Here is a 72,089-nt window from a genome sequence, read left to right as displayed (position 1 = left end):
GGACAAACGTACTTGCTTACTTTTCCCGAGTCAACTTTACTACTACTTTTCCACTGTGAGTTATAGCATCCCTTTTTACTTTAACTATTATGGGAAATGAGAATACATGCGCATTTTACGTTTTACATACTAGTCATGAGTACTTAAACTTTATATATGTGTGGGTTATACAACGGCATAAACTTTCCCCTTAGCTCGGTAACGTTTAGTCATTGGTTTTTGAACCGGTGAACGCGAATCTTAGATATGGATCCATAGGGTTGGACATCCCCACTCGGGCTAGCAGCGCTAGCATTTAATGGGTGTTTAATACTTCGTAAACATACGCACTTGCCAAGTGTACTTTTAGGGGGTGATAAATGTTAAGTTAGTTACCAAGTGCCCACGGTTATACATATACTTTTCGTACTGTTTTGAAATGCTGTTGAAGCACTGAAATCTCGTGGCCTACCTTACATACTATTATACTTAAACTATAGCTCACCAACCTTTGTGTTGACGTTTTTAAGTATGTTTTTCTCAGGTGCTTAAGGTTGCTTGCTTCCGCTGTTGTACTAGTCATGCCTTGTAGACACCCGCTGCGCTTGTTAGAGTTGTCACCGCATGAAATGTTTTATTTGCATTCAAACTATATTACCTTTTGAAACAATGATTTGTAACGACCATTGGGTCACGTACTTTTACTAATTGCTTCTGTTCATTGAAGCATACTTTTGTTGTAAGACATTTGATGTTGGTTAAGACATCACCCTTTTTTTTCATGAATGCAAACTTCTTTTGAAACCGCATATAGTATTTGACCTTGTAATGATCCTGTTATTGATGATTCGTACACGATGGTTTTGTACGGGGCATCATATTTGGTATCAGAGCATTGGTTGTAGGGAATTAGGTTGCATTAGTGAGTTTGGACCAACCCGAGTAGGATTCACTAATAGGACTAATCTACAACTTGGTAGTTTACTTGTTTCTGTGGAATTTGCTACATGCTGCTACTTACTTTTACTGCTATATGCCGTATGCTACTACATGATTTCACTACTGCATGCTATTATCTGCTTTTGATTGCATGATACTTGTGGTCATTGCCATGTTATTTACTGTTATACATGATCTAGACTGTCATAGTTACTTTGCCTAATACGTGCTTGCTTTATGACTTACTGACATGGAAAAAGTTATTTTTCCTTGTTCAGATGTCGGATATTCCACCTGTCATCATTTTGGACAGCGACACAGACTCATCAGCCACCTCACCTGCCATCGTTGCCGATTCTCAGATCCCGTCGTCGAAACCCTCCAGTGACTCAGGCGCTTCGTCCTCCGGAGCTAGTAGCCATACACCTGGCCCAGTGATTACCTCAGGACCTCCGGAGCCACCGGAGATTCCAGCTCCACTTGCCCCAGGACCTCCGGAGCCACAGCACCATCCCGGTGGTGCTGTGATTCCCGCGGAACTTGGGGAAGGTCCAGTCTGTAATGAGCATAACCATTGGTGCCAACGCCTTCCTGATGGATGTCTCGTGTCGATCGGACCCGGCAGATACCGACAGATGATGGCCGCCCGAGGAGAGCCACCCGTGCAGCCACCCCCAGCCAATTTAGACGACCCATCATCCGCCGATTCTTCATCCGACGACTCATCCTCTGACGACTCTAGTGACAAGGATTCCGATGAGGACCCTGATGATGCGCCTGTACAGCCACCCTCCACCCCGCCGAAGAAGCGGTACCGTTTCGATGGTACCGTCATTCCAGGGATTAATGGAGGTCGACCATTCGTTGACGCTCATGGTCGGCGTCGTAGGGTTATCGCCCGAAAGCGGCTTGTGCCGTATCCTGCTGATCCCTTCATCCGTAAGCCTTACCGCTTCGCAGCCTCTACTTCTGGAGTCGGACCGTCTGCACCAGCAGCTCCACCAGCACCACCCGTACCGACTGCACCGCCTGCCCCACCATCTCCCTCTATCGAGGAACTGATGAGGGAGGTGGAGATCCTCCGTGGTCGGGTAACTGAGCTTGAGGACCAGATGTCCCACGTATTGGACATCCTACACCCACCGTCAGCATAGGATATTTGTAGTAGATTTCATTATGTAATCTCATTTGTAGTTTTATGTTTCACTTATGTATTGTACGAACCTATGCAGATGTATGCAACTTATTATTAATGAATGGAACTTTGCGTTATTTAATTCTTGCACGGTGTTCTATTTACGTTACTGTATGATGATTATGTGGTTTTGTACCTAGTTGCATTACTTAATAAACATGTGATGTGTTGATTCCATGTTGGTTACCATATACTGTATTATTACTATTTGAATACCGGATTTTGACTTGAGTCAAAATTTTTGTTTAGAACATCAATGGCCAACGGAAGATCAACACCCACCACAGCCCAAATCAAGGAAATGATCAATGAACGAGTCGCCGCAGCTTTTGCAGAAATGAACCCCCAAGCTCCACCGCCACCGGTTATCCAGCCCATTCGTAATGGATGCACATACAAAGAGTTTCAAAGCTGCAAGCCCCACAACTTTAGTGGAACGGAGGGTCCAGTTGGTCTCACTAGGTGGTTTGAGAAATTAGAATCTGTGTTTCGAGTTAGTAACTGCTCAGAGGCGAACAAAACCAAGTTTGCTTCATGTACGCTGTCTGACGGCGCACTAACTTGGTGGAACACTCTGGCCCAAGCAAAGGGTATTGATGAGGCGTTTGCTACCCCATGGGAGGAATTCAAAGGGGCCCTGATTGAGGAATATTGCCCTAGGACAGAGATCCAGAAAATGGAGATGGAGTTTATGCAGTTGAAGGTTGTGGGAAACGATCTCGATGGTTACAACCGTAGGTATCTAGAATTAGCCCTGATGTGTCCTACCATAGTTACCCCGGAGTTTAAGCGTATGGAAAGGTATTTGTAGGGACTTCCTAAGTCCATTAAGGGAAATGTCACCTCGTCTAAGCCACCCAATGTCCCGGAAGCAATGCGCATGGCGCATACCTTAATGAACCAAATCATCATCGATGAACCGGAAAAGGCAAAATCCGAAGTGGGTAGTAGTGATAAGCGTAAGTGGGATAACAACAAGGGGAGAGCCTATGATCAAACCCCCGCTAAGAGGCACAACAACGGTGGGAATCTCAATCTGAACACCAACTCGAACCCCAACTACAAGGGTACCCTACCGCAATGCAAGAGGTGCTACAAGCACCATACCGGGTACTGTAATGTTGTTTGTGAAAAATGCAAAAAGACCGGGCATATTGGCAGGGACTGCAAGATCACCACCATGACTGGGAAGCTGAACCCCAATGGACCGAGAAAGTGTTATGAATGCGGACAGACAGGCCACTTCAGAAATGAGTGTCCCAACAAGCGAAAGGACGGCGGACCACCGCGTGGATGAGCTTTCAATGTAAATGCAAGGGATGCTCGTGAGAACCCCGACTTGGTGACAGGTATATTCACTATCAACAATCTATTAGCTTCTGTCATATTTGATACTGGTGCCGATAGAAGTTATGTATGTAGACACTTTTGCGATAAGATAAATTGGTCGTTAGTTCCTTTAAAGGAGAGTATGCTTGTAGAGGTAGCCAATGAAAAACTTGAGAAAGTTGACCATATTAGTCGAGGAGCCATTATCAACATAGCTGGTATAGATTTCGAGATTGACTTGATACCCATTAAGTTGGGAAGCTTTGATGTTATTGTCGGTATGGACTGGTTGACCAAGATAAGGGCCAACATTATCTGTAGAGATAAAGCTCTTCGTATACCGCACGGAGACGGTGAGCCACTGGTTATTTACGGAGAGAGATGTAGTTCGAAGCTGAATCTCATTAGTTGCATGAAAGCGCAAAAGATTATGAAGAAAGGGTGTCTTGCTGTTCTAGCACACGTGAAGACATTAGAAACCGAGGTGAAGAGTGTGAACGATGTACGAATTGTGAACGAGTTTTCCGATGTCTTTCCTGAAGAATTGCCTGGATTACCGCCACCGAGAGCAGTAGAGTTTCAGATCGACTTAGTGCCAGGAGCTGCACCTGTAGCTCGCGTACCTTATCGACTCGCACCTTCCAAAATGCAAGAGTTGCAGAGCCAATTACAAGAACTGCTAGACCGTGGATTTATCCAACCAAGTTTCTCGCCTTGGGGCGCACCTGTTTTGTTTGTGAAGAAGATGGACGGATCATTCCGCATGTGTATCGACTACCGTGAACTCAACAAATTGACGATCAAGAATCGGTATCCTCTTCCCCGAATTGACGATCTTTTCGACCAGTTGCAAGGATCAAGCGTTTACTCTAAGATCGATTTGCGATCCGGTTATCACCAGTTGAGGGTGAAAGAGAGCGACGTGATGAAGACTGCATTCAGAACTCGTTATGGTCATTACGAGTTTCTCGTAATGCCATTCGGTTTAACAAACGCACTGCCGTGTTTATGGATCTCATGAATCGTGTCTGCAAGCCATACCTGGATAAGTTCGTTATCATCTTCATAGATGATATCCTCATCTACTCCAAGAGCGAAGAAGAGCATGAGCAACATCTTCGATTAGTGCTTGAACTTTTGAGACAAGAGCAACTTTATGCAAAATTCTCCAAGTGTGAATTTTGGTTGAAGGAAGTCCAATTTCTGGGTCACGTTGTGAGTGATCAAGGTATCAAAGTTGATCCCGCCAAGATTGAAGCTATCAGCAAGTGGGAGACCCCCACTACTCCGATGTACATTCGCCAATTTTTAGGTCTCGCCGGTTACTACCGAAGATTCATTGAAGGTTTCTCTCTAATTGCGCTTCCTTTGACCGCGCAGACTCACAAAGGGAAGAAGTTCATTTGGGAACCCGAACATGAATCTGCATTTCAAACTTTAAAAAAGAAGTTAACCACCGCACCTAACTTATCACTTCCTGAAGGCAGTGGCGATTTCGTCGTTTATTGCGATGCTTCGAAAAGTGATTTTGGTTGTTTACTGATGCAACGCACAAAGGTTATCGCTTACGCCTCTCGTCAACTGAAGATTCACGAGCGAAATTACACAATGCACGATCTCAAGCTTGGAGCCGTTGTCTTTGCATTAAAATTGTGGAGACACTATCTTTATGGAACTAAGAGCACTATCTTCACCGACCACAAAAGCCTCCAACACATTTTCTATCAGAAGCAACTGAACATGAGACAATGTCGATGGATCGAGACGCTAAACGACTATGATTGTGAACTTCGTTATCATCCTGGCAAGGCCAATGTTGTAGCTGAGACTTTGAGCCGAAAGGAGAGGATGTCACCTCTTCGTGTTCGGGCAATGAACATCACCATTCATTCAAATCTCAACAGCCAGATCCGAGTAGCCCAAGATGAGGCTCTCAAGGAGGAAAATATATCTCATGAACACTTGAACATTCTCGTCTCTCGATTCGAGGTTAAGGAGACTGGACTTCGATATTTTGCCGGAAGGATTTGGGTACCTCTTTATGGAGATCTACGGAACCTTATACTAGATGAAGCCCATAAGTCGAGATATTCGATTCATCCCGGAGCGGGCAAAATGTACCATGATCTTAAGGAACAGTACTGGTGGCCGAATCTTAAGAAGGATGTTGAAACTTATGTTGGGAAATGTTTGACTTGCTTGAAAGTAAAGGCCGAGCATCATAAGCCCTCTGGATTACTTCAACAACCAAAAATCCCACAATGGAAGTGGGAAAGGATAACAATGGATTTCATTACTAAGCTACCAAAGACGGTGGGCGGATACGATACCATCTGGATTATTGTTGACCGCCTTACTGTCATACCCCGTCCTAATCCGTCTGGACGAAGTCATCAACATCTGGTTCCATTGAGATGATCGACTCTAAATAATATCTTTACAAAGAGCAAATGCACATCGGAAGATTTCTTTCATACCTGAGAATAAACATGCTTTCAAGTGTCAACCAAAAGGTTGGTGAGTTCATAGGTTTATCATAAAATAATAAAATTCATCATTTTGATAGACCACAAGATTTAAATGCTGCATGGTACAAATGAGCCCGAATCCTATACCCACCTGTAATGTACATGCGATATCTTTGAAATACAGTACACATATCTCGTGTACGAAATCATTTTTCATAAATCTTAGTAACCGTACACATATCTCGTGCACAAAAACTAATACACATAACCTATGTATAAAAATCATTCTCTCGATACATAACATTCACATCAATTGGTGGCAATTATCATGTCCACATAATTCAATGGTGGCAATTATCATATCTACATAATTCAAGGGTGGCAATTATCATGTCCACATAATTCAACGGTGGCAACTATCATGTCCCCATAATTCAATGGTGGCAATTATCATGTCCACATAATTCAATAATAATCCGCAGAACTTCTATCTGCATAATAATTCATTTGAGGAATGTTTTGCTTGTGTCTATCTCGTCAAACATTTATAAAAGCATTTCATGTATTCGCAGTTCAAAATATATTTCAAAAGCATTTAATAAAGCAGTTGTAAAAATAGCGCATGTATTCTCAGTCCCAAAAATGTAAAGAGTAAAAGGGAATCAAATGAACTCACAATACGATATTTTGTAGTAAAAATATTCATACGACGATACTGAACAATGCAGGGTTGGCCTCGGATTCACGAACCTAGATCATTTGTTTATTCATTAATACATAGTTGTAATCGAATAAATATATATATAAATTTATTAGCTATATCATTTTTATATTAATAACCTATGTGTTTCACATATTCATTTTATATATTTAAAATACTAAAAATATAAATTTTGCTATGTTATATGTATCAAATATATTTTTGTATATATATCTATATATATTGTTTGTTTGTTAAAATTATAATAATACTAAAATAATATTAATAATGATAAAAATAATACTAATGATAATAGAGTTAAAAATAATATTTTTAATATAAATGATAAAATAATAAGTTTAATAAAAATGATACTTTTTAATAAAAATGTTAATTCTGATAATAATGAATACTAATAATACTAACTATAATGATTTTACTAATAATAATACTAATACCCATGATATTAATAATAAAAATAATAATGATAAGAATAATAATAATAATAATAATAATAATAATAATAATAATAATAATAATAATAATAATAATAATAATAATAATAATAATAATAATAATAATAATAATAATAATAATAATAATAATAATAATAGAAATAAAAAGAGAATACTACCTCAAGGTAATGGCATAAAAAAATAATGTCTCAGCTCTAGCTCGAACTCGCGACCTCCCGTTTCTCAGCTACACGTCTAAACCACAGCACTATCGGCTGTTTTTCTGACTTATTCTATCCCTATATTTATTTAAACCGTACGACTTATCATTTAATGACTCAGCCCAACTGTAATTTAGTTGGGTATCGGCCCAACTGAAATAAACTCTCGGCCCATTCTTCTAATAGGTTTAATGATCCAGTTATATTTAAGAAACCGCTGAATATAAAAATTAATAGGGTTTTGGTTTCTTTTATTTGCGATCAACAGAATACGTACAGTTTTTTGGTTATGGGTTTCGATCAATCGACAGTAGCAGTTTATTTCGAAAAGGAAATACAGTCGTAGCAGTTTGATGGTTGTAAACAGGTAATGAAAAAGAAGCAGCATAACGGGTGTGTTTGGTTTTTGGCTCGAACAACAATAATTTTAGATGCAGCAGTAGCATCGTTTGAACCGATATTTTTGTGAGCATTGTGGTTTTGTTGGTGGTTCTCAACTGAATGATAATAAAAAAGAAGCAGTCATCATTTAACAATCATCGTCTTTATCATCATTCTCATAATATCATCATCATCATCATCATCATCGTTATTCACCATACCATCATCATCGTCTTTTTAATATCGTTATTACCATAAACTTCATTGTTATCTTAAGTTTCATTCGATCATGGGTTTAACAGAAACAAGTTGTAACACCCAGCTGTATTCGATAGAAATAAAAGGATTTGACTATCTTTACTTGGCTCCACTTTTGGGTATTTCCTTTATGACTTCCATGACAGCAATTAAAAAAAAAAGAGAGAAGACACTAGTTGCAGCTTGATTGCTTCCCACACTTGGGTTGTTTAAAAAAAAATGAAGTGTCAAGCAGGAGGGACCGGTTTTGTTTGATATAGAAAGAAAAGAAAAAAAAATTACTTGAAGTTTATAAGCTTTATACAGACATAGAAGAGTGAGCTGGTAACCGAACTGCAGCCATCCTCTCATCATTATCCACTCACTTTAACATCAATATCAATCCATCATGACCATAAAAATAACACATAATTTACTCATGATCGTGACAATTTATGGGATCGTTTACTTTCCCCTTATGTAACCCACTAGTAAATATAATAGGATGTGGGGTATTGTTTGTTTAGAGGGTATTGATAGTGTGGTTGACGAGTGAAAGTAGATTGTAGGACATCATCATAATCATTTTCATTTTAACAACATCTCCCTTATATACCTCGTGAATACTCATCATCTCTTCATCCATCTCCCTCGTTATATTATTAAGAAAATAGAAATAGAAGAGAGCAGCAGATTGCAGGTTGTTTGGTTTGGATTTGTTCGACAGGAAAAACAGAAATAGTAGAAGTTGTACTAGTTCATGATTTGGTTTAAAAAAAATAATAATACCGGAGTATTAAAGGGTGGTAGCATCAACTTGGAAGAACTCAAAGGAATTAGGAAGCAACAAGGTATTCGATGGTAAGATGAGTTTGATGGTTGGATGGTTCGATCAGGAAGTGAAGCAGAAATGATCGCTAGTAGCAATAGTTGAGGGTGTATATTGATGATGAAGAATATCTAGGGTTTGGTTGATAGTTGAACAGAAAAATAGTGGCAGCAACATTAAGTCGTGTTTCTTAACTGCAAAGTAATATGAACTTGTGGAGGTGATGATTACTATGTTTGGGGCTCGACAAATATGAATGAAACAGGAAAAGGAATTACACACTGTGGTTACTATGGATATGGTGGAGGTAAACCAAAGGTATGTAAATGTATATATATCAAGTATGTATGTGTATGTATTTATATATGTAATAGAAAAAAAAATGATTTCCATGGTGTGAGAGTGGTTGAAGGTTGATCAAGGTTGTTTAGTGTGAAGTGTGGTGATACCCGATGCGGGTTTTTATTTAGGTGTAAGTAATATATGTATGTTTGTCTTGATATCTCTCTTTTTCCATTCTCAATTGCAACATCGTATTTATGTATATAATATGTTAATTAACAATTTCTACAGTATCAAGATTCGATCGTAATTTGTTTGCATTGAGACTAGATTGGGACGTGTAACAATAGCAGACAGGAAGGACGGAAATATCAATCAGAGGAAAAAGAAAATAGAGATGTTCAACGGATTTTGTCTCTATATTGAAAATGGAATCAATCTGTAACAAGAGAAGACATAATTATTTGAGCAGGAAGGAATTGAAAACTAATGAAAGTAGATTGTTATTGTCAACAGCTTGTACGATTTTTGTCTTTGACATCTATCAAATTTTTGTTTGTAATGGCAATGGGAATCTTTCTCAATTTGAGCAGACCATCAGGACAGAAAAATATATAAAAGATCGATTGTGATTTCTAACAGAATGGTACGATTGATTTGGTTGTTTAACTCTTTCAGATTCTTGAAACAAAATTTTGATAAAGATGATAGGAACGTGAAACAGATTTTATTATGTGTTTTGATCCGTATCCAATCTAAATTCAATAATTATAGTATTAATACGAAAATATTGATTTGTATATCGTATCTGTATATATATATCAGTATATATATCTATATGTATATATTTGTATTTACATATTATGATTAATCTTATTAATTAATAAATATAAATATAACTATAATAATAATACACTTAATAATAATAACAATAAAAATTTATATTAATATACTAGTAATCATAATATTATTATTTTTAATGAATATGGTAATAAGAATTATAAAATTTATAACAACAATATTATTAATAATAATACTAATAATATTAATATTATTAATGATAATAATAATATTAGTAATAATACTACTATAACAATTTGTATTTATATTTGTATGTATATACATTTATTTACAATTAATGGTTCGTGAATCGTCGGGAATGGTCGAAGGTCAATGAATACATGAACACAGTTCAAAGTTTTTGAAACTTCAACATTACAGACTTTGCTTATCGTGTCACAAATATTAAATCGTATCGAGAGTTTGGTTTAAAATTAGTCGAAAATTTCCGGGTCACTACAGTACCTACTCGTTAAAGAAATTTCGTCCCGAAATTTGAGTGGTGTCAGTTGGAATTGAAATTGAGAAAGTTTTAGTACCAGATTTGAACTCAGATTCTTAATAGAAAGATTTTCATCATCTAAGAATGTTTCATCGAAGGAAATGTAAAAATTTCTTCGAGATAGATACGTAGATAGCTTTATGAATGCCCTATTCGGGTCGAGTTCGGGTTCATAATGAATTCGAATCAAGTAACATGGTTCATGATGAATACAAGTCAAGTAACACGGTTCGTGGTGACAGTAAGGTTGATCAAGCATTACCATCATCACGTTCCGTTAGAACTTCCACATGACTTACTGTAATATAATAATGTTGATCAAGTGTCAATATATTACATTAATTCATGCTTTCATTCCAATATTACTCAAGAATATTCAAGGATTTAAAACTTCTAGGGTTTCACTAGAATTTAGAAGTCAAAGCAATTTTTGATACGATGTACTAAGGATAGAATGACGGCGAATATAATTACGAACGAAGACGATATAAAGATACCTTCGGAAATATTGAGGTTATTTATGACTAAGGAAGATATAACGATATCATAGAAATATTGAAGTTATTGTAATGTAGAAAGCAGATTTCGATGCTTTTCCGAGCTTTTTCCACGTACCATTCTTTTATTATCAAACTTTCGACTGTTACAGTCATCAATAGTTTTTGCTGCTTTATCAGTTCTTTTAATACTCCGAGAATTGATTTCGTAAATTGGGGTACTTAGTCAGAATTTCAGAATGAAAGATCATAATTCTAAAAGATACATGTTATATGTATGCATATAACTGTTGATGTAGAAACGCTGCGAGATTCAAAATAATGATTGAAACTTTTTGGTATGACAACTATCGTCACAAGATGCAGATTGACACCGGATGAGGTTTCGACAAATATAATGATTTTTCGAAAAGTCAAAGATCAATGAAGTTGCCGGTAAGTTCACTGCTAATGTGATGAGATATAAAGGGTTCTCCGGTAACAATGACGAAAAGCAAACTTATATATCAAAGTTATAATAAGGCTAATCCGAATGAAAGTCGAAGTTGATTTGCTGGAGCTGTGACAAAATTGGCTAATTTTGGAAAGGTATCGTGTAATGACCCGCACTTTTTCGATCAATTTATACTTATAAGATTAATATTTACATAAATTAAACCTTACCAACATGATAAGCAATCCAAATTGTTGAGACTTATGTTTTTGAAATGAGTTTTACACAACGTTTGACCGTCTAGTTTGACCGATGATATCACGAACTATATAACATATGATAATTATACGTGTGTGTATATATATGTATATATACATATTTAACATGATCTAAGGATGTTTTAATATCTCATTTTGTATTAATAACAATAAGTTATAAGTATATTTTGAAACTACTAACTTAAGTTTTCAAAACGATAACCATACGTAACGTTATTTGACATAAATACTTATAACATATAATGTTTATACATATATCGTATATGTAATGTATTTAATCACTTTTAAAGACTTAAATACATAAAACAATATAAGTATATTCACAAAAGATAGCTATATTTGAATTCTCATTCCATTTTTCACAAGATTTTCTATACGTATATCTAGAGTATATGTACTCGTATCATACCTAGCTTCTATACGTATTTACTATTGGTATATACACATCAAATCACCACCAACCAGCCCTTGTTCATGCCTTATGTATAAGGTAACTCTCTTGTTCATGCCTTATGTATAAGGTAACTACTTTTGATGTTTAGTATGACTAATTACATAAAAATACAACATGAAATTTTGTCCATGTTTTTCCATTAATCATGTTTTTATGGCCTTAAATACATCTTCCATTTTCAAATTTTACTACCTCATTTCTTTAACCAAAAACACACTCTTAAGAAACTCCATAACCATTCAGCTAGTATCCATGAAGATCTAGCCATAAAAACATCACTTAAACACCATAAGAAAAACCTTACAAAAACACTTCAAGAATCCTTTCAAGAACACAAGTTTACTTCCAATCTTTCATCCAACTCCATCACTCTTTTGGTTCTAGATTTTTACTTCTCTTTTACAGCAATCTTGTCCAAGTAACTTGAGGTAGTAACTTTGTTCATAACTTTATTCGATTCATATATATATAGCTATCTTATTTTGTGGTATAAAATTTTAACAACAAGAACATAGTTTGAATGTTTTCAAACTTGTTTGCAAACTAAATAGATCCTTCTCACTTAACTTTTAAAATACTTCAAGACCTGTAATATATCATAAATATATGCTAATTTAACAAGGTATAACTTGGTTTTTCAAAGAACACCTTAAAAACTGAATTTACGACGTCGGAGTGCAACCGGGGGCTGTTTTGGGTTGGATAATTAAAAACCATCTTAAACTTTGAATTGGAGGTTTATTTTCTGGAAAAATTATTTTTACTATGAATATGATAACACATAAAAATTTCATGATTTAACTCAAAGTATAAGTATTTTTAGAAAAATAATCATTTAAGGTTGTTTACATGATGGAAAATGATTAACTTCATAAGTTTCACTAAAGTTTGACCTATGACCTGTGATTTCGAATACAAACTAAGGTATTTACAGTTCATAGTCTTAAAGAGGGACTCGATCCAAGGAAGTGGCAAGTTGAATCAATGAAAACGGAGTTGTAACGAAGAAACTATGACCAAAACGAGATCGGATATCTAAGACTAGTTTAGCTACGAAAATAATTGGAGAAAATTAAATAAATCACATCTTTTTAAAATAACATGATATTTTATATATATGTACTCATAATTTAATTTTATATGGTTCAGGATCACCCGTAAACAATACGAGAAGATTAATCATAAGATCCCATGATTGTACGCAACACGTCATTTGACAACACCGGTACTTTATGTACGCAACACGTCATTTGACAACACCGGTACCGTGGGTCAAGATTAATCTCGACCAATACATATACGATGGGGGTTTTTATTTATTTCATTGGGGGTTTATTAAACACCTAAAAATGAACCATTAAAATTGAATTACTAACATCGGACTGCTAACTACGGACTAAGGAATTATTAAAAGTATTAAAAGTATTATAAGTATATATATGTGACGTTTGTTTAAAAAGAAAAGGTATTGATATATTATATATGGATAGGTTCGTGATATCAATCGGAGACCAAGTCAAAATTACATATCTTCAAGACGAAAGTGAGTATATAGTCCCACTTTTAAACTCTAAGTATTTCGGGATGAGAATACATGTATTTTATGTTTTACGTTATGGACACAAGTAACTGAAAAATATATTCTACGTTGAGTTGTACCACTGGCATACTTCCCTGTAGCTTGGTAACTGTTATTTACAGCGGTATTGTAAACGCGAATCCTGTTGATAGATCTATCGGGCCTGACAACCCCAACCGGACTGGACGACCAGTATTCAACGGTTGCACAGTACTTCGTTTTGTGACTACACTTGGTACGGTGTAGTAAGATTTCATAATAAAGGGAATATGCGACGTGATTAAATGTTAAGTATGGTTACCAAGTGCTCAACCACTTAGAATATTTTTATTAAAATGTTTATATATGAAATCTTGTGGTCTATATTTATATCGCTGCCGGCATTAAACCTATATCTCACCAACTTTATGTTGACGTTTTAAACATGTCTATTCTCAGGTGATAACTAAAAGCTTCCGCTGCAACATGTTGAACTTAAGCAAGATCTTGAGTATGCATATTTGTGTCAAAAATAAAACTGCATATCCGAGGAATTGTAATGTAAAATATGCTAGAAATCGTATTATTATCATCACATGTAAAGTTTGTAAGTCTAAGATTATCGCTAAACGATAATCATCTTTATGTTGTCTAAAGCTTGTACTAAAATAAGAATCATGGTTTGTAATGTATAATATATGCAGTTGATCTTTTAAAAATGTCGCATATAGAGGTCAATACCTCGCAATGAAATCATACGTTATCTAACACGTTCTTATGGTTAAGGACGGGTTATGACATGTGGTATCAGAGCGGTGGTCTTAGCGAACCAGGTTTGCATTAGTGTGTCTAACCGAGAAGTCGTTAGGATACATTAGTAAGTCTGGACTTTGACCGGGTCTGATTTTTAAAAACCATTGCTTATCATTGTTGGTTAAAATTTATATGTAAATATTATGTAGTACTAATGGGTTAGTTGTTGTGTGATAGATGTCGGGCTCAAAACTTGCCATCACATTCAGCGACTCCGAACCAGAATCTTCAGATGGTGTTCCAGTCATTAACCTATCCGATGACGAAAATAATATATTTGGGGAAGACTCACAAATTCCGGATGAACCAACTATAGAGAACCCGGAAAGTGAACCCGAGGAGGAAAGTGAACCCGAGGAGGAAAGTGAACCCGAGGAGGAAAGTGAACCCGAGGAAGAAATACAGGAAATTACAAAAGACGAGTTCGAACTAGGAAAGAAACGAAAGGCTAATGAATTAGAAAATGCAAATCCCGAGTTTAGTGAGGATGATGTGGCACCAACTCCACTAGACACTACCACCCCTATTCCCGCTATTCCTATTCGTTCTATCCCGGCATCCAGTTCTTCAGCCCCACAGCCAAAATATAGGCAGACAGCCAGGATAAGCGTTAAGCGATTCTTTGAACCTAAACGTCCTAGAAAATAGACCAAACGATGCGCTGCCATATTAAACCATGGGATCATATAATGTTTTGTATAATATTATTAGTGTGGTTTGCTTAATGTTCGATGTAAGATAAGCATATGTAAAATAGTGAAGTATGAAATGCAATAATTTTCCATGGTTAAGTATTATTTGGGTGGTAGTAATTGATTTTCGTACTAAGCTATTAAGTATGAACTTTAACGGGTAGGTACTACCCTAGATATAATTATAAAATGCTAATAAGAAGAAAAGGCTTTTATAATAATAACTGGTTCATATTATTAATAAGCTACGATGTACTGTAAATACATACTACATCTATAATATTCCATGTGAATAATTATTTTTTTTTCATTCTTATTGAAGATTATGGCGCGATTGAACCGAATGACGGAACAAGAAGTCCAGGAACTCATCAATCAGCGAGTGAACGACAGAATGTTATGGGTCGAGGCTGCAAGAGCTGCTGCAGTTAACCCAAATCCTCGTGTAGGATGCACCTACAAAACTTTTCAAGCTTGCAAGCCCTCATCATTCAGTGGAACGGAAGGACCGATCGGTTTAACCCGGTGGATAGAAAAGATGGACACTGTGTTTAAAATCAGTGGTTGTGTTGAAAAGGACATGACCAAGTATGCATCGTGCACTTTACAAGATAGTGCACTCACGTGGTGGAAAAATTATGTGAAGGCTGTAGGAGGAGATGTAGCTTATGATACTCCATGGGAAGAATTCAAAACAATGTTAATCAACGAATATTGTCCAAGGAACGAGGTTAGGAAGTTGGAAGATGAATTACGAAGTCTGAAGGTTGTTGGTACTGAAATCACCAACTACAATCAGCGATTCATGGAATTAGTTTTGCTATGTCCTGAATTGGTTCCAACCGAAGAACGGAAGATTGAAATGTACAAAGATGGTTTGCCCAAAAAGGTCAAGGCAAATGTTACAGCATCGAAACCTAAGACAATTCATGAAGCTATAACCATGGCAAACGAGCTAATGGATCAGGTCATCATGGATAAGAAATCATCCAATACTGATGTGAAGGTATTGGGTAACAAAAGAAAGTGGAATGGAAATTATGATTGAGGTAACCAACAACAATCTTTTAAGAAACAAGAAACCACGAAAGGTGCGGGTAGTGGTTCAGGTTTTGGTTACAAAGGACAAAGTCCTTTATGCAACCGATGCCACAAACATCATTTTGGTTACTGTAGTGTGGTATGCAACAAGTGTAATCGACAGGGTCATCTTGCTGAAGATTGTAGGGCTCTCGTTACAAATACAAATGGTACCAAGACTCCTGCCACCAATGCAAATAGAACTGCTTTGGCTACCATTACTTGTTATGGGTGTGGAAAACAAGGTCACTATAAGAGCCAGTGTCCGAATCCAGAGAAGAATAATGGATCTGCACGTGGAAGAGCATTTGTTATTAATGCTAGAGAGGCGTGTGAAGACCCGGAGCTTGTTACGGGTACGTTTACCATTAATAACTTATTTGCATCTATTATATTTGATACTGGTGCCGATAGAAGTTACGTGAGTAGAGACTTTTACGTTAAATTAAATTGTTCATCATTACCTCTAGATGCTAAGTACATGACTGAGTTAGCTAATGGTAAACTAATTAAAGCCGATAAAATTTGCCGTGATTGTAAAATAAATTTAGCCGGAGAAACATTTAAGATTGATTTGATACCCATAGAATTAGGAAGTTTTGATGTAATAGTCGGCATGGACTGGATGTCCAAAATAGGAGCTGAAGTTGTGTGCGCCAAGAAGGCAATTCGCATTCCTCGTAAGGATAAAACGCCAGTAATGATTTATGGAGAGAAGGGTAACTCAAAGCTAAAACTCATTAGTTATTTGAAAGCTCAAAAGTGCTTGAAGAAAGGGTGCTATGCTATCTTAGCACACGTTAATAAAGCCGAAACGAAGGAAAAAGTGAAGAGCATCAATGACGTGCCTGTGGCAAGAGATTTTCCTGAAGTCTTTCCGGAAGAGTTGCCGGGATTACCTCCATTTAGATCTGTAGAATTTCAAATAGATTTAGTACCAGGAGCTGCACCAGTTGCCCGTGCTCCATATAGACTTGCACCGTCCGAGTTAAAAGAACTTCAGAGTCAGTTAAAAGAATTACTGGATCGTGGATTCATACGACCAAGTACTTCACCGTGGGGAGCTCCGATTCTATTTGTTAAAAAGAAAGATGGATCTTTTAGGATGTGTATAGATTATCGTGAATTAAATAAGTTAACTATCAAAAATCGGTATCCACTACCGAGAATTGACGACTTATTTGATCAACTCCAAGGATCATGTGTGTACTCGAAAATTGACCTAAGATCGGGCTATCATCAATTACGCGTCAAAGAAGAAGATATACCGAAAACTGCTTTTCGGACACGTTACGGTCATTACGAATTTTTGGTCATGCCGTTTGGATTGACGAATGCGCCAGCTGTATTCATGGACCTCATGAATCGAGTTTGTAGTCCATATTTAGATAAGTTTGTTATTGTTTTCATTGATGACATTCTTATCTATTCCAAGAGTGAGCAAGAGCATGAGCAGCATTTAAGGTTAATATTAGAGTTGTTGAGAAAAGAACAGCTATACGCTAAATTTTCTAAGTGTGCTTTCTGGTTGAAAGAAGTGCAATTTCTTGGTCACGTTGTTAGTAGCAAAGGAATTCAGGTTGATCCAGCTAAAATTGAGGCCATTGAAAAATGGGAGACTCCTAAAACACCAATGCAGATACGCCAATTTTTGGGTTTAGCCGGTTATTATAGAAGGTTTATTCAAGACTTTTCCCGAATAGCTAAGCCGTTGACAGCATTAACGCAAAAAGGGAAGAAATACGAATGGACCTCGGAGCAGGAGAACGCATTTCAATTACTAAAGAAGAAGTTAACTACGGCGCCTATTTTATCGTTACCTGAAGGGAACGATGATTTTGAAATATATTGTGACGCTTCGCGACAAGGTTTTGGTTGTGTTCTTATGCAACGAAAGAAAGTTATTGCATACGCATCCCGACAATTGAAGATTCACGAGCGGAATTATACGACGCATGATCTAGAACTGGGAGCAGTCGTGTTTGCACTGAAGATATGGAGACACTACTTGTATGGGGTTAAATGCACTGTGTTTACTGATCATAAAAGCCTTCAACATATTTTTGATCAGAAACAGTTGAACATGAGGCAACGTAGGTGGGTCGAGTTAATAAATGACTATGATTGTGAAATTCGTTATCATCCCGGGAAAGCGAATGTGGTGGCTGACGCACTAAGCAGAAAGGAACGAGAACCAATTCGAGTACGAGCGATGAACATAAAAATTCGCATGAATCTCAACTCACAAATCAAAGAAGTTCAACGAGAAGCACTTACTAAAGAAAATATAGGAAATGAAATAATGAAGAAGTATGAGAAGCAACTCGTTATACGGGAAGATGGAATTCGATATTTTGCAAATCGTATTTGGGTACCGAAGTTGGGTGGATTAAGGAAGTTGATATTGAACGAGGCACATAAGACAAGATACTCGATACATCCTGGAGTGGGAAAGATGTACCAAGATCTTAAGACACATTATTGGTGGCCTAATTTAAAGACAGACGTTGCAACATATGTTGGGGAGTGTTTAACTTGTTCCAAAGTCAAAGCAGAACACCAAAAGCCATCAGGGTTACTTCAACAACCAGAAATCCCAGAATGGAAATGGGATGGTATTACCATGGATTTCATCACGAAGTTACCAAAGACTGCCTGGGGATACGACACCATTTGGGTAATTGTTGATCGTCTTACCAAGTCTGCACATTTCTTGCCTATAAAGGAAACGGATAGAATGGAGAAACTATTACGATTGTATATAAAGGAAATTGTTTCAAGGCATGGAATACCTATTTCCATTATATCCGATCATGATAGTAGATTTACCTCAAAGTTCTGGCAATCACTACAGGAGGCCCTAGGAACTCGTTTGGATATGAGCACCGCATATCATCCGCAAACTGACGGACAGAGTGAAAGAACAATTCAGACTCTTGAAGACATGCTCAGGGCATGTGTGATCGATTTTGGAAACGGATGGGATAAGTATTTACCGTTAGCAGAATTCTCGTATAATAATAGTTATCATGCGAGCATTAAAGCTGCGCCATTTGAAGCACTGTATGGGAGGAAGTGTAGATCTCCTATCTGTTGGAATGAAGTAGGAGATCGACAATTAACTGGTCCCGAGATCATACACGAAACGACTGAGAAGATAGTACAAATCAAGGAGAGATTGAAAACAGCCCGTAGTCGCCAAAAGAGCTACACCGATGTCCGAAGGAAACCATTAGAGTTTCTGATTGGGGACATGGTTATGTTAAAAGTGTCACCATGGAAAGGTGTAATACGTTTCGGCAAAAGGGGTAAATTGAACCCAAGGTACGTAGGCCCGTTCAAGATCATCGAACGCATTGGACCGGTAGCTTATCGACTCGAGTTACCGCAACAACTCGCCGGAGTACATAATACCTTTCACGTCTCAAACCTTAAGAAGTGTCTTGCAAAGGAAGATCTCACCATTCCTCTTGAAGAAATCCATGTCGACGAGAAACTACAATTCGTCGAAGAACCAATCGAAATCATGGACCGTGAAGTTAAACAGCTCAAGCAGAGCAACATACCGATCGTTAAGGTTCGTTGGAATGCTCGAAGAGGTCAATACCTCGCAATGAAATCATACGTTATCTAACACGTTCTTATGGTTAAGGACGGGTTATGACATATCGTAAAGTTATTTTCGGTAATAACACGCCAATGGATCTGGAACAGTTTTGAATTCAAAGTATGGTTTCGAAAGATGTAAGAATCTAAAAGTGATGTCTTCTGTTAAATCTTGACTTGGATTTTGATCGATCAAAATCCGAATATGAAATTAAATTTGAATGAAAATAGTTATTCTTTGGTGAACGGATACGTATATGTGTGGTTGTATGTAGGATAGTAAGTGACTTGTTGAAACGGATTTGAAGAATGTACAATGTAACTTATTAATGTGAAATCTTAAATATTCCTCGGGTATTACCTACCCGTTAAAATATTTTCATTATTAACAGTTTGTACGAAAGGATTTTTAATCACAATCTTTATGAAAATATATATACATATATATTTTCTTCAGATGTAATCATGGATTTAATGAGTCAATATGATATTAGACTTATTTGATTTTCGATTTGAGCTAGAATAAGTAATCTCTAAAACTATTAGGATCCACATATTCTTCGCAGAATATTAATGAAGTTATGGATCAATACTTCATCGTTAATTATTAGGATCCACATATTCTTCACATAATATTAATGAAGTTACGGATCAATACTTCATTGTCCATTGCTGTTGGTACTCTTTAGTATCTATGGTGAGTATGATGTGGATGTTCGTGGGACAGATTGTGAAATTGAGGCTTGGAATGCGGATGTTGTTGTTGGTGATACTGTTGGTGCCGGTAATGTTGCTGAAGCTGGTACATTTTGCACCATACTTTTCAAGGCTACAACTCGGGTGCGAAACTCTTTGACTTATTACTCCGGGATGATTATCAGTAGGAACGGGCGAGTGAATAAGGTTTTGAATTTTAGATAAAATATAATCTTGTCAAGCTACTCTGGAAATGAGGTTGAAAATGGTGTTTCGGATAGGTTCTCCGGTAAGTGCTTCAGGTTCTTCGCCAAGAGATGAATTCGATTGGTGAAAGGGATCGCCTTCTTCGCGTCTCCATTGATTAAGTCGACTACAAACTCATCATATGAATTGGGGATGGATGATTGGTTGATTCATTCTGGTGATGCTGCTTTCGGAGCTTAGGTGAACGTCCATGTCGGAATAGCCGTCGGAATAACTATCGGAATAGCTATCGAAATTCGAGGGACTCAAACTGGTTGAGGGATTCATCTCGTACGATTAAATGAAGTATTTTCAATAAGAAATAGATTATAGAATGCAAATTAGTACCCTGCAATACATAATTTACATATGCATATATAATACTAAAATCCCATAAGTTATGGAGGAATCTACGGAAGCTGTCAGGCAAAGTCTACAGTAACAGATATGCTAAGATATGAATTAGCAGATACGCTAAGATACGAATTTTATCTATACACTATTCATGCAATCATTGCAGTAAGATGTGTCTAGACTAAGAATGATATCAGGTAATTTCCGAAGGATGATAAGTAGGTAATTTTTGACACGAAATGATAAGCAAAACTTTTGACATACAGACACGGTCGAAGTCCAGACTCACTAATGCATCCTAACGACTTATCAGTTATACACACTAATGCAGACCTGGTTCGCTAAGACCACCGCTCTGATACCACATGTCATACCCTGTCCTAATCCGTCTGGACGAAGTCATCAACATCTGGTTCCATTGCGATGATCGACTCTAAATAATATCTTTACAAAGAGCAAATGCACAGCGGAAGATTTCTTTCATACCTGAGAATAAACATGCTTTCAACTGTCAACCAAAAGGTTGGTGAGTTCATAGGTTTATCATAAAATAATAAAATTCATCATTTTGATAGACCACAAGATTTAAATGCTGCATGGTACAAATGGGCCCGAATCCTATACCCACCTGTAATGTACATGCGATATCTTTGAAATACAGTACACATATCTCGTGTACGAAATCATTTTTCATAAATCTTAGTAACCGTACACATATCTCGTGCACAAAAACTAATACACATAACCTATGTATAAAAATCATTCTCTCGATACATAACATTCACATCAATTGGTGGCAATTATCATGTCCACATAATTCAATGGTGGCAATTATCATATCCACATAATTCAAGGGTGGCAATTATCATGTCCACATAATTCAACGGTGGCAACTATCATGTCCCCATAATTCAATGGTGGCAATTATCATGTCCACATAATTCAATAATAATCCGCAGAACTTCTGTCTGCATAATAATTCATTTGAGGAATGTTTTGCTTGTGTCTATCTCGTCAAACATTTATAAAAGCATTTCATGTATTCGCAGTTCAAAATATATTTCAAAAGCATTTAATAAAGCAGTTGTAAAAATAGCGCATGTATTCTCAGTCCCAAAAATGTAAAGAGTAAAAGGGAATCAAATGAACTCACAATACGATATTTTGTAGTAAAAATATTCATACGACGATACTGAACAATGCAGGGTTGGCCTCGGATTCACGAACCTAGATCATTTGTTTATTCATTAATACATAGTTGTAATCGAACAAATATATATATAAATTTATTAGCTATATCATTTTTATATTAATAACCTATGTGTTTCACATATTCATTTTATATATTTAAAATACTAAAAATATAAATTTTGCTATGTTATATGTATTAAATATATTTTTGTATATATATCTATATATATTGTTTGTTTGTTAAAATTATAATAATACTAAAATAATATTAATAATGATAAAAATAATACTAATGATAATAGAGTTAAAAATAATATTTTTAATATAAATGATAAAATAATAAGTTTAATAAAAATGATACTTTTTAATAAAAATGTTAATTTTGATAATAATGAATACTAATAATACTAACTATAATGATTTTACTAATAATAATACTAATACCCATGATATTAATAATAAAAATAATAATGATAAGAATACTAATAATAATAATAATAATAATAATAATAATAATAATAATAATAATAATAATAATAATAATAATAATAATAATAATAATAATAATAATAATAGAAATAAAAAGAGAATACTACCTCAAGGTAATGGCATAAAAAAATAATGTCTCAGCTCTAGCTCGAACTCGCGACCTCCCGTTTCTCTACTACACGTCTAAACCACAGCACTATCGGCTGTTTTTCTGACTTATTCTATCCCTATATTTATTTAACCCGTACGACTTATCATTTAATGACTCAGCCCAACTGTAATTTAGTTGGGTATCGGCCCAACTGAAATAAACTCTCGGCCCATTCTTCTAATAGGTTTAATGATCCAGTTATATTTAAGAAACCGCTGAATATAAAAATTAATAGGGTTTCGGTTTCTTTTATTTGCGATCAACAGAATACGTACAGCTTTTTGGTTCTGGGTTTCGATCAATCGACAGTAGCAGTTTATTTCAAAAAGGAAATACAGTCGTAGCAGTTTGATGGTTGTAAACAGGTAATGAAAAAGAAGCAGCATAACGGGTGTGTTTGGTTTTTGGCTCGAGCAACAATAATTTTAGATGCAGCAGTAGCATCGTTTGAACCGATATTTTTGTGAGCATTGTGGTTTTGTTGGTGGTTCTCAACTGAATGATAACAAAAAAGAAGCAGTCATCATTTAACAATCATCGTCTTTATCATCATTCTCATAATATCATCATCATCATCATCATCGTTATTCACCATACCATCATCATCGTCTTTTTAATATCGTTATTACCATAAACTTCATTGTTATCTTAAGTTTCATTCGATCATGGGTTTAACAGAAACAAGTTGTAACACCCAGCTGTATTCGATAGAAATAAAAGGATTTGACTATCTTTACTTGGCTCCACTTTTGGGTATTTCCTTTATGACTTCCATGACAGCAATTAAAAACAAAAGAGAGAAGACACTAGTTGCAGCTTGATTGTTTCCCACACTTGGGTTGTTTAAAAAAAAAATGAAGTGGCAAGCAGGAGGGACCGGTTTTGTTTGATAAAGAAAGAAAAGAAAAAAAATTACTTGAAGTTTATAAGCTTTATACAGACATAGAAGAGTGAGCTGGTAACCGAACTGCAGCCATCCTCTCATCATTATCCACTCACTTTAACATCAATATCAATCTATCATTACCATAAAAATAACGCATAATTTACTCATGATCGTGACAATTTATGGGACCGTTTACTTTCCCCTTATGTAACCCACTAGTAAATATAATAGGATGTGGGGTATTGTTTGTTTAGAGGGTATTGATAGTGTGGTTGACGAGTGAAAGTAGATTGTAGGACATCATCATAATCATTTTCATTTTAACAACATCTCCCTTATATACCTCGTGAATGCTCATCATCTCTTCATCCATCTCCCTCGTTATATTATTAAGAAAATAGAAATAGAAGAGAGCAGCAGGTTGCAGGTTGTTTGGTTTGGATTTGTTCGACAGGAAAAACAGAAATAGTAGAAGTTGTACTAGTTCATGATTTGGTTTAAAAAAAATAATAATACCGGAGTATTAAAGGGTGGTAGCATCAACTTGGAAGAACTCAAAGGAATCAGGAAGCAGCAAGGTATTCGATGGTAAGATGAGTTTGATGGTTGGATGGTTCGATCAGGAAGTGAAGCAGAAATGATCGCTAGTAGCAATAGTTGAGGGTGTATATTGATGATGAAGAATATCTAGGGTTTGGTTGATAGTTGAACAGAAAAATAGTGGCAGCAACATTAAGTCGTGTTTCTCAATTGCAAAGTAATATGAACTTGTGGAGGTGATGATTACTATGTTTGGGGCTCGACAAATATGAATGAAACAGGAAAAGGAATTACACACTGTGGTTACTATGGATATGGTGGAGGTAAACCAAAGGTATGTAAATGTATATATATCAAGTATGTATGTGTATGTATTTATATATGTAATAGAAAAAAAAAATGATTTCCATGGTGTGAGAGTGGTTGAAGGTTGATCAAGGTTGTTTGGTGTGAAGTGTGGTGATACCCGATGCGGGTTTTTATTTAGGTGTAAGTAATATATGTATGTTTATCTTGATATCTCTCTTTTTCCATTCTCAATTGCAACATCGTATTTATGTATATAATATGTTAATTAACAATTTCTACAGTATCAAGATTCGATCGTAATTTGTTTGCATTGAGACTGGATTGGGACGTGTAACAATAGCAGACAAGAAGGACGGAAATATCAATCAGAGGAAAAAGAAAATAGAGATGTTCAACGGATTTTGTCTCTATATTGAAAATGGAATCAATCTGTAACAAGAGAAGATAGAATTATTTGAGCAGGAAGGAATTGAAAACTAATGAAAGCAGATTGTTATTGTCAACAGCTTGTACGATTTTTGTCTTTGACATCTATCAAATTTTTGTTTGTAATGGCAATGGGAATCTTTCTCAATTTGAGCAGACCATCAGGACAGAAAAATATATAAAAGATCGATTGTGATTTCTAACAGAATGGTACGATTGATTTGGTTGTTTAACTCTTTCAGAGTCTTGAAACAAAATTTTGATAAAGATGATAGGAACGTGAAACAGATTTTATTATGTGTTTTGATCCGTATCCAATCTAAATTCAATAATTATAGTATTAATACAAAAATATTGATTTGTATATCGTATCTGTATATATATATCAGTATATATATCTATATGTATATATTTGTATTTACATATTATGATTAATCTTATTAATTAATAAATATAAATATAACTATAATAATAATACACTTAATAATAATAACAATAAAAATTTATATTAATATACTAGTAATCATAATATTATTATTTTTAATGAATATGGTAATAATAATTATAAAATTTATAACAACAATATTATTAATAATAATACTAATAATATTAATATTATTAATGATAATAATAATATTAGTAATAATACTACTATAACAATTTGTATTTATATTTGTATGTATATACATTTATTTACAATTAATGGTTCGTGAATCGTCGGGAATGGTCGAAGGTCAATGAATAAATGAACACAGTTCAAAGTTTTTGAAACTTCAACATTACAGACTTTGCTTATCGTGTCACAAATATTAAATCGTATCGAGAGTTTGGTTTAAAATTAGTCGAAAATTTCCGGGTCACTTCACTTACCAAATCTGCACACTTTTTAGCCATGAAGGAAACGGATACGATGGAAAGACCAGCTCAACTATACATAAAATAGGTTTTATCTCGTCATGGTATACCCTTATCGATCATCTCAGATCGCGATCCCCGTTTTGCTTCTAGATTTTGGCGTTCTTTACAAGAAGCCTTGGGGACTCGTCTCGACATGAGTACTGCTTATCACCCACAGACCGATGGACAAAGTGAACGCACGATTCAGACTTTGGAGGACATATTGCGTGCTTGTGTTATCGTTTTCGGAAAGGCCTGGGAAAGGCATTTGCCATTAGCCGAATTCTCTTACAACAGTTATCATTAGAGTATTAATGCCACACCTTTTGAAGCGTTGTATGGCCGCAAGTTCCGATCTCCTATTTGTTGGGCCGAGGTAGGTGAAACGCAAATCACCGGACCCGAGATAGTCCATGAAACCACTGAGAAGGTTGTCCAGATTCAAGCGAGACTTAAGACTGCCCGTGATCGTCAAAAGAGTTATGCAGACCTCAAACGTAAAGACTTCGAATTCAACGTCGGTGACCGTGTTCTGTTGAAAGTAGCACCTTGGAAAGGTGTGATCCGTTTTGGAAAATGTGGAAAGTTAAACCCATGATACATTGGTCCTTTCAAAATCTTGGAGCGTGTTGGACCCGTTGCTTACCGTATAGATCTTCCAACTCAATTGAGCTCAGTTCATCCTACTTTTCATGTATCGAATTTGAAGAAGTGTCTTGCTGAACCGGAACATGTCATACCATTGGAAGAACTTACGATTGATGACAAACTCCACTTCGTGGAAGAGCCTGTTGAAATTATAGACCGTGACGTTAAAACTTTGAAACGCAACAAGATTCCGATCGTCCGAGTACGATGGAATGCCAAGCGAGGACCTGAGTTTACCTGGGAGCGAAAGGATCAAATGATGCAGAAGTATCCTCAACTTTTCCCGACTCCTCCATCTACCTCAGCTTAAAATTTCGAGACAAAATTTTCTTTAACAGGTGGGTAATGTAACAACCCAGAATTTTCCAACGTTTATTATTAATATTTATTATTAATACTTGCGCTTTAATAAATGTACTTATATACATTTACTTGTTACCGTACTTGAATATACATGGCCTGACTCATCTTTGTGACACACGAACTTTTCACGAATAATATTTAGAATATTATTTGCATTCATGATTAATTTTTATTAATCATTTTTAATTAACTAAGGTTACTAGTTAATTACTTGGGCTTTTATTTGAATTATTACTTATTTGGACTTGGGCTTGTGTTAATGGACTTAGAAGCCCACCCTACTTATCTTAATGGACTAATTACCCAACATTATGTTAATGATGCTTTAAGGCTTAACTAAGATTAATTAAGTGAAAGGAATCTAGTTACTTACACATTTACACCTTGTTCCAACACCATTTAGCTTTATTTCTTCTTCAAGCTCTCACCACCTCCCCATGTTGGAAAGTAGATTTAGACCTTGCTTCTTTGGGCACACTTGGTCGTGAATTTCAATGGGTGGGAGGAGTTCACTTTTCAATTTTTTTTGTTACTTATTCTCTTGTATTACTTCACTTTTTACACACACATAATACTTGCATTCTTTTTCTCTCAAAAATTGTAAGTAACAAAACCTGGTGTTCTTCCTTTTCTTGTTCTAAAACCGAAACCTAAGCATCATAATCATCATCATTACTTGTTCTTTGTTTGTTAATTACTTACTTGTAGTTGTTTGTTATTGTTGTTAAAGATCAAGTTCTCTAACTTGTATCTTCATGTAATCTTGGTTACTTCCATCTTTTCTTTGATGAAGAACCAAGAACAAGAATCAAAACTTTCTAGTTTATGGTTCTACACTTAATGTTTTAAAAGATTTAAAGTTCATGAGTTTTAAAAATCATACTTGTATTCATGTTTGTAAACTTAAGGTTTACTTTCTTAAAGATTTAAGCTTTGGCTTGAATCTTTCCAAGTATGAACAACCATGAACTTATTACTTGTAGATTTAACTTATTTTTTTCTTATGTACATCTTTGAATTCATGATTTGTGGTTTGTTGGTCAAGTATTACTAGTTAATCTTGATCACATTTTTCTTGAACAGAAGTTAACTTTGTAAGTTCAAGAACATGGAAGTATAACTTTCTAGTTATAACTTCATATACTTATGAAAGATCTAAGTTTCTATAGCTTATGATCTACTTATTTTGTTGTAAACAAGAGCTTATGAGCTTACATACATTTTACAAGATGAGAATCTAAGTTTCATAACTTATGGTTTTATTAAAGTAAAGATTCAAGTGTTATGACTTAGGATTTAACTTAGTAACTTTAGATCTAGACTTTTGGGTCTTGGATCTTCAAGATCTAACTAAGAACTATGTTTTACAACTTAAGATCTTGATTATTTAGTTTACTTTCAAGTTTGTAGCTTAATATTACTTTTAGAGTTCATGTATGTGTCGGATCTAAGATCTTGATGTAACTTTGGTCCATCAAACTACCTGCAACACTTAATTGAGTTGTGATACTTATTTTAGACTTACACTTGTGTTATGATGGTCAAAACTTGGTAAATATGATGCAAATATATCAACGAGTTGTACACTTGAAGTTATATGCATCAAGGATGAGAACCGTGATGAGCATCGAGCACCAAGAACCCACCGGAACACTAAACCTACTGTTTTTTTGGTCTGATCAGAATACCTGGGCTACTGTAAAGTTGATTTTCAGTTAGCTCTGTTCAAGTAGATAATTTTTCGTTTAAGACTCGTCTTAATCCGAGTTACGGTTTAGGATCTATGGCCCTCCGAACGTCACTATGTCCTTTTAACGTCGTGCTGAAAATTCTGACCTATTCGCACTTAAACCGTCGCCACGGTCAAACAAAGACGAGTTTGGTTCTGGATTTTTTCAGCAACTAAAGAACTCATATACGGAGCCATGGCCACTGGTCCCACCTCAATTGAGTTTGTATAGAGGCCGTGACGACTGATCGAATTCAGCCTTTGTTTTAAACTCTTTTCTAGAATGAAACTTACTTTATACTTTTTGTTTGAGGATGAATGATGATGATACTTAAGACCTAATTTACATGCATTTAAACCTATTGGGACGATTTACTGACTTAGTAACTTTTGACTTAGGTTGAGGACCTTTTGGACAAACGTACTTGCTTACTTTTCCCGAGTCAACTTTATTACTACTTTTCCACTGTGAGTTATAGCATCCCTTTTTACTTTAATTATTTTGGGAATTGAGAATACATGCGCATTTTACGTTTTACATACTAGGCATGAGTAATTAAACTTTTAATATGTGTGGGTTATACAACGGCATAAACTTTCCCCTTAGCTCGGTAACGTTTAGTCATTGGTTTTTGAACCGGTGAACGCGAATCTTAGATATGGATCCATAGGGTTTGAAATCCCCACTCGGGCTAGTAGTGCTAGCATTTAATGGGTGTTTAATACTTCTTAAACATACGCACTCACCAAGTGTACTTTTAGGGGGTGATAAACGTTAAGTTAGTTACCAAGTGCCCACGATTATACATATACTTTTCGTACTGTTTTGAAACGCTGTTGAAGCACTGAAATCTCGTGGCCTACCTTACATACTGTTATACTTAAACTATAGCTCACCAACCTTTGTGTTGACGTTTTTAAGCATGTTTTTCTCAGGTGCTTAAGGTTGCTTGCTTCCGCTGTTGTACTAGTCCTGCCTTGTAGACACCCGCTGCGCTTGTTAGAGTTGTCACCGCATGAAACGTTTTATTTGCATTCAAACTATGTTACCTTTTGAAACAATGATTTGTAATGACCAATGGGTCATGTACTATTACTAATTGCTTCTATTCATTGAAGCATACTTTTGTTGTAAGACATTTGATGTTGGTTAAGACATCACCTTTTTTTTTCATGAATGCAAACTTCTTTTGAAACCGCATATAGTATTTGACCTTGTAATGATCCTGTTGTTGATGATTCGTACACGATGATTTTGTACGGGGCATCACAGCAGGTCTCCGATTTGTTGGAGTGAAGTGAGGGATAGACAGATTACGGATCCGGAGGTAATACAAGAAACCACCGAGAAGATCATCCAAATTCAACAACGGTTGAAAACCGCCCAAAGTAGACAAAAGAGCTACGCTGACATTAAAAGAAAAGATATAGAATTTGAAATTGGAGAGATGGTTATGTTTAAAGTTGCACCTTGGAAAGGCGTTGTTCGATTTGGTAAACGAGGGAAATTAAACCCAAGGTATATTGGACCATTCAAGGTTATTGATCGCGTCGGACCAGTAGCTTACTGACTTGAGTTACCTCAACAACTCGCGGCTGTACATAACACTTTTCACATCTCAAATTTGAAGAAATGTTTTGCTAAAGAAGATCTCACTATTCCGTTAGACGAAATCCAAATCAACGAAAAACTTCAATTTATCGAAGAACCCATCGAAATAATGGATCGTGAGGTTAAAAGACTTAAGCAAAACAAAATACCAATTGTTAAGGTTCGATGGAATGCTCATAGAGGACCTGAGTTCACCTGGGAATGAGAAGATCAGATGAAGAAGAAATACCCGCACTTATTTCCAGAAGATACGACAACACCTCCAACTGCTTAAAATTTCGGGACGAAATTTATTTAACGGGTAGGTACTGTAGTGACCCGAACTTTTCCATGTTTATATATATTAAATGAAATTGTTATTTACTTGATTAAGTGTTTCCAACATGTTAAGCAATCAAACTTGTTAAGACTTGATTAATTGAAATAGGTTTTATATAGACAATTGACCACCCAAGTTGACCGGTGATTCACGAACGTTAAAATTTGTAAAAACTATATGATGACATATATATGGTTATATATATAGTTAACATGATATTATGATAAGTAAGTATCTCATTAGTTATTTTAACAATGTGTTATATACATAAAAATGAGACTATTGAATTAAGAAACTCGAAAACGATATATATAACGATTATCGTTATAACAACATCTTACTAATTACATATGAATCATATTAAGATATTGATACACTTGGTTAATTATGTTAAATATTAACAATGAACTACATATGTAAAAATAAGACTACTAACTTAATGATTTTGAATCGAGACATATATGTAACGATTATCGTTGTAACGACATTTAACTGTATATATATCATACTAAGATATATTATATATCATAATATCATGATAATGTAACAATTTAACATCTTTTTAAATATAATAAACAATGGGTTAACAACATTTAACAAGATCGTTAACCTAAAGTTTTCAAAACAACATTTACATGTAACGACTAATGATTTAACGACTCAGTTAAAATGTATTTACATGTAGTGTTTTAATATGTATTCATACACTTTTGAAAGACTTCAAGACACTTATCAAAGTACTTCTACTTAACAAAAATGCTTACAATTACATCCTCATTCATTTTCATCAACAATTCTACTCGTATGCACCCGTATTCGCACTCGTACAATACCTAGCTTCTAAATGTATTTACTATTGGTATATACACTCCAATGATCAGCTCTTAGTAGCGTATGTGAGTCACCTAACCATGTGGGAACCATCATTTAACATCTAGTATGAAATATCTCACAAAATAACAAACTAATGGAGCCTATATGATGCCTCCATATTCACGTGATTTAGGTAGTCCACAAACACTTTCATTTTCCAACTTACATGCATCAAACTACTCTCTCTCAAGTGTTCTTCCATTTTTCTAAGTGTTCTTCATCATCTTCATCAAAATCTAGCTCAATCTAGTTCATAAATCCATACATAAACCAAGTTATAAAACAACTACTCAAGAACACACCAACAACACTTCTAAGTTTGCTAGCTTACTTCCAATCTTGCAAATTCACTTTGAATAATCATCCAACCTCAAGAGATCTTTCTTATATACAGTAAGATATCGTTCTAATATAAGGTAATACTCATATTCAAACTTTGATTCAATTTCTATAACTTTAACAATCTTATTTCGAGTGGAAATCTTACTTGAACTTGTTTTCGTGTCATGATTTTGCTTCAAGAACTTTCAAGCCATCCAAGGATCCTTTGAAGCTAGATCTATTTTTCTCATTTCCAGTAGGTTTATCCACAAAACCTGAGGTAGTAATGATGTTCATAACATCATTTGATTCATATATATAAAACTACCTTATTCGATGGTTTAAACTTGTAATCACTAGAACATAGTTTAGTTAATTCTAAACTTGTTCGCAAACAAAAGTTAATCCTTCTAACTTGACTTTTAAAATCAACTAAACACATGTTATATATCTATATGATATGCTAACTTAATGATTTAAAACCTGAAAACACGAAAAACACCGTAAAACCGGATATACGCCGTCGTAGTAACACCTCGGGCTGTTTTGGGTTAGTTAATTAAAAACTATGATAAACTTGGATTTAAAAGTTGTTCTTCTGAGAAAATGATTTTTATTATGAACATGAAACTATATTCAAAAATCATGGTTAAACTCAAAGTGGAAGTATGTTTTCCAAAATGGTCATCTAGACGTCGTTCTTTCGACTGAAATGACTACCTTTACAAAAGCGACTTGTAATCTGTATTTACGACTATAAACTTATAATTTTTCTGTTTAGATTCATAAACTTAAGTTCAATATGAAACCATAGCAACTTGAATCACTCAAAACGGATTTAAAACGAAGAAGTTATGGGTAAAACAAGATCGGATATTTTTACTTGTTGTAGCTACGTGAAAATTGGTAACAAATCTATATTAATCATATCCTAGCTAACTTATATTGTATAATACATATATTTTAATATATTATGTAATCTTGGGATACCATAGACATGTATGTAAATGTTTTGACATATCATATCGACCCATCTATATATATTATTTGGAACAACCATAGACACTCTATATGCAGTAATGTTGGAGTTAGCTATACAGGGTTGAGGTTGATTCCAAAAATATATACACTTTGAGTTGTGATCTAGCCTGAGACATGTATACACTGGGTCATGGATTGGGTCAAGATAATATATATCAATTTATTTCTGTACATCTAACTATGGACAACTAGCTGTAGGTTACTAACGAGGACAACTGACTTAATAAACTTAAAATATTAAAACGTATTAAAAATGTTGTAAATATATTTTGAACATACTTTGATATATATGTACATATTTGTTATAGGTTCATGAATCGACCAGTGGCCAAGTCTTACTTCCCGACGAAGTAAAAATCTGTGAAAGTGAGTTATAGTCCCACTTTTAAAATCTAATATTTTTGGGATAAGAATACATGCAGCTTTATAAATGTTTTACAAAATAGACACAAGTAAATGAAACTACTTTCTATGGTTGAACGATCGAAGCCGAATATGCCCCTTTTACTTGGTAACCTAAGAATTAATAAACCAGTCTACTAATTGACGCGAATCCTAAAGATAGATCTATTGGGCCCAACAAACCCCATCCGTTGTAGCGGATGCTTTAGTACTTTGAGTTTTTATATCATGTCCGATGGATGTCCCGGAATGATGGGGATATTCTTATATGCATCTTGCTAATGTCGGTTACCAGGTGTTCAAACCATATGAATGATTTTTATCTCTATGTATGGGATGTGTATTGAAATATGAAATCTCGTGGTATATTATTACGATTTGATAAATATATAGGTTAAACCTATAACTCACCAACATTTTTATTGACGTTTAAAGCATGTTTATTCTCAGATGATTATTAAGAGCTTCCGCTGTTGCATGCTAATATATGGACAAGATTTGGAGTCACCATGCTTGTATAATATTGTTTAAAACTGTATTCGAAATTTACTTTGTTGTAACATATTAATATTGTAAACCAATATGTATTGGTAGTGTGTAAGTGTGATATTTTTAGATTATCATTTCTGATAATCTAGGTGTTGTCCTTTAAACCTTGTCGATAAAATAAAGGTTATGGTTTGCTTTAAAAACAAATGCAGTCTTTGAAAAGCGTCTCATATAGAGGTCAAAACCTCGCAACGAAATCAATTAATATGGAACGTTTATAATCAATATGAACGGGACATTTCAATGTGATGACCATGTAATAGAAAAAATGGAAGTGACACTGATGTGGTCGCGTGTGGCGATGAAGAAGGAACCCCATTTATTTTAGCTAGTGGTATAAATACATGTGAACGGTATGTTTGGCGGAGCGTTGAAGAGCTTGTAGAAACTTTTAACTTTGATGAAAAAACTAAAAGTTAAAATTTACTAAACTAACATTTAACTTCTACAGAGTAGTTTTTTTGTCATTATGCTCTTTATTTAACAAATTTTTCTATACTATCAAACACCAAAATATATCTAAAAAAATTAATAACTACTGAGGCCTTAGCCTATCGTACGCCATTGGAGTCGCCACCTACCACCACCGGTCGACACCCAATGACAACAATAGGCAGCAAATCGCCAGAGGCTTCATTCATGAGTGCTGCAACGGTGCTTTGACGATGGAAGTGGGGCCCAATTGTGTTTCAAACGGTTAAAAAATGAGCCGTTTGAATTTTATGTTTTTTTTTTTGTTATTTAAATTTAATTTTTTACCAATATAAATATAACACACACACACTCTCATTTTTTATCCAACTTAAACAAACATTTCACTTTCATATATCACATATCACTCTCATTTTTTTATACAATTTCACTTCATCAAACATCGTTTTTACAAACATTGTTACCTTTGATGTAATTGTAACGACCCGACTTCGTTATACCAAAAACACGCCTTAAAAAATTTTTCTGAATCAGTGTATCTGGACGGCATCCAGTTCTGAAGTTCTGGATGGCGTCCAAGCATATTGGATGGCGTTCAAATGAACTGCAAATTTCTGCTTTCGGGCTCCAACTTACATGAGCGAAAAACCCGCTTCCCGACACTTTTAAACGATACAACTTTCACAACATGTTATAATATGTAAAACTAAAAGATTTCCGCGATGAAAACAAGTTTTACAACACCGGGCCCACAACGGCCCGTCTTACGAATTTCGTTCAAAAATACAAGTTTTGACCATAAGAGTTTAAGTTCCAAACGACACCTAGAGCATGGTGTTTAGGGTTAAACTACCCAAATCTTAAACTAATTTCCAAAAGCTAATCACCCAAAAGCATCCCCTGTCAAAACAAAGCGGGAGACCACTAATCCAATCGAATACCCTTGCCTTTATCCAAGTCGGAGCCTAAAAAGGTAAACAACGAGAGGGTAAGCAAAACGCTTAGTGAATGCAATAATTATACACATACATATATAATATACCTACTTGCATACACTTACACACACCGTATAATCGCTAGCAATAACAATTAGCATACAAACTCCAAGTATAAGCTAATCACCCCCAATTACCGTAACTAGCATAACCACTAGCATATCCACCAAATAATATATTATGCTGTGCAACAACTTATACACAAACTATATGGTTAACCATACCCGCGTCATGGTGCTACCGGATCCGTGGTTCACACCATACGAAATGCTATGACGCTACCGGTGTCGTGGTTCACGTCTCTACGCATTTGAGTCATACTCTTTTATAGTGCTACCGGCTCCGTGGTTCACACTTTGGTGTTACCGGCTCCGTGGTTCACACCTCATTTTATAGTGCTACCGGCTCCGTGGATCACGCTTTAACGACTCGTGCTATAGTGCTACCGGCTCCGTGGTTCACACTACAACACACATACCATGATGCTACCGGCTCCGTGGTTTACATCATAGCACACTCGCACATACTATGGTACTACCGGCTCCGTGGTTCATACCATAGCATTCAAATAAATACACTATATACATACATGCATAATTATTCCACTCACCTTACGCCTTCGGTGAATGATAAACCAAGCTCGTAACCTTCAATGTAACGCACCTATTACATTATGCATATAATCAATCATACAATCAAGTTGGTCAACCAACTCACTCACCACCCTAGTGTCATTTCACTCATAGTGCAAATGTGACCCATTTGCACCCTTAGCTCTAACATTAGGTCAAATCCGCCCAAAACCCTAACACTAGCCAATTTTGGTCTTCATATACCTTTTAACACAAGGTCATCACATTTTCACACCCATTTAACAACTTAGGTTATCAAAGACTCCTTTGACCCATTTCAAGGTTAACACACCCATTTGGGTCACCACCATACCCAATAACACCCACTTACTCAATATCTCGGTGTGCTAGTAATTAACTAACCAATTAAGACTCTTAAACACATTTATCATTTCAAAACCCCAAGATAGTCATCTTTGAGTCCTCATGACCCAATCTTACCTAAAAACCCCCCAAATCACAAACAAATGGGTTTTAAGTTTATCATGTAGTGACCCGTCCTAATCCATCTGGACGAAGTCTTCAACAGTTGGTCCCATTGCGAGGTTCTAACCTCTATATGCCATGAACAACTCCATGTAATATCTTTAAAATGAGCAAATGCAAAGCGAAATATTTCTTTCATACCTGAGAATAAACATGCTTAAAAGTGTCAACCAAAAGGTTGGTGAGTTCATAGGTTTATCGTAAACAATAAAATTCATCATTTTGATAGACCACAAGATTTAAATACAGTACACCTATATCGTGTACTAAACCATTTTTCATAATGCTTAGCAGAGTAGGTTCATATCCTTTTCTCCCCCGTAGGTTGCCTCGCGATTTTTAAATAACCGTACACATATCACGTGCACAAAAATAATACACATAACCTGTGTATAAAAATCATTCTCTCGATACATAACATTCACTTTACTTTCATAGCTTGGCTTGGTAACCGACCTTAACATATAATGCGCATCAATAATATCCCCAAAACATAACATCTCGTATGTATAATATATAATGGTGTATCCTATTGTATACACGCATAAAGGCACAATGATCGCACGAAATTAGCATCAAAAACACTGAGAATAATAGTGTTGTGAAACTATCCATTAAGCATTCTCCGCTGTACAGGCTTCTTCCGTCGTGCATAAGCCTTGAAGGCCGCCTAGCACTTAAGCCCTGGCCGGAGAGCGCCACATTCAGCATAAACTTTGGAATCATGAATAACAGAATGTATCATCATTTGACACGTGTCCCCGAACAATCCGGTGGATCTGTCACTATAAATAGACCCCTTGGGTCGTCATTTTACACATTTGGACATTCTGACAACTTGTGAGCAGAGACTTCACCTTTCTCTCTCACATAGTACTTTCTCTCACTAAAAAGTCATCCGGCTAACTGCTAAACGCTAAACGAACAACAGATTGATTAAGCCACCCCACAGATTTCCAGAGCTGTGAACCGGGTCTGCAGGGATTATTTCCCGAGGGTAAACATCAATCGGCAACACTCCCCCACCTTTAGCTAGATCACTTCTAGTATTGTGCTAACATACTAAGCCTTACCTCATAAGGAAATAGGTGTTAACAATGGTGCCATTCATTATTAAGATGAATCATCTCACCAACACTGACAAAGAAGGCAAGGGTAATGAATTGGTACCCATAGAAGTAGGCATGATACATCCATGGAAAGCTGGACAACGGAGGAAGGCAGAAGTGTTAGAAGATTAGGAAGAGCAATTAATATCATTTCCTTCTATGTTTGACACAAATCCATCCGATAGTCCAATGGTTATAGAAGCACGAGTTGCTAATTGCTTAATACGCAACATTTATACTGACACAGGAGCTGGAGCAGACATTATGTATGAACATTGCTTCATACAGCTTCCCAAAGATGTGCAAGAAAAAATGAAGGAAACATATGTGCCGTTAGCAAGTTTTACAAGTGAACCGTCTTGGTCTGAAGGAAGTATTCTACTTGAAGTGACCTTGGGCAAGTCACCCTTAAGACGCACAGCCAACATTGAGTACTTGGTAGTTAAAGCAAATTCACAATACAATATAATTTTGGGAAGAACTGCTTTAATGACGTTTGGGGCTGTAACATCAACTGTGCATGGCATGATGAAGTTTCCAACGCCTGGCGAAATAGCAACGTTGTATGCAGAACGGGAGAAGTTAATTGAGTGTTCTCAAGTAACAAAAGCAATAATTAAGCCAATAATACATGATGATGGGTCAATTTCGCCAAATCCACAGTTTCCAGATCAAAAAATCATAATTGGGCATACGTTATCTACGAAATGTAAAGAAAAATTGTACAACATTTTGGCAACAAATTTAGGCATTTTTGCATGGAAACCGTCTGATATGACCGGTGTCCCAAGAGAAGTGGCAGAACATAGGTTAAATGTGAATCCTAACATGCATCCTGTTTGTCAAAAGAAACGAGGCATGGTGCCAGAAAGAAGCAAATTCCTCTGTGATGAGGTACGAAGTTTGGTGGATGCTGGAATCTTGCGAGAAGTAAAATATCAGACATGGGTGACCAATCCAGTCATGGTTAGGAAGCCGAACAACTCATGGCGGATGTGTGTGGATTTCACAGATATCAATAAAGCATGCCCAAAGGATAATTATCCCTTACCTGAAATCGATTGGAAGGTTGAATCATTGGCAGGGTATCGATTTAAATGTTTCTTAGATGCAGGTAAGAGGTATCATCAAATACCTATGGCTTTAAAAGATGAAGACAAAACGTCTTTTCACACGACGGAAGGCATATTCTGTTACATGAAAATGCCTTTTGGGCTGAAAAATGCAGGAGCAACATATCAACGACTTATTGATATGGCTTTTAAGGATCAAATTGGGCAAAATCTGGAAGCGTATGTGGACGATATTGTTATAAAAAGTCATACTGAAGAAAAGATGTTAAAATATATACAAGAAACTTTTGCATCTTTGTGAAAAATCAACATGAAATTAAATCCCAAGAAGTGTACGTTTGGTGTGGAGGAAGGAAAATTTTTAGGTCATATAGTTACATAACAGGGTATTAAAGCTAATCCTAAGAAGATTCAAGCAATTGAAGACATGAAATCGCCGGTCAGCAAGAAAGACGTTCAACGATTACATGGATGTTTAGCAGCATTAACAAGATTTCTGTCTAAAGCAGCTAAAAAGTCACTTCCATTCATGAAGGTGTTAAAAGGCTGTCTAAATAAAAAAGATTTTGTATGGACGGCAAAAGCCGAAAATGCATTCCAAGAGGTCAAGCAGTTGTTGAAAACGTTACCTACATTAACGACACCAAAAGAAGGGGAGACCTTAATTTTGTATTTAGCTGTCTCAAAAGAAGCAATTAGTTCTATCTTAATCGCAGAACGGAACGGTGTGCAAATGCCCATATATTTTGTTAGCAAAGTATTGCAGCTCAGTGAAACGAATTATCCACCACTTCATCGCATGGTTTATGCCCTTGTGCATACTGCACGATGTTTACAAAGGTATTTTCAAGGTCATCCTATCTTGGTGTTAACAGATCAATCGTTGAAGCAAATACTTCGGCGTCCAGAATCATCTGGCCGTCTAGCAAAATGGGCCATCGAGTTGGGGGAATATGAAATCAATTTTGCTCCCCGGAATGCAGTTAAAGGACAAATTTTGGCAGATTTTCTCCTGGAAACAAATGAAAAAGTGGAATACGACAATAAAATGGCACCACAACAGCATGTGTGGGAATTACACACTGATGGGGCCTCCAGGGAAGAGGGAACAGGTGCAGGACTGGTTTTAACAAGTCCAGACGGAGAGGACTATACTTATGCATTGAAATTTTGTTTTTATGCGTCCAACAACGAAGCGGAGTACGAGGCATTACTCTCCGGCTTACGCATAGCAGTGGAAATGGGCATAACAAATTTACGAGTATATGTTGATTCTCAAATTGTGGCCCAGCAGGTTAATGGAACGTTTGATGCAAGGGATACATCAATGAGGCAATATATAAAGTTGGTGGAGGCAATTTCAAAGAAATTTGATAACCTTGAAGTCGTGCAAATCCCTCGAAATAAGAAAAAGAAGGCTAACGTCTAAAGCAAACTAGCTACTTTAACCTTTGATCATTTGCACAAACGAGTGTTGGTTGAAGAACTTAAAGAAAAATCAATACATGAAAAACCAATTATGACGGTAGTTGAAGGTGTCAAAGAAACTTGGATGACTCCATATTTAAGGTATTTGCATGACAGAGGGTTACCCATTGACAATGCGGAAGCCAGAAGGATAAGAGTAACGGCACCAATGTATGAAGTGATTAATGGCGCTCTTTATCGAAAGTCTTACAATGGTCCTCTGTTAAGGTGTTTAACCAAAGATGAATCATTAAAGATAGTCAAGGAGATGCATGAAGGAGTTTGTTCTCAACATTCCGGCTTCCGTACTGTGGCATCACGGATTATGAGGCAAGGATATTTTTGGCCTACCCTTTATCAAGATGTTGCAGAAATCATAAAAACATGTGAGAACTGTCAGAGACATGGGACAGTTCAGCGTCTCCCAAAGTATGACTTGATACCAGTGTCATCTGCTTGGCCGTTCTGCAAGTGGGCGATAGATATTGTGGGACCATTCAATAAAAGCACGGCAATGCTAAGTTCTTGGTGGTAGCAATTGATTTTTTCACAAAGTGGGTTGAGGCGAAGGCTTTAGCAAAGATTACAGGAGAAAATGTCAAGAAGTTTGTGTGGCATGATATAGTGTGCCGTTATGGGGTTCCAAATGAAATAATCAGTGATAATGGCAAACAATTTGTAGAGAATCCATTTCGAAGTTGGTGTGAAGAGCTAGGAATAAAGCAAAACTTTACATCTGTTGCTCATCCTCAAGCGAATGGGCAGGTGGAGGTTACCAACAAAGAAATTGTTGCTCGCATTAAGGCACGGTTAGGATTAAGTCAAACTGGTTGGGTGGACGAACTGCCAAATGTGCTATGGGCACACCGGACAACTCCAAAGCGGAGCACGGGGGAAACACCCTTCAGTCTGATATACGGTACAGAAGCAGTAATACCAGTCGAAATATGTGTCCCAATACAACGCATTATGGCATTTGATATTGAAGCTAATTCTGAAGTATAAAGGGACAATCTCAATTTGTTGGAGGAAAGACGATTGATGGCCGCCATCCAGCAAGCAGATCACAAGCATAAAATGGCAAAATATTACAACAAGAAAGTAAAGCATACACAATTTGCAGTTGGTGATCTGGTGCTACGGGATAATGAGGCAAGCAGGCAAATCAAATTTAGAAAGTTAGCACCAAAATGGGAAGGACCTTATAAGGTTACAAAAGTAAATCAGAACGGATCATACATGCTTGTTGCACCATCTGGCGAGCAATATGAAAGAGCTTGGAATGTAATGAATTTAAAGAAATTTTATGCGTAGTACTATATGCATGGGCAGCTTGATCACCTGTCAAATGCATGAGATATAGTCATAAATGTAAAAATTTCTTTATGAATATGAATAACAGCAATTATTCTTATGGCAATATTTTTTCATATATTTTATCCGGCCAAGGATTTTTTAGCCCAGGTGTCACATAGCTGTGTGTCATCCCTACCTGCAGAAAGAAAGATAACCTTTCGGTGGTAAAAGTACAATCATACTCAAAATGGTTGTATCGATAGTGAGACATGTAGAACTCACTAAAGCATCGAAGCATTAAAGTGAATCTACAAAAATGTCATGACACAAAACTTATATACACAAGCTACAAAGCAAAATGGATAACGGACAATAGCGTCCTGCAAGATATTTGAAGGCAAAAATAGTTCACAACTTTTCCTCATGAGTTTCATGACGGAAAGCGTATAATGGAAAATACAAAACCAACGTATGAAAGCATGATGGTTGCAAAGTAACATATTCATATTACATGCATTTTCCTCTCTGTATGTGTTAAAAGCTTCAGACATTTTACTAGTAATTATAGCAAGAACAATATTGGAAGATATACAAAGCATATATAAACATAATATTTCATTCATTTTCTTGGGTGTAATTCAGTACATCGTTTATAGTTACATCCAGATTTTTACAAAGATTTTCAAGATCAGAAAACCTCATATTTTCTATTGAAGCACCGGCTGCATCAGCTTTTGAGATAGCATTTTCATTGATTTTTGATGTAATAACCTCAGGCAGAGGATTTGGAAGTTCTGGTAGTTTCCTCTTCATAAAATTGAAAAAATTTAACCGTTCAGCAGATTTAGTAAGGCAGACGAACTCACGGATCCTGTGAGATAGTGCCTGGCAGTTAAAAATACGGTTAACAAGGGCAGGAATCCCAGGAATTATACATTTTTCATTATCCTCTTTGGCTTTAAGTTGTTCTTTCAGAGCATTATTCTCCTTTACCAATTCTTCTATCCTGCTTAAGTGTTGATTTTCTCTGAAAGATAGTTCTTTCATTTGTTTACTATATTCTGCCCTCTGCGTGTTACAGTGCTTATAATGCCTCTTCATCATATCATAATCTCTCTTTAAAGATGTAGCTACTTGTTCTAGCTTGGATATTTTCTCTTTTTCAGCCGATAGTTCTTTCTTGGTGGTAATTTCATTGCTTTGTAACTCAGATAGGCGTTGAAGGTCATTTAACCCAGAAGCAATGTTAAGAATGATACTTTGTGCCTTAACCTTCTTAGCATCTGCATCAGAAAGGCTGCTGAAAAATTGGGCTAGTGAAGGACATACCATGGCATTCAAAAAATTCATGAAATCTTCGTAAGAATGTGGTGGTCCCTTTAGAAAGGAGGAAAGTGTGTTTGTATCAAGGTTGGGAAGCATAATTTGTTGTTGAGAAGAACTAGTGCCGGCTTCTTGTCGAGAGGATGGCGGCGCGTTTTGACCAGTTCTTGTTCTTTTGGCGGAAGGCGGAAGAGTCACTAGTGTAGTGCCTTGGTGTGATACAGTAGCTGTTGGAGATAAAGGGAAATTGTTACTTATAAAAGAGTTCCAATACGATTCACAAGATTTCAAAGGGGGCATAATGTATAAAGAGGGGTTTGGATTATAAAATCCACCAGAACTGGGCCTAAAAGAAAACAAATTCAGGTTTTGGTCTAGTATTTTTCATAATTCAGTGCTATCTTTCTCATTACCCGAGGCACGACATTCTCTAGAAGAAATTCGATTCATACCTATGTCAACTTCTTCTTCCTCTTCTTCTTCCTCCTCCCTTGCACCATCCTTTTCAGGAATGGGAGTGTCATCAACAATTTTTTGTGTGGTAAACTTAAGTTGAGAATAAGATGATGATCGCATGGCGGTAAGTGGAGTAATTTCTGCAAAAGTTTAAAAGTCACAGTGGTTAGTTGGATAAACAAAAAGAAGCATCTTATAAGGCATATGTAGCAAAAATAAGCACTTACTCTTTCTCCCAGCAAGAACACAGGCATAACCTTGTGTAATATCCCAATCCTAGCTTACATATGTCAATGATAACATATGTTCTCCATACTTGATATCGTTGATTTTTTCAGCTTTCAGCTTTTTAAGCAAAGCATTCTCTTTGTTATTTAACCGTGGAAATATAATTGATACGGGATGAATGTATTGACGCCAAACTCGAACAGATGAGTACTTGCTATCAATTGAATCTTCATTTATAAAGATAAAAGAAGCGTGCCAATCATGGGCAGGATGATCAAGTGCAGGTCTTAGAAATCCATCAACTTTGTTGAAAGTAAACCAACCTTTTTCGTGAGAGGCTATACATACCAAAGAGCAAAATATCCGAATAGATGGCACTATATTACTCGCATGGCAATACATCTCAAAAATAAGAATTTTTCGAATAGCTGCTGGTTCTAATTGACCAACAGTTACTCCATAAAAATTACAGACTACTAAGAAGAATGGTGTAAACGGCAATCGCAAATAAAAATTGAAGAACGAATGACTGTAGACGGCAACCTTGCCCAGAGGGGGTGAGCAGGCCCTAGCATTATTTTCAGGAATTATTGGATCAAAACCAGCTAATCTAGGAAAGTATCGTATCAGCAGAGTCAAATATTTGTCGTTTACTCTGCTATGAATAGTTGCAACGTCATGTGTTGTCGCCATTAAAGTTTTAATAAAACAGGGAGTAAAGAATGTATTGATGGTAAAAGATGAAGACTATAGAAAAAAGCTGTGAAAGTGAAAGATTGATTAGGGTTTTTTGGTGGTTAAAAAGGGAAAAGGTGTGACAGCTGTGATTGGTGGTGATTTTGGGGGTTTTAATTTCAACCGCACATTTGTATGGACACGATTAGAAGGCGAATACAAAGAGATGCCTTTTTACAGCTAGAGGCGCGTGGGGTATTGTAGCCGTGTAAAAACAATCATCACAATGTCAATAAAAATCCGTCTGTCATTAATGCTTGAAATGTTTTCCCGATGCAAATGGAACACGTGAAGACTTGTTTGGGGATGAATTAACAAAAGTTTAACAACTTAATCATTTTTCAAATGCTTAAGTCATTAAACTAGGGGGACTTAATGGTGTATCCTATTGTATACACGCATAAAGGCACAACGATCGCATGAAATTAGCATCAAAAACACTGAGAATAATAGTTTTGTGAAACTATCCATTAAGCGTTCTCTGCTGTACAGGCTTCTTCCGTCGTGCAGCCGCCTAGCGCTTAAGCCCTGGCCGGAGAGCGCCACATTCAGCATAAACTTCGGAATCATGAATAACAGAATGTATCATCATTTGAAACGTGTCCCTGAACAATCTGATAGATCTGTCACTATAAATAGACCCCTTGGGTCGTCATTTTACACATTCGGACATTCTGACAACTTGTGAGCAGAGACTTCACCTTTCTCTCTCACATAGTGCTTTCTCTCACTAAGAAGTCATCCGGCTAACAGCTAAATGCTAAACGGACAACAGATTGATTAAGCCACCCTACAGATTTCCAGATCTGTAAACCGGGTCTGCAGGGATTATTTCTCGAGTGTAAACATCAATCGGCAACACTCCCCCACCTTTAGCTAGATCACTTCTAGTATTGTACTAACACACTAAGCCTTACCTCATAAGGAAATATGTGTTAACAATATATAAACCTCGAAGTACTAAACACCACGCCCACTAGCTCTTCCGTCTAGTGAACATTCTGGATGGGGGTGTTAAACCGGTAGCTACTTTTAGGATTCGCGTGAATTAGGGTCATACCCGTTTCTAATTCTTAGGTTACCAAGCAATAATAATCAGGGGAAAATATTCACAACAATTAGTGGCACTTATAGCGTCTAACTAATTCAATAATAATCCACAGAACTTCTGTCTGCATAATAATTCATTCGAGGAATGTTTTGCTTGTATCTATCTCGTAAAACATTTATAAAAGCATCTCAGTTCATAAATATAGATTTCAAAGGCATTTAATAAAGCAGTTGTAAAAACAGCGCATATATTCTCAGGCCCAAAAAATGTAAAGAGTAAAAGGGAATCAAATGAACTCACGATACGATATTTTGTAGTAAAAATATGGATACGACGGAACTGAACAATGCAGGGTTAACCTTGGATTCACGAACCTATATCAAGTATATATATATATTAACACATATAATTGAAGCCAAATAAATTTAGGTATTATTATTAATATAATAGTTATTTTTAGTAATTCATGTGTTTCATTATTAACTTAAATATATTTACTTTATATACTTTAAATTAATAATTTATAAAATGCAGTTTTATTAAGTATATTTTTATATAACTAACCTTTATTGTAATAATAATAATATTAATAGTAATATTGATAATAATAATAATATAGTTGTAATAATAATAATGTTAAAAGTAATAATAACGGTAGTAATAATAAAATGATAAAAATATTAATAATAATGTTAATACTAATAATAATAATGATAAAAATAATAATAATGATAATAAAAATATTCATTTTAATAATAACGATAATAAATGATAAAAAGTTGTGTTATTTTTACAATAAAAATTATAATTTTGATCCTAACTCTTTATACTAATAATAATTATTAATAATACTTGATAGTAATTAATGTAAATAATAATTAATAATAATATTAATAACAATAATAATAATAATAGTAATAAGTAAACTACCTCATGAAGTAGTCCCTAAAAAAATGCCCAAGTCCGGGTTTGAACCCGCGACGTCCCGCTAACATCCTTAACCATTACGCTATGTGTTTCAATTCTGAAATAACACCCTACTTGAATTGTTTTTAACCTTTACTTCTGTATCCTTCTTCTTCTTTTTCTAAAAAAAAAAGCCCGAGCCCAGCTCGAACCCAAGACCTCTTGCTTAAGAGACACACGCCCAACCATTCCTCTGTCCATTACTTCTTGTTTTACTTCCCGAATTTAATTCTATATAATTTATGTATCTGTTTCTTCATAAACATAACCATTCATCATAATCATAACCATTCATCATCTCCTCTTCAAGATCAATATCATAATTATCTTACACATGTATCATTATCATGTTCACCATCAGATTATCATGTAAACTTTCATCAACTAACATCATCGTCTTATTATCATATCACCCGTAACTATCATCCTAATCCTTCGATAGTCATATTCATTATCATCATCCTAGACTATCTTATATCATAAACATATACGATCACCATTTCATAGGAACATCACTCATCTTCATTATCTGATTAATATAGAGTTTCGGCCCCATATTAGAAATAAAGAAATGATATGATTGAATAGTAGGCCATTAAGGCATGTTTCATTTCCTAATAAACAACTTCAATATGTACCCCAATATGTCGGCCAATATGGTTGTGAATTGTCCACATGCATAACTTTAAATTAAATAACCAAAAGCAAGGAAAAAAATAAAAGAAATCGGCCACCTTTCTTGCATAAATCTTACGGTTTTAATAGAATAAAAAAATGGGATTCCTTTTGGCCTACCACTAAGAAGAAGTAATCAAAAGCAAGGAAAAAATGTCGGCCACTTTTATTGTATATTTGAAGTATAACATTTATGTTTCTTTTTCCTTCTTCATAATTCACCATGGTCATTATCATTTAGTATTGTTTCGCAACTGATTTGAATAAATAGCACGGCAGCAGCAGTGTAGCATAATAACAGCAGCAGATGACGGGTGTTTGATCATGATTCAGGGGTCTGTTTGACAAAAACTTAAACAGAAAATGTGCAGAAGTAGTTCCAACAAATAACGTGTTGTTTTGGTTGATGACGGGCTGCAAATAGAAAACGGGCAGCAGTAAAAGGCTGCACAAAATAGTGGTTATAGGGTGGAAGGTGGGTGATGGTTTAGGGTGTTGAGTGATGTGGCAGTTTATGAGATTGAAGCAGAAAACATAAGGTAGCTGCAGCAAGAATGCTTTACAGTGGTGATGAATATTTTTGTGGTGAAGGTGGCAATAAGAGTGTTCACTAGTTTTCGAGTGATGAGAATGGTAGATTTTCTTGGGGAGCATCGATTAATCAAGGAAATAATAATTGTAGGTGATAGTTCTCGTGGGCTTCGGTTACAAGATTGAAGAAGTGGAGATGGTGAAGTGGTGGTTTATCAATAGATAGGAAATATAGATGAAACATAGATGGTGTGTGTGTGTGTGTGTGTGTGTGTGATTGTAGCTCGACAAACCGAAGAGGGAAGCAAGGTGATTTGTGGTGATTTGGTTTAAAGGTGGTGGTCAATATACACGATGATGTGTATGTATATATACGTGTAGACAGAGATGGCGAATGAAAAAGAATTGTAGCAGCATCACGATAGTATCACAACAATGGTATTTGTATTTGATGATTACCTGCATCGGTCAAAGAAACAGGAAGCAAAAATAATATTTCCGGTGAGGATGGTTCTTGTAGAAAATAAACCGATAACAAGACACAATTGATGATGGTTCTCAATTATAAGGTGATGGCGGTTGCAAAAACAATTGGGTTTGGTTTGTAAACAATCCAAGTGGGAGCAGGAGGGTTTTCAAGGGTTATTGTAAAGGTGGTGATTCTTCAGTTGTGGCGGTGGCCGGCTGTTTAAACAAGGTGATGAAGATATTAAACAAACAGAGGGATACTTGGTTGGTTTCGAATGCAATTGTAGTATGTGCATAATATGTCTATCTATAATACATAGATTAGAATTAGATACCGATGTAAGAGAAAAACAATAATATAATTATAATATTATAAGGAAATAATAAACAAATGATTGGTGGATCAATTATAACTGATCAATTTGTAGTGTGATGGTGGGACGATACAAAGTCACGAGAAGGAACAAAACAAAAAAATATAAAGAAGATGGTGAAATCAGAATCATCAATCCAATAATCGATTTAAAACAGTATCAATCAACAATAGTAATATTCAATCACTGATATCATTCGGTTATATGTTTCGATCATTAACTATTTAAAATTATTAAATAAAAATTAACTCACTGTCCACGCTCGATCCCAGGTAAAATATAAAAAGTGTTAAAATTAAATAATTAGATCCTAAATATACTTTTAATAAGCCTATTATTTATATTACTCATTTTCGAGTCACTGTCTATTTTAAAATAATATAAGTTCGAATTTAACTCGCTTAAATAACCATCGAATGATAAACGAGTGCTACTAACATTTATTAAATAAATTCTAAATCATATATATATATATATATATTCAATATACTTTACATATATATATATATATATATATATATATATATATATATATATATATATATATATATATATAGATTTATAGTAATATCATATATTATTTTATTTACACAAATGAATTAAATCATATAAGTTTCTATTTCAAATTACCATGTATATTTAATATATATATATATATATATATATATATATATATATATATATATATATATATATATATATGTATTTATTTACGGATAGTGGTTCGTGAATCGTCGAGAATAGTCGAAGGTCAAATGAATATATGAAACAGTTCAAAATTTTTGAGACTCAACCTAACAGACTTTTCTTATCGTGTCAAAAATATTAATATGTATCGAGAATTTGGTTTAAATTTAGTCAAAAAATTTCGGGTCGTGACAGTACCTACCCGTTAAAGAAATTTCGTCCCGAAATTTGAGTGTGGTAGTCATGGCTAACAATAAGAATGTTTTCATGACGAATATGAGTTGATAAATAGAGTTTCATCACCATTGAATAATATTTCTAAACCAATTCGATTTCGCGAAGAGTACGAGTGAAGCTATCACAGAAGAGTGAAATGAGGAAAATAAGATTCGTTTTGACTTTTGACGTAGTCACGGTTATTATTTCGGGATTCAAGGGATTTTAAAGAAATCTTCTAATCAGAAAGAAAATGTAATCGCACAATTTATTAGCAAACTGTCAGAATTACGGAAAAACAGAAATATCAAGGAAAATATTTTCCGTGATATGCTTAGAGATTAAGTAGAATGAAAGAGTTATGTAACATGACACATGATGAGGGTAAGATTTGTGAACCATCATCACGTTCCATTAGAAATTCAGCATGACATACTGTAATATAATCACGTTGGTCGAGCGTCATTATATTATACTAACTCATGCTTCAACTCCCAACACTTCTCCAGAAATCATTCATAATTTAAACTCAAATTTTATAGAAGGATAGAAACTAAAATAGTTTCTTTTATGATGTAACATAGATAGCACGAAAAGATAAATAATTTCGGACTAGAATAGTTATGAAGATATCTTCAGAAATATCGAAGATATTTATAACGAAATATATGATGATATCTTAGAATTTAAAATATTTAAGATCAGAAGATGATGAAGAAATTTTACGTAGTTAATTAACTGGTTAGTAATCAATTTTATTTTGTCCATTATTTTCTTTATTATGCCACTTGTCAAATCTTGACTTGGATTCTGATCGGTCAAAATCCAAATATGAAATTGAGTTTGAATGAAAATAGTTTCTCTTTGGTGAACGGATACGTATATGTGTGGATTTTTGTAGTATTATTAATGACTGCTGAATCTGAATTGATGAATATACAGTGCCTCATGTTAATGTGAGATCTAAATATTTCTTAGGGTATTACCAACCTGTTAAAATATTTTCACGATTAACAGTTTATACAAAAGAATTTTTAATTACCATCTTTATGAAAATATACTTACATATATATTTTCTTCAGATGTAATCATGGATTTAATGAGTTAATATAATATTAATCTCATATGGTTTTTGGTTAGGACTAGAATAAGTAATCTCTAAAACTTTTAGAAACCACATATTCTTCGCAGAATATTTCTCTAATGAAGTTATGAATCAATACTTCATCGTTCATTGTTGTTGGTACTCCTTGGTATCTATGGTGCGTATGATGTTGATGCTCGTGGGACAGATTGTGAAGTTGGGGCGTGTAGTATTGAGGCTACTGGTGTTGTTGATGCCGTGAGTACTGTTTGTGCCGGTGATGCTGCTGATGCTTGTAAATTTTGCACCATATTCTCCAAATTTATTACTCGAGCGCTGATGTGGTGAAACGGTACTCTTTATAATTGAACGGATTTAAGTTGTTTTGTTACACGAATTGTTTTATTTTATATATGGTGTTTTAATGAATTTCGGTTGATTTCACACATATATAGGCAACTAGTCCTATCCGCGTAGTTTAGTTTTATAGGTAAATCCAATTCGTTCCACAGGGAGATGGAGTATTTAATGGTTTTTAATAGTCTTTGAAGTTAAACTTAATTAAAGAGGGTTTTGGATTAGGAATTATATAATATAACAATAATGAAAAATAACGTAATTAAACTATCTTACTTTATAAATAAAATTACAAGATTACAGGATTTATAATCATTAAATTAAAAATGAACTAAATGAAATTATACTATTTGTGATAAAACAATTGTATTACTGAATGGTAATAAGTAAAACAATAACTTTCAATAAAACTAAATGATTAGGAATTTGTTTTAACCAATGAAATAAAATACAAATTATTTAAATTAACTAAATAATAAGTTTTAACTAAATTAAAGATGAATGAAAGGAAATTATAGTAATTAAACTAATTATAAATTAAATACTTTAAAGTAATAATAAATATTACTTTAATTAAAACTTGGAATTAAACAAAATTCGTAACAGTACTATATTTATACGTACGCGTTTCGCGTGTATATATATGCGTTCCGCGTATGTTTTAGGACTACGCGTTTCGTGTGAAGTTATACACGATCCGCGTAAGTTATAAACGATGTGACAAAACAGTGAGTGTTTAAACTGAAGGAGATTAATTTATAATTTTAATTTTCTGAATAATAATACGTAAAAACGATAATAATAATTTGTAATATATAAATAGGAGTGTTCACTTAAATATTTCACCTCTAGATTCATGGATTATTTTAAATTTAAGTCCTATTAAAATGTTTTAGTATACAACTTTTTATTTTTCTTTCGAATATATAAAGTTTCAATTAACTAAATTAAATCTAATTCTCATTTGATCTTATTTAGATAGTTTACTATTCCTCAAGTATTTAAATTGAGACCTAACCTAGTTTTGACTTTGGCCAAAACCTCAAATCATAACGGTTTCCCTTTTTACAATTTTCACTATTATATAACTAATGATATTACCCAAACCACCGAACTTTATTTCTAAATTAGTGTTAATAACTTATTCATAAGTCCGTCTAAATCACTTGTAGTGTTGAAGCTTAATTTATATTAATAGAAATAACCTTCGCAATTTATATCTAACAAATTAAGTGATAAGGATTAAATATCTAATCGTCTAATAATGGTTCTTTTAGCTAGGCTCAATGTTAAAAATACTTAAGTTACATTTTAATATTTACCAATGATAACAATCCATTTCTCTAGGGCTCTACATTTAAGCAAACACTATAGAAAATTAGCTACTCATTATACTAGGGTAAACATAAAAATATAAATATATAAACATAATAATAACGATAAAAATTGATAACGATAATTTTAATAGAATAAACTTACGAAAATCTTCACTTTCATTAATTTCAAATGGTAGAAAATTACAATAACAACACCCTTGCACTCGAACAATAATACCCTTAATCACGAACAATACAACCCTTAATATTGAAACTATCCTAAATCTTGAACCTTAAAATTAATATGGAATGATATGGAAACTGAGTACTCGAAAATAAATTAAAATAGTAGATAAATAATGATGAGTGGTGATGTGTGTTGACTGTGATATTCCCTCTTCTCTCTCTCTCTCTCTCTTGTAAAAATATATGTCCCTTTGTCTTCACAATATACTCCGTATTATAGTAGCAATAGTAGTAGGTGTCATGATCTGTATTTTTATTCCTTTTGCTGTAAAAGTCTGAAAAGTATCATTATTAAACATAAAATCACCGTCCCATTCGGAATTTAGATTTGAATCTGGCTTCAACATTACGCGTTTCGCGTAACCATCCACACGTTTCGCGTAAGAGCAAACTAGAATCTGGAAGTGTCACAACATTACGCGTTCCGCGTAAAGAAGTACGCGATCCGCGTAAGAGTAAAAGACAGTTTTTTTATTTTTATTTCTATTTTTGTTCTCTGTTGACCCCGTGTTGACGTATATTGACTTAGAACTTTCATTTGAGCTCTTTTTCTTCGATCATCTTGAACTTGCATATTTTTCGTCTTTTATTCTTAATTTCGAAAAAACGTTTTCTCGATATATAATTGGTTAAATTCGTCGTTTATCGTCTTTTCTTCCAACTTTAACATGTGTATTACTTTCGTCGTTTTTTTCTCGTGAATTTTGCATTGAATGTCTTCGTAAACGGTAAAAACCTAAGAAATATAAATGATACTGCGTCGAAATATATGTATGTTTAAAGCAATATCAAAATATCCCACACTTGAACGTTGCTTGTCCTCAAGTAATAACAGTTTTTAATAATAATCGAAATGTTTGTAATACAACATTCCACATGAATCACATTTTTTTACACACACCACACGAATTGAAAACACACGCTTTATGAGATAAATTGGAAACACTACACAATATTTATTGAATCACACGCACACTACACGAAATGAAATTCTGACAACAGAAACAAAGTTGAAACTCGTGATTAAGGTTTAAAAATTTGGATCCTTAGGGAAAATTGGACCTTGTGAAAACGTTTTATGATTTTTTAAAATGTCATGCTAGTTTTTAAACTAGACACGTTTTCCGGTTTTAACCTCAAATTCCGGTTGAGGGTAACTGAAAACCGAAGCCTCAGTCGGCGAGTAGCAAGCTATCCGCCCCCATGATTGTAGTATCATGGAACTCTTAACCGGGCGCCCCCTGACGCGATATTTCTATCGGTCTTTTACGACAATTTGTACATTTCAATTCAAGGGTTAAAACTGTGAAGACTGAGCTATCGCGCGGGACAGATCCTGCTCCAGCTTATATACCATAATCGATTTTACACTGGACAGCTCCTTAGATTTACCCTACCAAGTTTATTTTCGGGTTTGAAAGTTCAAGACTTTCTCTTTCCACGGTACTTTTATATCGTGATATGATATTAGTATGAAATGATATAGTTTAGGAAATATGCTATACCAAGTAAAACGATATTCGGAAGACTTTACTTCCTTAAAGGATGGACTTGATTCATCCTTTATTAGTCGCATCAATGGGATAAACAGGTTTATATATTCCAAAGCAATGATATCTGCAATAAACTTCATAGAAACACGTGATAAATGGTTCTAAACATATGGGTTTATAAATTCTGTTATACTTGGTTTTCTTTTATATGTTTTAATCAAATAAACTTATGTATTTTTAATGTATGGAGACAATAATTTCGGTTTTTTAACACCTAATCTTTAATTGCTCGTAATTACCTTAAAATTAACTAGATATATTTGTTAAAAAAAATTTCAAAATTTTCATAAAAACCACCAAGTTATAAGTTCTCGAGAATTTATATATTCCCTACCCCACACTTAAGATTATGTAATGCCCTCATTACATAAAATTAGTTTAAATGTATAAATTTGAGAGGGCACAAAGTGTAAAGTATTTAGCACTTCATTTGTTAAGTAATTGGACATCGTAAAATTATTTTCGTATGAATATATCCAATCCCTTTATCACAATATAAATGTAGTGTCTTGTTATGTCGAATGCATCATCATCATAAGTACCTGTCAACAAACATGTTAATCGTACAAAAGATGGGGTTGTACTTTAGTAGTACAAAAATTTTACCCCACACTTAAAATTTTTGTATATATAAAAACAAAAATAAAAGTAAAAGTAAATACTTAACACACACCATAAAAATCATTTTTTTTACAAACAAGTTAAAAAAAATTGTTTTAAAACTAAAAACTAGAAAAACGGCCATATTGGGTCTCCTTAATTTTCCTCTTCCTGTTGCTGTTGCTGCCGCTGTTCATTTTGGTGTTGTTGTTCATAAAAACGCCGATAAGCATCCTGACTTGCAGCTAGAGCGGCATTGGGGTCATAAGTGAAAGGACCCGTTCATATACATTATAAACGATTCACAATAGTTGATTACATTGCGAGGTATTTGACCTCTATATGATACATTTTACAAACATTGCATTCGTTTTTAAAAGACAATCTTTCTTTACATCGAAAATTGACAGGCATGCATACCATTTCATAATATCCACTATCCAACTATAAATTGATTTAATAATAATCTTTGATGAACTCAATGACTCGAATGCAACGTTCTTCGAAATATGCTATGAAAGACTCCAAGTAATATCTTTAAAATGAGCAAATGCACAGCGGAAGATTTCTTTAATACCTGAGAATAAACATGCTTTAAAGTATCAACCAAAAGGTTGGTGAGTTCATTAGTTTATCATAATCATTTATTTCCATCATTTTAATAGACCACAAGAATTTCATTTCCAGTTCTCATAAATATACGTCCCATGCATAGAGACAAAAATAATCATTCATATGGTGAACACCTGGTAACCGACATTAACAATATGCATATAAGAATATCCCCTATCATTCCGGGATCCTCCTTCGGACATGATATAAATTTCGAAGTACTAAAGCATCCGGTACTTTGGATGGGGTTTGTTAGGCCCAATAGATCTATCTTTAGGATTCGCGTCAATTAGGGTGTCTGTTCCCTAATTCTTAGATTACCAGACTTTAATAAAAAGGGGCATATTCGATTTCGATAATTCAACCATAGAATGTAGTTTCAATTACTTGTGTCTATTTCGTCAAACATTTATAAAAGCGCATGTATTCTCAGTCCCAAAAATATAAAGGGTAAAAAGGCAAATGAAACTCACCATACTGTATTTCGTAGTAAAAATACATATAACGTCATTGAACAAGTGCAAGGTTGGCCTCGGATTCACGAACATATCAATATTGAGATTCAATATTGCAGGAAAGGTACGTAAACGCAACAGAGATGATAAACACTATATTGACCTCACGAGCATACCCATGAACCATACTCAATCACCTCCATAGCTATAACCCATAATTTCCTTAATCCTATCCCACTCGAAAAAAAACAACTTCGAAATCACTCGGACAGCACTCCGTCGTAATATTTTATATATACTAATAATATCTTGAGATAATACGGAGTAAATATATATATGTAAATCTATTAAGAGAGTTTAGAGAAAACTATTTTCAAGTTTCTATGAAATAATGAAACCTATTGAATTCTATTTATAATAGATTTTTGAATTATTAAAGTGAATTATTAAAGTATAAATTATTAAAGTGAATTATTAAAGTATGAATTATTAAAGTGAATTATTAAAGTATGAATTATTAAAGTGAATTATTAAAGTATGAATTATTAAAGTAAATTATTAAAGTATGAATTATTAAAGTTCAAGTAAAGTAAAAATAAAGTAAAGGTAAAGTTTAAGTATAGTAAAAGTATAAAACTATGTACGTATAATACGCGTATAAATATATATAATATTAATTTAAATCGTTATATATATTTAATAAAATAAAATATAAATATCGTTATCTTTATCATACTAGTTAAGTAATGAGTTGTCAAAAGTAGTTCTAGATATTTATAAAAGTTATATACGTTTTAATAATAAAGTTCTTTTTAAACTGAAAACGTTTTTGTACGTTTGAAACTAAATAGATCAATCGAGTCTTTATGAGATTCAATCTTCCACTATCCTTTATCTAGTTCTCAATGATTGACAATTTGTTCATATTTATAAATCACTTTACCATTTTTCGAATATTGTTAAAATGAAAAGATTTCTCAAATCAACGTGGGCTTTTCAACAGAGACTTGTAATCATAATTCAATATATCTGATAATTCAATCATTTGATCTTATCTTCTAATTCCATTAATAAACATTTTGAAACAGATACAATCATATAAAGTATTTAATCTAATATTTTGTTTACGTTTCAAGTTATAATATATATACACATATACATATATAATCATATTCGTTTAATGGTTCGTGAATCGTTGGAACTTGGTCGAGGTTGAATGAATGTATGAACATAGTTTAAAATTCTTGAAATTTAACTTAACAAATATTGCTTATCGTGTCGGAAACATATAATGATTAAAGTTTAAATTTGGTTGGAAATTTCCGGGTTGTCACAGTACCTACTCGTTAAAGAAATTTCGTCCCGAAATTTGAGTAGAAAGGTCGTGAATGATAATAAGTATGTTATCATGATGCATACGGGCTGAAAATTAGAGTTTTATCATCAGCGAATAATTTGGATAAACAATCCATTTATATGAAGAGTACGAATGAAGCTAACATAGAAGAGTGAAATGAGTAAGTGTAGATTCATCTTATCATTTGACGTAGATATGATTGATTCCCAGATTTTAAGGGATTTGAAGAAAATCTTCTTAATAAGATTTGACTCTCCGGTAATCAAGGGAATTAGGATCCGCTTTAAATGCGATCGTCCATTTTAATTAATTCTGTCTGAGATTTTCTTATAAATTCACCTCCTTCGTTTCCTTACAACTCACACCATCTGTTGATGCATTTTATGCAAGTCCCTAGACATCTACCCACGTCCATTGCAGGTACAACAGTTTACAGGCCACCATGATTGCTCGTTATTATCCTATCCGAGGTTGTATGTGGTTACAGGAACTGCAGGAACGAGATTTAGATGTTTGACTATGTTAGACTTAGTCAGACGTACGAGTGAAGCCTCACTAGTACGGCTGACAGGCTCATACGCATGGTTGATGTCGAGCTAAGTCACAATTACAACCTAAATGATAAGACACGAGTGAGTGATCACCCGTACGGTTGATTAAGCCAACTCGTACGTGTGATAAATGAATCGTATGGGTGTGTCAACAGCAGGGGTATATAAAGTCTTATGTTCTTCATTTTAGGTTAAGCCTCTCATTTGTTACACACACTCAGATCTAGTGAGCTCCTTCGATTCTCTCTCAGTCCAAATCACCCAGGTGGTGAATAATAGCTCTAGGTGTTGATCTAATCACACTTGATTTAGTTGTGGTTTGACTAAATTAATCAAAAAAAACTTAACCTATTCACTAGAGGGCTTGATTCACTTATTCTGCCATTGTGTGAGTTAAATCTGTTGATTTCTAATTTCCTAGTCATGTTTCATCACCTTCTATTCTTTCCCCCTCAACTCATATTTTAAAGTATTCATCAATATGCTCCATCCAGTTCTGATTCTCGATATACTTCTAACTTTCATATCGGTCATTCTTCTTTTTTTTATCTACCGCCGGAAGAATCTATTTACTTTAACTATACTCTTGGGTTTATAGTGTTCCTAGTTCTCCCGTGTCTTTATATTGCTATATGCATCGATATATATGGTTTATAATTTCTGGTTTATCGTTGGGCTTTATATGTTCCCTTATATTTCAAAGTCTCTGCTTCTGTCTTCTATAATCATTATCATTCACAGTTAATGCTCTCTTTTATTTGCTGCAATTTATACCCTAATTTTTATTTCGAAGTTTTGTCCTTTCGTTTCTTCTTCTTGCGATTAAGCACCGCTTGTAATGGTCCAGAATTCACAGATACGAATTTCGAAATGAACATTGTTAATGTTCTAGGAAGGAAATTGTGATGGCACGATCTTGACTTGTCAAATTACTAAAATACCTTGGAAAAGGCCGAATCATCAAGAAATATTTTCTTGATATTTTAGAGGTTAAATAGAATACAAGAGTCGTATAACATGGCACATGATGATGTTATGATCTGTGAATCATCACGTTCCATTTAGAAACTCAACATGACTTACTGTAATATAATCACATTGATCAAGTGTCATTATATTATACTAATTCATGCTTCAGTTCCCAACACTACTTCAAAATATTCCTATTTTAAACTTGAATGTTTCAGAATTTAGAAACTAAAATAGTTTCTTTTATGATGTAATACAGATAGCGCGAAGAGGTAAATGATTTCAAATAAGAAAAATTAAGAAAATATCTTCAGAAATATGGAGGATATTTATAATGAAAGATATGATGATATTTTAGAATTTCTAATATCAGAGGATGATGAATAATATTGTCCGCAGGGGTTTAGAGTCAGGAGCAAGGTATTCGTTAATGACTTCAGCAGATACTGAATTATTTGGATCCTTTGAAGTCAGGTTCAGTCTTTGTAATTTGTCCACAGCCTCCTTCCTACTTTGCTCAATCCGTTTTCCAGTTCCAAGACTTCTCTTTTTCTGCGTTTTGCCAGCACACCTATTCATTATCATCAAACTTTTACTGTTAAGGTCGTTTATAGTTTTTTTTTTTGCTGCTTCATCAGTATTTTTTCATTTTCGGAGAACCAATTCGTAGTTCGAAGTGTTTTTCAGAATCTTCACATTCAAATTAAGTCCAGAAGATAGACGTTATATATACACATATAACTGTTGGTGTAGACATGCTGCGAGATTTCAAAATACTGATTGCTAATTCCCAATGATTCGTATGGAAATTCTCATTACAAGATGCGAATGAGTAAATGATGGGGTTTCAATGAATAATTATAATGACTTTTTGGAGAGGCTAAAGTCAAAGGGTAATGAAGTTGTTGATACATCTGTTAATAATGTGGTGGAATGTAAAAGGTTCCCTGGTAACGATGGTGTATATCTCAAGGTTATAATAAGGTTAGTCTGACTGAAAAGTCGAAGTTGACTTATTGGAGCTGTGACAAAACTGGCTACTTTGAATAGGAGTCGCAAAGTTATTTTTGCTAATAAATGCTAAAGAATCTGACGCGGATACGTTGTTTAAACTTTTACTTTGGTTTCAAGAGTTTTTCAGGTACATAACTGTGGGTAACTTGTGGTTGGATCATCATCTCGATTGCTCATCATTCGAAGTGTCTTCAGAAATTTTTGAAGGGTTTGAACACAGATTGTAATCGTTAACATACATTTGATGTTCTAACACAGTTTTGAAGTCAAAATATAGCTTGTGAAAGATGTAAGGATCTAAGAGTGATGATTTTGGTCATATCTCAAGTTGAATTTTGAGATTTCAAAATCAGAATATGTAATTAAATTTTGAATGAGTATGGTTGTTTTGATTTATATAAAAGAATGTATATTGTTGTGAAAGTAGGGAGTATAATGGATGATTTGCTGAATCAGATTCGAAGAATGTAATATATTAATTGTGAATTTATATATCTCTCGGGTATTACCTACCCGTTAAAAAAAATTTCACAATTAATATTTTGTACAAAATAATTTTATTACAGTCTTTATGAAAATATATATATGTATATTTTCTTCAGATGTAACATAGATTTAATGAGTTAATGTTAAATTAAACTCATTTGATTTACGGTTGAAACTAGAATTGAATAATCCCTAAAGGCTTTAAAAAGTACATAACTTTTACGCAGTATTTCTTTAATGACATTGAAATTATGAATCAATACTTCGTTATTTGTTGATGTATGATGTTCGGTTCGTGGAATTCTTGTGAATTTCGCAAAGTACGAATGATGTTATCTGAAAAGATTCGGGTACATCGATGATGAAAGTGTAAAATCAAATATATACTTGATTTATTATGAATTGGAATTTGTTGAATTGCGACAGAGATTGTAGTTAACGCTGGTTAAGTTGCGGTCGAAGGACGTACATTATTGCATATTTGTAATATGAATTAACCGAGTAGTTAAGATTCACACACAATAGCTTAGCACGGAAAGATTTATTTTTATTTCAAAATATATAAAATATACATATAATTTCTTCAAAGGGAATGAGTTAATTCTTCATAACTCGTTGATACAATATACGGGTTATTGATTCGTAATGATGTCCATAGTGATTCTTGAGCTGACGGAGTTTGTGATGTTATAGGTGTTGTTGATTCTGATGTTGACTGTACTGATGATGCTGGTGATGCTGACGGTACTATTGATGCTGTTGGTAAAACAAGTTTAGCTTGTTAATCACACACCATTTTTGTCAGGGTTTCTACTCTTCCTTCTATCATTTTGGTTCGCTTAACTGATTTATGGTTAGGGCTAGATTAGATAATCTCTAAGACTTTAGAGATTACATAATCTGCGCGGAATGTTTCTCCAATGAAGTTATGAATTAATACTTCGTCGGTTATTGTTGTTGGTATTCCTTGGTATCTACAGGGCGTATAACATTGGTGCTCGTGGGATAGAGTGTAAAGTTGAGGTTTACGACGTGGTTGTGGTTGGGGTGGTAATGGTACTATTGGCGTTGATGATGGTGTTACTAGTTATGCTGCTGATGCTGCTGCTGGTGTTTGTAATCTCTGCACCATATTCTCCAAAGCCACTACCCGAGCGCGAAGCTCGTTGACTTCTTCTATTACACCGGGGTGATCGTCGGTTCGGACGAGCGGATAAATAAAATCTAAAATTTGATGTAATATATAATCGTGACGAGATACTCTGGAAATGAGCGAGAAAATGGTGTTTCGGACAGGTTCGCCGGTAAGTACTTCAGGTTCTTCGTCAAGAGGGCAATGTGGTGGATGGAAGGGATCACCTTCTTCTTGTCTCCAATGATTGAGGAGGCTACGAACCCATCCCCAATTCATCCAGAATAGGTGATGACTGATTGGTTGATCTATTCCGGTCACACTGCTTTCGGAGCTGGAGTGGGATTCCATTTCGAAATCCGAGGAACTTGAATTAATGATGAATTCCATTTCGTACGATTGAATAAGGATTTTTTTTTTTGATATGAAATAATTTTCGGTTATCGGATGGTATTCTAATTACATAGAATATCCATATATATAGAACAAAAGATTTTGTAAATTACGGAGGAATTTACGGGATATATCAGGCAACGTTTACAGTAATAGATACGATAAGATATAATTTAGCAGATACGCTAAGATATGAATTTTTGTCTATACACTATTCATGCAATCAATGCAGCAAGACGTGTCTTAGACTAAAAATGATAAGCAGGTAATTTTCTGAGGATGATAAGTAGTTAATTTTTGACACAAAATGATAAGCAAAACTATTGACATGCAGACACGGTCGAAGTCCAGACTCACTAATGCATCCTATCGACTTATCTGTTAGACACACTAATGCAGACCTGGTTCGCTAAGACCACCGCTCTGATACCAACTGAAAGGACCCGTTCATATACATTATAAACGATTCACAATAGTTGATTACATTGCAAGGTATTTGACCTCTATATGATACATTTTACAAACATTGCATTCGTTTTTAAAAGACAATCTTTCTTTACATCGAAAATTGACAGGCATGCATACCATTTCATAATATCTACTATCCAACTATAAATTGATTTAATAATAATCTTTGATGAACTCAATGACTCGAATGCAACGTTCTTCGAAATATGCTATGAAAGACTCCAAGTAATATCTTTAAAATGAGCAAATGCACAGCGGAAGATTTCTTTAACACCTGAGAATAAACATGCTTTAAAGTGTCAACCAAAAGGTTGGTGAGTTCATTAGTTTATCATAATCATTTATTTCCATCATTTTAATAGACCACAAGAATTTCATTTCCAGTTCTCATAAATATACGTCCCATGCATAGAGACAAAAATAATCATTCATATGGTGAACACCTGGTAACCGACATTAACAATATGCATATAAGAATATCCCCTATCATTCCAGGATCCTCCTTCGAACATGATATAAATTTCGAAGTACTAAAGCATCCGGTACTTTGGATGGGGTTTGTTAGGCCCAATAGATCTATCTTTAGGATTCGCGTCAATTAGGGTGTCTGTTCCCTAATTCTTAGATTACCAGACTTTAATAAAAAGGGGCATATTCGATTTCGATAATTCAACCATAGAATGTAGTTTCAATTACTTGTGTCTATTTCGTCAAACATTTATAAAAGCGCAAGTATTCTCAGTCCCAAAAATATAAAGGGTAAAAAGGCAAATGAAACTCACCATACTGTATTTCGTAGTAAAAATACATATAACGTCATTGAACAAGTGCAAGGTTGGCCTCGGATTCACGAACATATCAATATTGAGATTCAATATTGCAGGAAAGGTACGTAAACGCAACGGAGATGATAAACACTATATTGACCTCACGAGCATACCCATGAACCATACTCAATCACCTCCATAGCTATAACCCATAATTTCCTTAATCCTATCCCACTTAAAAAAAAAACAACTTCGAAATCACTCGGACAGCACTCCGTCGTAATATTTTATGTATACTAATAATATCTTGAGATAATACGGAGTAAATATATATATGTAAATCGATTAAGAGAGTTTAGAGAAAACTATTTTCAAGTTTCTATGAAATAATGAAACCTATTGAATTCTATTTATAATAGATTTTTGAATTATTAAAGTGAATTATTAAAGTATGAATTATTAAAGTGAATTATTAAAGTATGAATTATTAAAGTGAATTATTAAAGTATGAATTATTAAAGTGAATTATTAAAGTATGAATTATTAAAGTAAATTATTAAAGTATGAATTATTAAAGTTCAAGTAAAGTAAAAATAAAGTAAAGGTAAAGTTTAAGTATAGTAAAAATATAAAACTATGTACGTATAATACGCGTATAAATATATATAATATTAATTTAAATCGTTATATATATTTAATAAAATAAAATATAAATATCGTTATCTTTATCATACTAGTTAAGTAATGAGTTGTCAAAAGTAGTTCTAGATATTTATAAAAGTTATATACGTTTTAATAATAAAGTTCTTTTTAAACTGAAAACGTTTTTGTACGTTTGAAACTAAATAGATCAATCGAGTCTTTATGAGATTCAATCTTCCACTATCCTTTATCTAGTTCTCAATGATTGACAATTTGTTCATATTTATAAATCACTTTACCATTTTCCGAATATTGTTAAAATGAAAAGATTTCTCAAATCAACGTGGGCCTTTCAACAGAGACTTGTAATCATAATTCAATATATCTGATAATTCAATCATTTGATCTTATCTTCTAATTCCATTAATAAACATTTTGAAACAGATACAATCATATAAAGTATTTAATCTAATATTTTGTTTACGTTTCAAGTTATAATATATATACACATATACATATATAATCATATTCGTTTAATGGTTCATGAATCGTTGGAACTTGGTCGAGGTTGAATGAATGTATGAACATAGTTTAAAATTCTTGAAATTTAACTTAATAAATATTGCTTATCGTGTCGAAAACATATAAAGATTAAAGTTTAAATTTGGTTGGAAATTTCCGGGTTGTCACAATAAGGTGGAGGGAGAGGATCACCGGGTGCTTGCCATGGGGTGTATGAAGGAAAGACTGAGGGTGCGTAATTCTGTGGGTTAGCTGCGTATAGATATGCCCGATGATGTGCCCACTCAAGTTGTGCTCCCTGGCCCCTTTGATCGTATCAGATGTTTTCTAAAATATTACCATGAGCTAGTTGCGTTTGCCTCACGTCCCCTAATTGCCGAGACAAACTAGTGTACTGGTTTTCTGATCTCTGTACCCAATTTTCATATGAATTCCTTACATCTAAACTCAATGAATTAAACGAATTTTGAAACATATCGAAATCAGAAGTACCTACATTAGATGAACTAGCCTAATCTGGCTGTCTCCGTCTTCTCCTAGTATCTCGCTCAGGTTCATCATCTTCCTCCATAGGAGCGGGAGCAATAACTTCTTATCGTCTTAAACTACGTACCACACCCCTCACTTGTATTGCTTTTGCGGTTTTATAAACATCCAATCCTAAACTTCTAACACCTTGATCTACAGGTATGATCGGTGGTACGGATTCACTCAGGTCGAGTCCGAACCAGTTCCCTAAACAAGTGATATAATGATCCCCCGACATCTCACTTGATCCTCGAGCACCTTTACCTACATGTACCAAGAAGTAGGCAACTCCATAGGGTATACTAACAAAAGTCTCCCTATTTCGAATCACATCTAAATACCAAAGGTCAATATAATTAATTTTATCTGTATTTTCAAATGCCCTTTGGTTTATTGTGTTCGCTATAAATTATGAATTATTCTAAACCGAACATCAATAATCTTTTGATATGATTCTTGCCCGGCCTCATATATATTCCTACGAGTAAAGGATTGCCAAGCTCTCCCAGAATCATAATTACCGGTATATCTAGCACCAGTAAAAATATACTCCCTAAAACCGAGAGTCATCATCTCATCAATGGTGTAAATGCCTAATGCGATAGTCACGTTGCTTAAGGACATTCTTCTATCTATCCCACCCAGCCTAAATTGTAGAAAATTCGTATCATCGATATTTTCTGGGTGTAGGTTCATCCTAACATTAGAATAGAATTCTAAGCACCATTCTTTATATACAAGACTATTTAAACTGAACAACCTCTCAAAATCATTAAAAACCAAAGTTACCCCAAATTCGTTTGTGAAACTTTGGTTTAAAATCTCCCTTATTTGTGTATCTAAGTTGACTGGGTGTCCTAAGGGAGCCCAATCTACAATGTAAACCGGAGAGATGTTTCTATGGATCAGAGAAAGTAAGTCTTTAACCTTTTGTACCCGTTGAGGTACATCATTAGGGAATCTCAGGTTCGGGTGTTGGGTTTGGAGTTGTTGTTCCATTTGGGGCGTGACTTGTTCCTCTTCTTGTTGTTGGTTTACAGCTCTCATTCTAAATAATCCATGCATAACATTTTAAAACAAGAAAATTGTCCTAATTGGGTGTGTTAATGTTAGCAAAGAATCCATACTCAACATATAAGCTTGTTTTCAAATATCACCATATAATGTTGCAAAGTAGTCTGAAATCAGAACATACCATATAACAATTATAACCATCAAACATATCATATTATGTATATAATCTCAGTTTTGATTATGTAAGCTTGTATCAACACCACAGGAACCAATAGTTCAACAACAGTTAAAGTTTTAGTTCTAGAAATTAAAACAAATAAACCAAAAAAATTCAAAATAACCAATCAAGTTTCATAAGCAAAGTCTATTTCACAAGTGAAAACATACAATGATCTAAACATATCTAATTCAATTCAATCACATTGCGTGCATTCCAACTTCTAAATAATCCTTAGCATCATTACAACTCATACTTGATTCATGGCAATAACGAAAATTATCAAATATAAACTAAAATTAAAATCACAAGATCAAACAATCAAACTTATGTTTAAAGGTTCTAACTATTATCAAAACAGTTAAAAACATCTAATTATAACCAAAATAATACACTTCAATGTTAATTCATCAATTATTCCCAAATTGTACAAACCCTAATTTTATAAAAATCAATTAAGAAGCAATTTCTCATGGTAATCGGGTTTAATATCATACTAACAACATAGTTATAGCAATAATCAAGTAAATTTCAACAATAACAAGCACTAAATTTGGATTAAAGCTAGAAAAATAAATAATGAAAAACTTGAAGAACAAGTGGTAAAATGGATTTAGGACCCTTACCAATCTAGGCATGTTGAAAGATTGAAGAATTGGAGAAGATTGAGAGTGTTAAATTAGTTTTTGGAAGTGATTTTGGTGGGTTTTGGCTCTCTCTTTCGTTCACAGCAAGCAGAAAAAAAAATAAAGTGTGGAGGAGAAGAGCTGGTCGATCAGTTATGCTTTCTGACTTTTAGAATTACGCGTTTCGCGTAGATTTTAATTTTACACGTTACGTGTGCAGTCTACACGTTACGCGTAAGTGTTAAGCCCTTTTTTTTTCAACTTATAAGTAATTAAATTTTCTTTAAAGTATTTTTTATAAATTTATAATTGTTGTAACGGAAATTTCGGTTGTTATACCTAGTCTTTATCCGTTTATAAATTTTTAAATTCAATTTATAAAATTTAATTCATTAAAAGTTAAAGTTTTAATATTTTTCGAAAATAACTTAGAAATAAAACAAAACACTCTATTTTTCTTTTCAATTTTTTTTAAAAAAAAAATTAAAATTTTAAAACAAGTACATGAAAAATAAAAATTAAATGAATTTAAAATACACTCTATTTTATATATATATATATATATATATATATATATATATATATATATATATATATATATATATATATATATACTTTCAAACCAACTAATTTTCAAACTTAAAACTTTGTTTCCTATCAACTAGGTAGAGATAATCTCGGTTGTTACACCTATCATTACTCACGACAAAGTTTACAAGTTATATATTTTTATGGTTATTGATAAAAAAAGTATATTTTTAGTAGAATTAATTTTTCTTTTGTTTTTGTGGTTTACTATTTAAAAGATGTCTTATGAATCCAACAAGAAATTTCGTGCAATTTGAAGAACGACAATTCAGTTGTAACACTTAACATTATCGTTTTCAATGAAAACAGGTTGAACTCAAGGTTCATCAATTTTTAAATGGTAAACCATTTTTTTTTTTAAAAACACACAACAAGCAAATACAAACTAAAATACACCAAAACACAAACACACACAAACATACAATTGGCGAGAAAAAGATTTAGAGGGTGAAACCGCGTTGACTCCCCTCATAGTAGAGTCGTACCATTTCGCCCCCCATGGCTTCGTAGGCGTACCCTCGTTTGTTTAAGAGGTTTTCCTCTGAATATTTAAAAGGCCCTTCTCGGCACAAGGTTACGTACTCGTAATTAGAGTCCGTTTGGTTCTTTGGGCAATCTCCGTAATGAGTCGGTTTTCCACATTTTACACACTTGCCCAAATGACGCGCTCGACGCTTCTTAGCTTATTTTGATTTGAATTTTGCATAATTTTTCTCATTAAGTTCTTGCCTTATTTCCTTTCTTGCCTGATCGCATCTACTCTTTATATCTAATACCACATCCCTCGGTAAAATATTATCGCACATCAAAAAGAAGTGGTTGTAGACATATTGATTGCGCATCTTGAAAATAAAAAAATAAAAATAAAAATGAAAGAAAATAAAAAGGTAGAATGGAGGGAGAAGACTAGTTCTTTAATGTCTGCTAGGGAAAGACCGAACAAACCCCACTCTTAAAGATAAAACTAAAGATCGAGAATGGAGTTAAAAACCTTAAAGTTACCCCAAATTTACTTGTCCTTAGGGTAGAAGGTGATTTCGTCTCTTTCCGTAGTGTTGATTCCGTCAAAGTATAACTTGAGTCGATGACCGTTCACCTTGAAAGTTCCACCGTCTTTGCTATATAACTCTGCATATTCAGATGGAAAAACCTGTTTTATTATATATGGCCCAGTCCACCGGGATCTAAGTTTCCCAGGTGAAAACTTAAAACGTGATTGGAAAACTAATACTTTATCCCCTTGTTCGAATTCTTTTCTTTCTTTTAATCGTGCATCGTGCCATCTCTTAGTTTTCTCTTTGTATGTTTTAGAGTTTTCATAAGCTTGTAGTCTTAATTCATCTAATTCATTAAGTTGTAAGAATCGGTTTTCTCCGGCTTCCACAAGGTCAGTGTTACATTCTCTTAGAGCCCAATATGCCTTGTGTTCAACTTCGACAGGTAGATGACACGCCTTACCATAAATTAATCGGAAAGGTGTAGTACCAATGGGCATTTTGAATGCAGTTCTAAATGCCCAAAGCACATCATCTAACTTTCGATGCCAGATTTTAGGATTATTTTTAACCGTTCTTTCTAAAATTCGTTTAAGACCTCGATTTGTGTTTTCAACTTGGCCACTCGTTTGAGGGTGGTAAGAAGTTGAGAAACGATGATTAACTCTGTACTTTTTAAATACTTTCTTGAGTAATTGATTTGTAAAATGAGTTCCACGATCACTGATTAATGCTTTTGGAATCCCAAAACGTGAAAATAGGTTTTTAGGAAGTTCACAACAACACGGGCATCATTTGTGGGTAAAGCTTTTGCTTCGGCCCATTTAGAAACGTAGTCAACTGCCACAAGGATGTATTTGCATTTATTCGATGCGGGAAATGGACCCATGAAGTCAATACCCCAAATATCAAATACTTCACATACAAGAATGCCTTTTTGTGGCATTTCGTCCCTTTTTGAGATGTTACCAGATCTTTGACATGCATCACATGTTTTAACCATGTGGTGTGCATTTTTGAAAATGGTTGGCCAATAAAAACCTGAGTCAAAGACCTTCTTAGCTGTATAGCTAGGTCCGAAATGACCACCAGCTTGGCCTTGATGACAGTGCTCCAATATTTGTTGAGCTTCTTTACCATATACGCATTGGCGGATAACTTGATCCGCTCCTATTCGAAAAAGATTAGGATTTTCCCAGAAGTAAAACTTTAAATCAGCAAAGAATTTCTTCTTTTGCTGGTACGTTTGATTTTTAATTAATACTCCTGCAGCGAGATAGTTTGCAAAATCTGCAAACCATGGAACTTCAAATTCGGTTTCTATTCTCATTAGAAACTCATCAGGGAAAGCGTCATGAATAACTGACTCATCTAGTTTTTCTAGGTCAGGATTCTCAAGACGAGACAAGTGATCAGCAGCGAGATTTTTAGCACCCGTTTTATCCTTGATTTCTATATCAAATTCTTGTAAGAGAAGAATCCAACGTATCAATCTAGGTTTTGCATCTTGTTTCTTGAACAAGTACTTTAGGGCTGAATGATCGGTAAAAACAATCATTTTGGATAATACAAGATATGATCTAAATTTATCAAAAGCAAATACAATTACAAGGAGTTCTTTTTTGGTAGTTGTATAGTTGAATTGTGCTCCTGTTAGTGTTTTACTTGCATAATATATTAGTTGAAATTTGTTATCTTGGCGTTGTCCTAAAACGGCTCCTAGTGCGAAATCACTAGCATCACACATTGAATGGTTTGGACCAATCGGGAGATGCTATGATAGGTGCATTCGTAAGTTTATCTTTTAGAATGGAGAAAGCTTGTAAGCATTCGTCATTGAAGTCAAATGTACTATCTTTCTCAAGAAGTTTAGTCATGGGTCGAGCGATTTTGAAAAGTCCTTTATGAATCGTCGATAGAATCCCGCATGACCTAAGAAACTACGAATTCCTTTAACATTAGTTGGAGGAGGAAGCTTTGAGATTACATCGATCTTAGCTTTGTCTACTTCCCTTCCATCTCGAGAAATCTTGTGTCCTAAAACAATGCCTTCCTTCACCATGAAGTGACATTTTTCCCAATTTTAAAACAAGATTTGATTCCTCACAACGAATTAACATTCGCTCGAGGTTTGAAAGGCATGAATCGAAGGAGTCTCCAAAAACAGAGAAATCGTCCATAAAGACTTCCATACTTCCTTCTATAATGTCATGAAATATTGCCATCATACACCTTTGAAAGGTGTCTGGCGCGTTGCATAATCCGAACGGCATTCGTCGGTATGCGAAGGTACCAAATGGACAAGTAAATGTTGTCTTGTCTTGGTCTTTTGGATCAATGGGAATTTGAAAATAACCGGAGAATCCATCAAGGAAACAATAGTACTCTTTTCCCGCTAAACGTTCTAGCATTTGGTCAATATAAGGAAGCGTTGTGGCATCGTTTAAATGACGGTAGTCTATACAGACTCTCCAACCAGTAACTGTTCTTGTAGGAACGAGTTCATTCTTATCATTAAGGATGACAGTTGTACCCCCTTTCTTGGGTACTACTTGAACAGGACTAACCCACGGGCTATCGGATATAGGGTATATTAACCCTGCATCAAGGAACTTGATAACCTCCTTCTTGACAACTTCTTTCATGTTAGGGTTTAACCTTCGTTGCCTTTATACCACGGGTTTAAAATCTTCTTCCATTAGAATCTCATGAGTACAATAAACTGGGTTAATCCATGGAATATCGGTAGTTTTCCAAGCAATTGCCCTTTTGTGAGTTTTTAGAACGGACATTAACATACTCTTTTCGTTATCGGAGAGTTTTGATAAAATTATAACAGGTAATTATGACGTACCTTGGAGATAAGCATACTCCAAATGTTCTGGGAGTTCTTTAAGTTCCAAGGTTGGTGGTTCTTCCAAGGAAGATTTTATCCGGAACCTATTACCATCGGTAATTTCTTCAAAAGTTTCATCTTCCTTTAGAATTTCTTCCTCACAGTAATCTTCATCGATGACTACTTTCAATAATTCGTCAAGTTCAAGCTCTACATCAAATTCATTACTTTCACTCATTGGGGTGAAGTTCGAGGTGTCGACATTTAGTAATTCTTGTAATTCTTCTTCAACACAACAATCAACAATGTCTACCTTATAACATTCGTCATTGGAGGAGATAGGTTGTTTCTTAGCTTTATTTATGTTTAAGGTAACTCTATCTTCCCCTACACCTAGACTAAGTTTTTTATGTTTAACACGCACAATCGCGTCGGCGGTATTTAGAAAAGGTCGCCCTAGAATTAGGGGAACCTTGCTATCTTCTTCCATTTTAAGGACAACGAAATCGGCAGGAAAGATTAAATGATTAACTTTAACCGGTAGGTTTTCGGCAATACCAATAGGATAGTTAAAAGTTCTATCGGCTAGACGTATACACATCCTAGTTGGTTTTAGATCACCTAAGTTTAGTTTTAAGTACAAGGAGTGTGGCATAAGATTAATACTTGCCCCTAAGTCAGCTAATGCATCGCACATTACTGAATCTCCCATCAGACACGGAATAATGAAACTACCGGGATCTCTGAGTTTCGGTGGCATCTTTTGCTTTTGCGAAATTGCTGAGCATTCCTCATTGAGGAATGTGGTTGAAACTTCTTCATATTTACCTTTATCGGCTATGAGATCCTTGATAAACCTTCCATAATTTGGCATACCCGCAAGAACATCTACAAGTGGTACATTGATACAAATTTGGTTAATCATTTCGGCAAACTTGTTGTACTATGCTTGTAATTTACTTTTCTTCAAACGTTGTGGGTATGGAATTGGATGTTTGTATTCTTTTAATGGCGGTTGAGTTTTAGGTGCACTTGTGGTTGGCACTTTATCCTCTTCCACGGAAGAATCTTTTTCATTTGGGATTGGAATAGAAATAGGAACATGAGGCTTCGGAACATCGAGGTTAACAGTTAACCCACTTCTCGTGGTTATGGAATTTACTTGCTCATTCCTGGTTTGATTTTTGTTGGGATTCACTTGAGTATTTGAGGGGAGAGTGCCTGGTGGTCTCTCTGCTAGTAACAGTGAGATCCTTCCAACATCTCTTTCTAAATTCTGTATCGTAGCTTGTTGATTTCGAATTTGCTGAGTTTGAAGTTCCGCAGTTTACTCGTGCTTAACTATAAAATCTCTCAAAAGATCTTCTAAACCGGATTTCTTCTCGGGTTGTGGTTGTATAGATGCTTGTGGTTGTGGTTGATTGTGTTGGAAATTATTTTGATAATTTCGTTGAGGTTGATTTCGATTGTTTAGGTGATTGTAACCCAGTGGTGCATTTCTTTGATTTTGATTTGAGAAATTTCGGTTATTTTGGTAAACCGGATTTCCTCCTTGGTAATTATTGTTTGAACCTGAAGGTCCTCCTATTTGGTAGTTGTTGATAAGAGGATATTTCCGGTTCATTGCTTCAACCGCCGGAAAATCGTTGAAATTCATTTCACCTTTTCGCAAGTAACCTAAGAAATTGGCTTCCTCTTCCATTGTTGTTTGATCACAATCTCTAGTAAGGTGAGGACCTTGGTACAATTCA

The 72,089-nt window shown here is 34.6% G+C and overlaps 1 protein-coding gene across 1 annotated transcript; it reads left to right on the top strand.

Moving 5' to 3' along the window:
• Positions 1 to 40,056: 40,056 nt before the first annotated feature.
• On the top strand, positions 40,057 to 41,009 carry LOC139900938 (uncharacterized). The gene is made up of 3 exons (XM_071883685.1): positions 40,057 to 40,284; positions 40,405 to 40,515; positions 40,770 to 41,009. Exons 1-3 carry the CDS (start codon positions 40,057 to 40,059, stop codon positions 41,007 to 41,009), a joined length of 579 nt encoding a protein of 192 aa, XP_071739786.1.
• The last annotated feature ends 31,080 nt before the right edge of the window (positions 41,010 to 72,089 follow it).

This window comes from Rutidosis leptorrhynchoides, chromosome 3, assembly GCF_046630445.1.
Source record: "Rutidosis leptorrhynchoides isolate AG116_Rl617_1_P2 chromosome 3, CSIRO_AGI_Rlap_v1, whole genome shotgun sequence".
NCBI lineage: Eukaryota > Viridiplantae > Streptophyta > Magnoliopsida > Asterales > Asteraceae > Rutidosis > Rutidosis leptorrhynchoides.
Note: the sequence above shows the minus strand (reverse complement) of the source record. Positions and strands in the feature narration are given on the sequence as shown.

What these genes read in the sequence shown, in the direction of transcription:
- LOC139900938 (XM_071883685.1), top strand. Translation starts at nt 40,057, where the DNA reads ATGACGGTAGTTGAAGGTGTCAAAGAAACTTGGATGACTCCATATTTA. An exon ending in TCAAGGAGATGCATGAAGGA is followed by an intron (nt 40,285 to 40,404) that starts GTTTGTTCTCAA and finishes GAGAACTGTCAG; the next exon opens with AGACATGGGACAGTTCAGCG. An exon ending in GACCATTCAATAAAAGCACG is followed by an intron (nt 40,516 to 40,769) that starts GCAATGCTAAGT and finishes GCGAATGGGCAG; the next exon opens with GTGGAGGTTACCAACAAAGA.